The 71,805-nt window shown below is 43.8% G+C and overlaps 2 protein-coding genes across 11 annotated transcripts in view; one reads left to right on the top strand and one right to left on the bottom strand.

Moving 5' to 3' along the window:
• Positions 1 to 2,006, bottom strand: part of OPTN (optineurin) — a 19,470-nt gene extending 17,464 nt beyond the window's left edge. For 4 of the 10 annotated variants that reach the window (XR_014881028.1, XM_085215929.1, XM_085215972.1 and 1 more), the window contains exons 1-2: positions 1,853 to 2,005; positions 495 to 674 (exon numbers count right to left, since the gene is read on the bottom strand). Coding sequence is in view for 9 of the 10 variants with exons in the window: in XM_085215929.1 (XP_085072055.1) it covers positions 495 to 660 (166 nt within the window). In the remaining variant the exon portion in view is untranslated. Of the gene's footprint in view, positions 1 to 494; positions 675 to 1,437; positions 1,595 to 1,699 lie in introns of those variants that run through there. The other 6 variants (XM_085215959.1, XM_085215966.1, XM_085215946.1 and 3 more) reach the window with 5 other exon arrangements.
• A 26,596-nt stretch (positions 2,007 to 28,602) lies between these two features.
• Positions 28,603 to 68,672, top strand: CCDC3 (coiled-coil domain containing 3). Its single transcript, XM_010718271.4, has 3 exons — positions 28,603 to 29,611; positions 30,504 to 30,678; positions 66,260 to 68,672. The coding sequence occupies exons 1-3, from the start codon at positions 29,199 to 29,201 to the stop codon at positions 66,533 to 66,535; spliced, it is 864 nt and encodes a 287-aa protein (XP_010716573.2). The 5' UTR covers positions 28,603 to 29,198; the 3' UTR covers positions 66,536 to 68,672.
• The last annotated feature ends 3,133 nt before the right edge of the window (positions 68,673 to 71,805 follow it).

The following is a 71,805-nucleotide window of genomic DNA, read 5'->3' as shown; positions in this document are numbered from 1 at the left end:
GAACTTTCAAAATGGTTACTACACAGCAGCACAGGACAGTCTGCTTCAATTCCCTTCTCTGTTTGAGAGGATACAGCTCCTTTCAGAGATCATCCTAACTCAACTGTACAGTCCCCACCCTGCTGATGCAGCAATGGCAAACTGTTAATCTGTAATGGGGACACCTAACCATTCTAAGATACAAATAAAAAAAAATCTTTTCAAAGCTGATGACTGAAGAGCATATTTTTACCTTGCCTCCCAAAATACACAGCGCTATATTGATTGTGTATGTAGTTTTGAAGCTTAGCTTAGGGGGTATTCTCACTCCAATCTTCCACACCAATTCAATGTGCTGTGCCCTATCAAATCGGCCTTACCACTTGCAGAGTTGGTTATAGAGTGAATGCCAGTCAGATATAAAAGATTATCTAGGAAGACCAAATGAACACAGAACTCATACTCATAGATCAAAAAGAGATTTGGACCCGAAGAAGAGACTGATTCACATTCACCTTTTAACTCATTGTTCTCAGTGATCAACTCTTTCATCTGCTGTACCATCTCTTCAGGTGTGTAGGTACTGAGGGTGGGGGGAGCCACACTGTCCATTCCATTCTCCATTTTACTCCTGCAATGCTCTCCATTTTCAGCAGGACGGATCTGTGGCTTGCTGGACATCTCTGCAGTGACCACTATGAGGTCAGCAAAGAAAAATTTTTGCTAAGTAAATCACAGAATCATTAAGGTTGAAAAAGACCAACGAGATCATCTAATCCAACAACAGTCAACCCATCACCACAGTGTCCACTAACCCATTTCTCTTACACTTCTTGAACAAATCCAGGGATGGCGATTCCACCCCCTCCCTGGGCAGCCTGTTCCAATGCATCTCCACTCTTTCTGAGAGGAAAACTTCCTAATATCCAACCGGAACCTCCTCTGGTGCAATATAAGGCCATTCCCTCTCATCCTATTACTGTGTCCTGGGAGCAGAGCCCAACCCCCCTCCCGCCACAACCTCTTTCAGGCAGTTATAGAGAGCAGTAAGGTCTCCCCTAAGCCTGCTCTTCTCCAGATGAACAATCCCAGCTCCCTCAGCTGCTCCACACCCCTCAATACTTCGCTGCCTTTCTCTGAACACACTCCAGGTCCTCTTGTGAGGAGCCCAAAACTGAACACAGTACTGACGTGAGGCCTCGGCAGTACTGAGTACAGAGGGACAGAAAATACAGCCATACTTTGGTTTTATCCAGAAAAACAAGCTGCACACGTAGCCAGCACACAAACAGACCAGCTAACCTTCCAACCCCACTACACCCTATATAACATGTTAACCCCTCAGAGACGTTCATGGATTTGACTCCCAACCCACCTTTCAGACGGAGCCTTTCCCTGACAGACCCACCCTCTGAGAACAACACACAAACAGACCCCTCGATTCCCTTCTCTCCATACCCAGCAACGTCCCACAGAGGCACTGGCCAGCCTGGGTCTCACAGCCCGACGGCTCCACCCGACGTTTGCGCTTTCTGTCCCCGTTTGCTCCCTCCCCGTCCGACCCGGCTCCCGGCTTGCGCTCAGGCGGCCGCCCTGCCCCGCCACGCCGCTCCCTCAAGCCCCATCTCCCCCCCCGGCCCGGGGGAATCCCTCGGGAGCCGCTAAACGAAGTTTCCGTCTCTCCATTCCCCGTCGCGGCCCATCCTCCCCGCAGGCCCACCCCGGAGCCGCTGAGTCACCGCCTACGGGCAGCGCGAGCAAAACGGCCCGCCCGGCCGCCGGGCCCGCCGCCTCAGCCGCTTCAGCCTCCACCGGGGGCCGCGACCGCCGCTCGCCGCAGCTCTTCCCCCGCCCGGCCCCGAGCAGCGCTCACCCCGCTCACGGCGAGCCCATGGCAGCTGCTGGCCCGCTCAGCTGACCGCCGTCACGCACCGCCCCGCCTCCTCCGCGGGGATTTCCCGAGCTCCGCGCTTCCGCCCCCACCCGGGTGCTGTGGGGCCTTGGTTGCACCTGACGCGATGGATGGCAGCCCTACAGAAAGCTTGGGACCGGGTGATCTTTAAGGTGTCTTCCAACGCAGCCATTCTATGATATCCGGTTCCAGCCCCTCTGCTGTAGGAAGGGATTCCTTTCTCTAAACCAGTCCCCTCAGCCCAGCACTCCCAGGGATGGAGCATCCACAGCTCCTCTGGGCAGCACCTTACTGCCATCTGAGTAAAGAATTCCTGCCTGACCTCTAACCTAATTCTCCCCTCTTTTAGTTTAAAGTCATCACCCCTTGTCCTATCACTATGCTATGATAGAGACTCTCCCGTCACTCTTTGAGGACCCTTTAGGCATTGGAAAGGTGCAGTAAGTCCTCCGCAAAGTCTTCTCAAGACTGAATAACTCCAGCTCTCTCATCCTGGAGAAGTGCTTCAGTCCTCTATCATCCTTGTGACCCTCTGCACTTTGTACTCTCCAGCAGTCCGTGTCCTTCTTAGGCTGGGGCCCAAGAGCTGGATATAGGACCATATCAGCTGCACCACTCAGCTTGGTGTCTGCTAACTTGCAGAGGGTGATCTCAATCCCACTGTCCGTGTCACTGACAAAGATGTTAAACGGTGCTGGTCCCAGATACCATGCAGAGGAAGAATGCTAAGGACAGAGCATCTTGCTGAGCTGGACCCTGGGAATACAGAGGGACACAGGCTTCCCAGGGGACACATCTTGTCTGCCTGAGGGCCTCCCAGGCATCCCTTTGGATGCTGCTTCATGGAGCTCCATATTTTTCCTGTCAGAGTGGAGACCTTGGAGATGGCAGGGCAGCCAAATCCCATGCAACCAAAAACTATTAGATATGAATCTCCAGCATGAGCAGAATCATAGAGAACTTAGGTTGGAAAAGCCTTACAGTATCATCATGTCCAAGCATCAACCTATCCTACAGAATCCCATCGCTAAACTATGTCCCTTAGTACTACATCCACACATCCCTTTAATACCTCCAGGGATGGGAACTCCACCACTTCCCTGGACATACCATTCCAATGCCTGACTACCCCATCTGTGAAGAAATTCATCCTGATAACCAATCTAAACCTCCCTCAATGCAACATGAGATCATTTCCTCGCATCCTATCACCCCCTTTTCAAGAAGATCTGGGAATGTGTGAGACAATGATAACTGCCCATAATAGCACAGTGAGCTGGAATTATCACTGGACGACTGTTCTTAGGGCCAACTATGGTGTTCTGATTCCTTCATTTTCAATGCAGAAAGGCAATTTAGCTAAAATAGCTAAAATCCATGTGGAAAGATTTTCCATGTGGAAAATGTCTTTCATTAAATAACTGCCTGGCTTGAAAACACATTAATTTGATTTGAAAATGTTATCACCTAGAAACTGTAAACTAAGTTAGGTTTAATGAAGGCATGCTCTTCTGTTGAGTGGTTTTTTGAGCTGCACTCCAAACAGTGCAGCCAGAAGCTCCCCAGTACAAGGGAGAAGAGGATGATGGACAACAGATAATGATAGGGACCAATCCTTGTGAAGATACTTTCTTCACAGGCGTGTGGGGGAGAAGGGATGTTGTGAAGTGCATCCAACTTCTGTAGTCAGCAATACTGCATGATGAATGTCACCTCAGGTTTTCAGCTGAGAAACTTCAGCATTCATACTCTGGATGCAGGTTACCAACAGAAATAAAACCAACAAGCATTTGGGACCCTCTGTTTGGTGAAGAACAGGTCTCATAGCAGGTTTATTCTATATTCCATGTGCTTTCTGCTTATGCTGCTAAGGAGAATCCATTTACTTGTTGAAACACAGAGATTTTCTGTGCCTGTGGGAGTGAGATCTTCAAATTACTGTTGTCTCCCGTCACTGGCTGTTATGTTAGGTGAGAACGTGTAAGACTTAGAGGAGCAGTAAAGGTAGCTTCTGTGAGATCAAGGAGCAGAAATACTAGCAGCTCATTGTGACCTTTTATTTGAACTCTGAGTAAAATTCTTGTGAACTAGAGGACCTTACTCTATGTGAAGCAAAGGCAGAGCAACAAAGATCAATTGAGTTTTACTTAGAGCAATTCTATTTGATTATGCTTCTGACAGTTATGTGTTCCCACAGATTTGGTTTTAGTACCAACAGTCCAGTTTTGGGAACAGATCCTATGTAGAAAGCAAAATACCCAAGTTTTTGGGGAACAATTTATCATTTAGATTTGTGCTTCACTGCCAACCAGATCTTGCAGCTCTCTGAACAAATCCAAATGCAAGAACATTTCTACTTGCATTTGTAAAATGAATGGGGGTATCTTGGGAATCAGAAGTGTTAAATCTGATTTTAGTTGGAATGAAATACTTTGGTTTTTATATGTCAAAGAAAAATGAATGTTCTTTTAGGTAAGGGAGGGAAATAACCAAATAAGCCTAGTGTAAAAATATAAGAAAAAAAATAATAATAAAAAACAAACACAAAATCTTTGATTTCTTTTTATATAAACAGAAAAAGTGTTTATGTCTAGGGAACGTTAAAGTGTTTGCTTGAAATTCTGTTTTAATGCATCAGCACAGTGGACGTACAACTGAGAAAGCAATTGTTTGGGCCAACCTAGTTTATTCAGATCTTTTTTTCAGTACAGTCTGATCACCATTTGCTTTGTCCATTCTGCCAGTTATGAGTAACATGGGCTGTGTCTGCCCAGTGAAGAAGGAAACTCCTGCTCTGAGTCTTCCCGTGATGTCCTGAGCTGCTGGGCTGAGTTACAAATAGCTCATCTATTTCTGCCTGTGCTGCGTAGAGGGTAAATATTAGCAGGCATACTTACAGATGTGTAAAAGTGTCGACCTTTTCCTGAGTAATTTGAGGAAATAGGCACTGGTCAGCTCCAGGTCTGAAGGCTCATATTCAGCCAAGTTACTTAAGAAATTCCCTTGTGGCAGCTGAGCCATGGAAACGCTCTTTGTATATTAGAAAATGTGAGATAACACAGCCTAACTTAGTCTGAAAAGACAGAGAATTGTGCTGAATTATTTTCACATTTCCCCAGGCTTGGATGCTGTTTTTATGGTCGTCCAGGAGCTGAACCCTGAGAATCTAACAAAGATGGGACAAAGGCTTGAACTCCAGAAAGCTCAGATAGGAAGAACATCTTTGTGCACTTCTGTGTATATACACAGAGTGCTGAAGTCTTATCTGTCTGTATCTGTTTTATGTTATGTGGAACTCATTCTGCCTCTGACTCTCTTATGTTGGCTCTGCTCTTCCTGTTTTTCCAGTCTGTGTTGCCTTCTTGCTTCTAACTGGTGCTGTGGTAGCTGCTGGAAACTCCTGATTTTGGCCAGGATCCCATAGATACTCTACAGACAGCTCAAAGACTTACTACTCTTTCAGTACACCGTGAATATGTGTTACATCAGTCTGGCTTCCTCTGAAGAGCTCGGGCTTCTAAAGAGCTTTATTTTATTTTATCTACAGAGGATCTGTGGAAGGACCACTACCTTTGATTAATACCTGGGCTTCTCACCAAAGTAAATGTTAGAGAGTTTGCTGTGCTGTCAGATTTGCTGATTAAGGTTAATTTCCAATTGGCAGGCAATTTGAAAACACCATAAAGATACTTTCTTCACAGGCGTGTGGGGGAGAAGGGATGTTGTGAAGTGCATCCAACTTCTGTAGTCAGCAATACTGCATGATGAATGTCACCATAACCTAGGGAGAAGTGGGATAATGAAGTGCATTCTTTTATTACAACAATTAAGGCCTACATGGCCTGGAGATGGCTCACACCCAACTGGTAAAATTTATGTTAAAAGGTATCAGACCTCACATGATGATCTACAGTAGAACAGCTACAAATAACATGAAATTCAAATGTATGAACTGAATGTTTATCTGCCATGAACAGATGGTATATTCAGTCCCAGATCTCATGGATTACCAGTCCAGTATTGAACTGATTTCTATTAATGCTATTACTAACTTGAAAGAGAGAAATATCAAATGCTGAGCACAGGGAGCAAAGACAGAAATAAAACTGTGGGGAAAAAATGACGAAAGGTCATGTTTTTAGCCTGACAAACCTGTCGTGGGCAGGGATCCCTATAGGGTACATGGAGCAAATGGCAATGACAAAGAATGTGTTTAATTGATCACTTTTGGCTCATTCTGCACAGTCGAATTCACGGTGTGTTATGTACCTCTTTCCCTCCCACATACAGCTGAATGGATGACTCCTTTTACAACTGCAATTATATAACACCTCTATTCAATGACACAGGAGAGAAAAAATAGTGCCTCTAGTGCAGCTTTTAGATGATCTAATTCTGAGCTTGCTGGTATGTATAAAAATTGTAATGTAACGTTTTTCCTTTTCAGCTCTCTCCCCTGCCCTGAGAGGAGTTGGGGTTTGATTATGCCAGGTTGCTGGAATTCCTCACCATCAGCTCTTCCATGATGGAAGGCTCATTCCCACTCATTCTGTCACCATTCAAACAAAGAAACAAAGAAACAAACAAACAAAACAAAACAAAACAACAACAAAAAAAAAAACTGCAGTTTTTTTTTTCTAATAAATTTAGTGATTGAAGTAAAACTGCCCCAAAAGTCCCCATTTATTCTCAATCCATCAAGAACAGCATCCGTAAGAAATACCCCATACAATGTCCTTCAAGTACAGGGTTCTGCAATAGGAAGCATGATAAAGTAATCTGCTGCCTGAAAACTGGATGTCTTATGAGCTTAAGGCATCCTTTTTATTTTTTATTTTTTATTTTTTTTGGCTGAGAAGAATAGCAAAATGATTATCACAGATCATAACCACAAGTTAACTACAAGGTAACCAGGATATGGTGGGCCACCAAAAGGGCCATCTGTACCCTGGGGTGCATCAGGCCTAGCACTGCCACTGATTGAGGGGAGGGACTGTTCTGCTCTGCGCTGTGCGGCCTCACCTCCAGCTCTGGGTGCAGTTTTAGACACTACAGTGTAAAAAAGACATGAAACTATTAGAGAGCATCCAAGGACAGTGGGCACAGCCTTGAGCTGCCAGGGTTCAAGGAGTGTTTGGGCAATGGTCTTAGACACAGGGTTTGAATTCTGGGTGGTCCTATGTCATGGGTATCCAACCTCTTGGCTTGCCTGGGCCACACAGAGTGAAGAGGAATAGTCTTGGGCTGCATATATGTAGGTTGCTCTGAAAGTAATGCCTCCTATTTATTCCATGGAAACTACAACCACTGAGAAGAGCACAATAACGTTATTTAATAGAGCAAATTCTCAGCTACAAAACACTTTTTAAAATATCATCACCACCATTAGCTATGCATTTTTGTCAGCGATGAACAAGAGCCTGCATGCCATGCTCCTAAACATCTGCACCGGAGGAGGCAACCCACTGTCGCTGTCACCAATACTGAAACACACCAACCACTGCCTCACTGTGCTCACATCCACTATTTGAATCTCCATAAACATTCAGCAAGCACAGATGAACGTCAACAGCTGTCATTTTTTTCCATGTGGAGGAATTCAGTGACACTCCATCCACGCTTCCGTTTTGTCACTCTGCCCCTCTGCTGCCATCTGTCACATGGCAACAACAGAATATTGGTGGGAAGGTTCAACCTCTACTGCCATATCAACAACCCCCAGCTCTGACATAGTGAGCCAACATAACAAAACAGGAGGCACCGCCTTCGTAGCAGCCCTTGTAAAATGCATGATATAGTTTATGTGTTTAAATCAGAAATGTTCTGACTCATGCCCTCGTGGCCAAAAAGGCCAATGGCATTCTGGGGTGCATTAAGAAGAGCGTGTCCAGCAGGTCGAGGGAGGTGATCCTCCCCCTCTACTCTGCCCTGGTAAGGCCTCATCTGGAGTACTGTGTCCAGTTCTGGGCTCCCCAGTACAAAAAAGACAGGGATCTCTTGGAAAGAGTCCAGCGGAGGGCCACAAAGATGGTGAAGGGCCTGGAGCATCTCCCCTATGAAGAAAGGCTGAGTGAACTGGGTCTGTTTAGCCTTGAGAAAAGAAGACTGAGAGGGGACCTGATCCAGGTTTATAAATATCTGAGGTGTGGTGGCCATAGTGGTGAGGCCAGTCTCTTTTCAGTGGTACGTGGAGACAGGATGAAGGGAAACGGACATAAGCTGCAGCACAGGAAGTTTTGCACGAATGTGAGTAAGAACTTCTTCACGGTGAGGGTGACGGAGCACTGGAACAGGCTGCCCAGGGAGGTTGTGGAGTCTCCTTCTCTGGAGATATTCAAGTCTCGCCTGGACGCCTACCTGTGCGACCTGGTGTAGGGAACCTGCTTTGGCAGGGGGGTTGGTCTCGATGATCTCTAGAGATCCCTTCCAACCCCTACAATTCTGTGATTCTGTGATTCTGTGACTCATCCTGGAATATCTGCCATTGACAGTACTATAGGATCCTTGACCTAAGGATCTTCTCCTTTCTTGATCACTCAACAGATACTAACTCAGGCAGCAGTAAATTTCAGGCATCATCTACTATGCCAGCAAGTGCGGCTGCTTTTTGTCCTTATACCCTTAAGTATAGAGTGGGAAGTAGAAAAATAAAAGGATAGATGTGCAGAAAGGACAACCGAATTGACAACTGTCCTTGTTTTCTCTTTCCAATAGGTGGCACCAATTCTCTTTCCAGATCATCATCAACTGGATAGGTCAGGAGCTCCGGAATACCATACGTGTTTAAAAACACGGACATCTTTGCCCTTTTCTTTTGCTGTATCTGAGTGTGAAATTTGGACCAAGAAGGCAGCAGACTGAGAAAATATCTGAAGCCCTTTGGAATGTGCTGCTGCCGCCAAGAACAGTCATGCCAGGAAAACACAGGCAGATCAACGAGCAAACGTGACCAAGTGCGAGAAGCAGGGAGAGAGCTTCACTTTTGACTAAGGATGGTCAAAAGTAAAAGTGGGACTATTTTAGGGAGTTACTGAGTGGAAATTGGAGAATTGTGGTAAGAGGAAACTGAAAAGGGGGGGTTCCAGGCTAAATGGAGCTTTTATGAACAGGCAAAGAGGGATGACTGAGCTTGCTGAGGGAGAACTCTAAGAAGAAATCATGCCAGAATGAGGCTGAGGAAAACTGTATTCTAAAATAACCATGACAAAGTGAAATAGCAGAAAATCTCTTGCAAATAACCCTAATACAATCTTGTCTTTATCCTGAAATGCTCTCTTATGCATCAATAGAAGAGAACAGTGTCTGTAGCTCCATACCACTGTACAGGCCACAGGGGGAGGTGACCCATGCTCCTATCATTCATTTTAGAATACAGAACCGTGTTGCAAAGAGATGGTCAAAACAACAACATTCAGGAGCATGGCATGATTTTAAAAGGCAGAGCTCTCAAATAAAACCTGGTGGCATATGCATTTTAACACCAAGTTCTTCATCAATCTTACCACCTAAATCCTTTTTGAAAACCCACTTCTGATATTTTTAGTTGGAAACATTGCTTGTTTTCACGTCAAATGCCTTGCTGTGACATTTGGTTGGAGGTCTCAATATGACTCCACAAGCTGCTCTCTTACTAGGTCTGGAAATGCCACTTTTGGTGGGTTGTGAAAGTGCATTCGCAACTATTTCCCCTTCTAGACAATGTAAGGAGGGAAGAATTGCTATCATAGTGAATTGTGCTGCATGGGCATTTTTGACAGGATGTGGCAAAGACCACATCAGATATTACAAACCACTAAAAGAACAATTATAGTCAAGTTTTGAAAGTTGTGACTGTACAGAGTTTGCCCCAAAGACAGATGACACCTATGACAGGAGCCAGCTCTCCCTTAAGGTGTTTGGTTTTCATTTTTTCTGCATGTTTGAGTTCTGGGAGTTGTGGGCCCCCCATAGTTCTCCAGAGAGCTGTGCACCAGGGTAGGGCTGTATCCTCCTCTTGGTCTTGTGGCTGCTCATGAATGGAAATGAAGATTGCAAGCACACCTCCCGAATTCTGGTATCTCTCTAATCACTCTGTGGACCTTGTGTTGTAGTCTGGAATTATCTCTGCAATGGCTGAAGGAACGCTGCAGTGTACCTGGGAATGCACCTGCTGCAAGGAGGTGCGGACTGATAAGTTTCCAGCCATATCCATCTTTTTTTTTTTTTTTTTTTTTTTCTTGATCAAGTGACAAGAATATTGTGAAGAATTCAGTTTGCAAGAAAAAGAAGGTGAATTCTGAGGCTATCCAAGCCTATGAACAGAGACTTCAAATGTTGGCAGAAAAACTGCTTTTCAGACAGGTGAGGGCGCTCAGCCCTTCTTAAAAGAAGTTGGTGTGAGTCTTGAGACACAACGCTGAAATACACTTGTGATTGGACCAATGCTGTGCTGCTATTGAACAAAGACTGAGTCGGGGTTTAGGCTCTAACACTGCTAACAACTGAAAAATAAAAGACCCAGAGCTGCTTAAATAGCTGCTGATGTGCTTCAGCACAAGCACGAATTAAATGCCTTAATTTTAATGGTAACTTGAAAGAAGACTTTGATCACAGATTTCCCCTTATGGAGCAGCAAGGTTTTATTTATTTATTACAATTTCAAGTATCTTCATAAGAGTAACCCTGGAGGAAGATGTTAGGCTAACATACCTAGATATTTATATTCAGTGTGAGATTTTCATCTCACACTTTCCTCTTGCAGTGGTTCCATCCTTGCATTTGTGATCTGTTTCTTGGCATGAGACCCCTTAGCCAGAACCATCCTCTATATCTGCTCCAAATTTCCCAGCAAAAGGACCTCTGTTGCACTGGGCTCTGTGTGGTGGGGACATCTGTCCACTTCTGGAAACAAACACACCCAGACCATATTACAGTATTGTTTTTAGGTAATTTAAATCTGGTTTATATTAACCTGTTTTCTCTGGCTTCACATTTATCTTCAATTGGTTGCTGTAGCTTACTCTAAAATCCCCCTGTGATTTTTGTTTATTCGCCATTCTTTATTAGCAAATGCTTAGACTTTAGTTCTTGTAAAGCTCCTTAGGACATGAAGCAGCGCTTCTGAGTTGTTAACCATTATTATTACAGTAGTGGCATAAATAAAAATAGAATCATAGACTCATTCAAGTTGGAAAAGACCTTAAAGATCATCGAGTCCAACCACAACCTAACCATACAACCCTAAATAACAACCCACCACTAAATCATGTCCCTGGGCACCACATCCAAACGGTTTTTAAACACATCCAAGGATGGTGACTCAACCACCTCCCTGGGGAGCCTATTCCAGTGTTTAACAACCCTTTCTGTAAAGAAGTGTTTCCTGATATCCAACCTAATGAATGTATTTTGCTGAAGTACACTTATTACATACACTTATTTTATTTACCAAATCATGGAATTGTAGGGGTTGGAAGGGACCTCTAGAGATCATCAAGTCAACCCCCCCTTACTAAAGCAGGTTCCCTACAGCAGGTCACCCAAGCAGGTCTTGAATATCTCCAGAGAAGGAGACTCCACAACCTCTCTGGGCAGCCTGTTTCAGTGCTCCATTAATCTGACAGTGAATGAGTTCTTCCTTGTGTAGTATGGAACTTCTTGTGTTCCAGCTTCAGGTGTCAATTTAAGTCATTACTGGTATGAAAATCTTGCTAGTTGGATATCTCATGTTCCTCAAGATGAAATATTAATCTAGTTATCATGGCAATGATTTCTATACTTGTTTTATCTCTAAAGATCCACCTTGTCTTGGGGAATTAATGATTATTGTGTCAATCTATTGCCATGTCTCCCATCCACAGAGATCCACAGAGACTTTGCTTTTCAGATACTGGTAATTAAATAAAACAACTATTGACTGCAGTTCTAGCTCTTCTCTCTTACATATATGTGTGCACAGCAAGCTCCCTCATGCAGAAATGAATTGCTTAATTGAGAGTTTATGTATGAGAAGGTGGCTGTAACAGTGCTTCCTGACTTGTGCTGTGAGAGCCTCATGGGCAGCACTACTGAAGCTCATCTGCTTCATTCTGTTCCAGCACCTGAGGCCCTATGTTGCTGTGTCATGGAAAACAAATATCTTCATCTCTTTGGCTGGTGAGATGGACCCAACCAGGCAGCCAGGCTTCACGTGGCGTGGGGGGAGGATGGTACTACGTGGGGGTATAGTTCAGTCTCTCACCAGTGTGACCCATGAGGACTGGGAGATGTTTGAGTAAAAGACAGAGACATTTCTTCTCCTCTTCCTGCCTTCCTGACTCCCTCTGCATCTTTGATATTCACTTTTCAACTAGGACCAGATCAAAGTGGCGTTAATGGCTGGAAGCTCTGTAACCAGACGTCCTCAGCCACTCCTTGGGAGCTAGACTATTCTTCCTAAATCAGGCAAAATTAATGGAAAGCCAGGGAGGGGATGGGTGCTGCAGACAGCCCCCACTGTAAATCCATGCTGCCTTCAAAGCAAGAGCCAGTCAAGGAACAAAACAGATGAGGGAGCAGACTTTATAATCAGGTTTACAAGTTGATCAATTATTATAATTGCTGCAATAAACCAGCCACGGAATGAGAGAGAGAACAAGAAAGCCTGCTGCAAAAAATGTGTTTTTAGACATGCTGAGTTCTGTGAGGACAAGGAAACAACCCATTAAAAACTCTTTAAGCCATAGGCTGCAACCCATAGATTGTAACCTCCAAGTGGAAGCTCACTTTATACATTTTATTTTTTCCCCCTTCTTCACTTGCTTGTTTCCCTTTTTGTAATAAAATAATTGTTTTATTTGTGTAGATTATTGGTGAGGAGGAGATACAGGGGTTAAACAAATGTGGTCATTTCCATTTGCTAAACTCCCCCCAAGTGAACAGAGTTGCACAGTTTTTGATGGAGAGTTGAACAGGACCCCAAGCAGCTTCTTTGCAGTCGTCTCTATGGTACTCACTGTATCACCTGCAGCCACCTCTTAATCTCTTTCCTTTCTCCTGATTCTTGTGCTGGCTCCTTTCTCAAGTGGGAGAAGGGCCACCTGGCCTCAGTCTGTGCACTGCAAAGAGAGAAGTCAGACTTGTCTTTGTATTACATCGTATCTTATGTCTGTTAGAAGAGGGTTATTTATGCAAGAGATTCTGAAGGAATGTGAAGGAAGTGTAACAATTTAGAACAAACCTCTTTAAAAGCCCCAGTAGTTCCTCCTCAAGGCTGAACCTGGATGCTGGAGTCCCAGCTAGACACCACAGTTTTTGGCAGCAGAGATGTGTTGCAGAGCAGAGATCTCCTTCTGAAGGCTGCTGTGTAGTCCTGGAGGAATTTTGTATAGGAAGGGCTGAGGCACGGGGAGCTCATGCGAGTATGAGTAAACTTAAGAGACATTTTCTCTGCTTTATTCTTTGAAAGCAAGGGGTCAGCTAAGGTTTCGAGCAGCCTGAAACTGCAGCCAGTAAAGTACGCTCTGGGACTGAATGAGGATGATTGCTTTTGAGAATGAGAGCTGGGCTGATGTATCACTTTAATTTTGTAACTAATTTTTTCTGCAAGCGCTTCAGTGTGATATCTGTGTACCAAACCTGTAGGACTTCCTAGGTTACAGCCAGCTCTCATAAATGTATCATTTTCCTGGAGCTGTTACCCCAGAACACCTCATCCTTGAACCCAGGACGTGGAGAAGAATACACTGAGTGAAAGCAACTAAACGAATCTGAGAAGAAGAAAACAACTTCCCCTTTCCACAGATGGATGTAATTTTTAGGCCCCTTGGATTACACATGACCTAACTTCTCTGGAAGCTTTTTTTCTCCTTGTTCTTTTGCTTTTCACTTTCAGCATTTTTCAGCAGTTGTTTGCCAATAAGCTCATAGAGGCAAAATCAATAGTGATCTAACATTAATAATTGAGCAAAGCAGGCAGCCAGGTGACTAAACTCTGTCTCATTGAAATCAGAGCAGTTACTTCCTTGCTTGAGACTTATCTGAGAATTAGGTACAGAAGTGGTGGTAAATGGAATAAAAACATCAACATCTAAAAAGCCAAGCAGCCTGCTAATCCCTGTGCTGTTATCATAGTTCTCACTGGAAGAGTGGCAGAAGTGAGCAAGGATTGCTCTCTTGAATCATGTGGTATCAGGATGGAATGGCAGAATGGTCTGAAAACACCTTTAGTCTGTAGGAATGATCTCCCCAGGCACTTAAACGTTATTTCCATGTTTCATCCTAAAACTTAAATGATGCATTCATTGAGAGCTGATAACATAAAGTACATGAAGAAGAAAAGAGCTAACAAATAATAGTTTTTAACGTGGAGAGTGAAAAAAAAAAAGGCAATAAACACCTCTGGCAAATGACAAATGCACTTCGGGAGGCATTTCTGAAAGGCATTTTCTTGCAGTGCAGGGTGAGAACACAACCAGGATGCAGTGCTTCACAGCAACGCCTTTCTGAATGCTAGCATCCCTGGAGGAGATCACAATAAGCTTCTAACAACTGCGGTAAAATCCCACAGTGCTAAAGGGAGAGGGTCTCTCAGTCATTGGTAGGGGTGCGGTAGGAGGGCATGTCAGATTGCCATACCAACCTAGTGAATTCTCATTGAATCATCTGAGTTGGAGGGGACCCTTAGAGGTCGTCTAGTCCAAATCCCTTGCAATGAAGAGGAACATCTGCAGCTAGATGTCCCTGTTTTTGCAGTTTACAAACAGAAGTTGCCTTCATGGTGTCCTCTTTGAAAGCAATTGTTCTGGGAATCCAGATGAAGCACGCTTATAAATACTGAGAACAGGCAGGTGGTTTGTGTTGTTCTAGTGGAGTGGACTACCTATGAACTTGTTGTAAGGGTGTAAGTCATATCGGAAACATCAGGATATAGCAGGCAAAGAAAGCCACTGAGAATTAATGCCAGGATCTATGAGACACACAACAGCATCACTGTAGAGCCAAGAGACAGAAAACAGAACGTAAATATTTTGTATCTTTCATGGGATCTCCAGGGATCCTCTTGCAGAGCATCCAGGAAAAGTGTTCTGAATCCTAAGCAGAGCAATAAGGCAGACAGCTTGAATAAGGGTGTTCAAATATTGCTGAGGGATGGAGACATCCATCAGGACAGCATCCTGGGAAGAAGCTGAAACCCTCATCATTCTGGGCTTTTGTGTATCATGTTGAGGGCAAGCCATGTGCTGCAATGAAGCAGTTATCCCATGGAGAATTATATATAATTTCTACAAGAAATATTTGCCATGAGGTATAAGAATCAAGAACACTTTCCATACTGATGTGTGTAGGAATCTCACTGCTGTGTATCGAATCTTCCTTTTTAAGGGGACAACAGAGGCTGCAGTTGTGGGCCCAGTTTGTGGATTGGCTGAAGCCATAATGGTAACTTCCTGAGAAGCACAGACAGTGCAGCCATTTGGCAGAGTGGAGTTTGCAGCCCCTCTCTCAAACAGCAAAGATCAAAGCCTTTCATTTGCATTGCTTGCCATGTCGTCTTGTTATTATTTCTTTTCAATGGCCTGCAGCACAACAGCACAAAGGGATCATGATTTCCAGAAGCAAACAAACCCAGAGCTGGATTAGACACGGCCCATCCATATCTCCTCTCCTAGCCCTATTTTTCCTTGCTGGCTTTCTGTGCAGCAGCTGGCAGTGTGTGCAAATCCAGGAAAAGCCTTGCAGAGCCAATGGAAACCCAAGAAGCAATTAATTCATCTTGAAACTGCACAGTCCTAAACTGTCACTGGTGACCTGGACTTCCTACACAGAGTTTAGGTAGTTGTGCTGCCAACATGCCATCAGGGCTGACTTTTTATGAATGATTTTTTTGCAATGAGTAAGAGTTTATTGAACACACCTTTAAATATGTCAGTGAAATAGAGATTGTGTAGCTCTACACTGCAGCAGACACTGTTAGTCTCATGACTCTGCCCATTGCCCTTGGGAGTCAGTGTGGCTCTACCTGAGGAAAAGAAGCTCCAACTATGAAGCCCATTTTCTTAAAAGCTATCTGTGAGAGCCAGGAGGACAGGAATAAAGAAGGGAAGAGGCTTGTCTGTTCCTACAAAGGTTGCAAAGAGGAATTCCTACCTGAGCAGAGTGTGTCTTCTCAGGGAGTTTCCCCTGGCCTTCTTTACAAAGCTCTGGGTGCTCTGGGTGCTCTACTGTGATCTGTGAGGCATTGTTTGGTTTGGCTTTTCTTTGACTTTTTTTTTTTTTTTTTTTTTTAAGTTCTTGTGTGTTTTGTTTCTGAAAGAATGACATCCTGGCCCCTAACATTTCTGGAGGCAACACACATATTCCTTACAGTGCTATTTTACCAAGGCAAAAAATGTTCCTCATAATTAAACATGATTTGATCATTCCAGCATTTTCACGTCTTCCCAGAAGTTTTATTATCATAATTAAATTCTCTGGCACCTACTCACAACTCCAGGCATTTTCCTGAACCTTTCAACACACAGTTAGCAATTCTGAACCTTTCACTGCTGTATTTCTTTTCCTTAATTTGATAATTATAAATTCTTTGTCAGTAGTCTTTCCTACAGAAAACCAGATGAGCTTTTTTCATGAAGTCTCTATGACTCTGTTATTGCGAAACCCCAGGATCTCTGCTTTACCACACCACTGTGATCAAAGAAAATGATGTTATCTCTATATTACGAACAGGAATCTGGGATCTAATGAGATAAAGTCACATGTTTACTAATTTATCCTTTGGTACCCTGTCCAAAGTGCCACAGGAAGCCAGTGGCAGAGAAAGGAATTGCACCCCAGTGTCACAAATCCAACTCCCAACCTGCTGGGTCAGCTTTATTTTATTGTCTTTCTTTGCATTTCTTTTCATCCTTCATAAAATGTTCTGCATTTTCCAATCCATGTAGAACTCATCACTTTGCCAAATGCCTATAAGGAAAGATGAACCAAGAGGGAAATAGTTTCAAGAACCAAGGACTACTCACAGGGAGTCCTCTTTGAGCACTTCTGAATATTGGGTAGAAAAAGATCTTTTGCATAATAAAGTGGGCAATAGCTTGAGCTTCTGCATGTCATGAAATCACAAAATCACAGAAAGATTGAGATTGGAAGAGACCTCCGGGTCCACTGTGTCCAACCCTTGCTCAATCAGAGACACCCAACTCAGACTGCTCAGGACTAGGCAGCTTCTGAACACCTCCAAGGATAAGACTGTACAACCTCTCTGGGCAACTTGTGCCAGTTCTCCTTCACTTATACAGCAGAGAAGTGCTTTTTGGTGCTCAGAGGTGATCTCCCATGTTCCAATTTGTGCCTGTTGTCTCTTGTCCTGGCACTGAGCACCACTGGAAAGAGCCTGGCTCTGTCCTCTTTGTGCCCTCCCTTCAGGTATTTATAAACATTGATGAGATCGCTTGAGTCTCCTCTTTCCCAAACTGAACAGCCCCAGCTCTCAGCTTCTTCTCACAGGAGAGGTGCTCCAGTCCCTTTGTCATTTTAATGGCACTCTGTTGGACTCCCTCCAGCATATCCATGTCTGTATTGTACTGGTGGCACAGAACTGGAACCAGCACTGTAGGCATGGCCTCATCAGTGCTGAGTAGATCAGAAGGTTCTCCTCTCTTGACCTGCTGGTAATATCTTCCTTAATTCAGACAAGAATATCATCAGCCTTCTTAGTAGCAAGGGCACATTGCTGCCTCAAGTTCATCTTGATGTCCATCATGACACCTCAACCCTAGGACATTATGGGGATCAGTGTCAAAGGCCTTAAGGAAGACTAGTAAGACAATATCCTCTGTTCCTCTTTCATTCATCAGGCTGGTAAATATCTTACAGAAGCTTATCTGAGGGCAAGTGCGACTTGCCCTCTGTAAATCCATGCTGACTACTCCTGGTGATTTTCTCCCTCATGTGCCTAGAAATGTTTTCCATAATTAGGCCATCCATCACCTTCCCAGGGAACATAATGAGGCTGACAGGCTTGCAGTTCCCTAGGTACACCTTCTTGCCTTTCAAGAAGATAGGAGTGACATTTGCTTTTTCTCGCACTTCTCCCAGCCACACAGCCACATGTCCAGGCACTGCCATGTGCAGCAGTGGTAGGATTTATGCTAGCTCTGTTGTTACAAATTAATTGAACAGGCTGCAGAAACTTCACAGATGTTGACTCTTCACCTTTTAAAATCCAACTCCATGTCACCCAGCATGACTCAAGACGCCCACTGGTATTCTCAATCTGAAGAGGAGCCACTCACAGCTTGCATGCTGCAATGGGAAGCAACACTGCTGAAAGGAACATCAAAATCTTGCTCTTTGTCAGACAGAAACTGAGCCAGAAGTCAGGTTTCAACTTTTGCAGAACTTGGCCAAATCTTGTTATTGATTTGGCTTTCAACACAACAGCACTGAAATGCAAAACTGCCCTTTAGGTGGATAGACCATTTTCTCAGGCTGTAACTGAGTAGGATTATAGCTCTCCTGCTGCCAGAGCAAGCAGGGTGCTCTGGCTCTTCACCACAAATGCTGGGGTGAAAAAAAAATGGTGATCAGCCCTGTCAACTCATGCTCCCACAGCAGTCAAAGAAGTGGTCATCCCTTCATGCCCAGAGAGAGGCTTAGACACAGATTCTAGTAGTACCCAATACAATCCTAAATAATTTCACTTTATTTACTGCAAGTATGGCTTCAACCATGAACTAGGCAAGGATTTTAAAAAAGCCAAAAAACTTAAAAGCATTTTCCTTATAATATTTAGGCTGTAGGTCAATGTCTGTCAGCAAACACCTATTCAGTCAACATTATCACTGCAGCATGAGGTCTGATAAAGGTTTAGTTGCAAAAGAAAAGTACAGCCTCTGGGACCGCAGTTGCAAAAGCAATTTCCTCCTTTACAATGGAGACAGTAACCAAACACCAAACAGCAAACACCCTTCTGCTTGATGAGAACATGAAAGATTTAGGGACAAAGGTAGGGTGTGGGGAACCGGAGGAGCCAGTTGGGAGCCTGGGATGAGCTCAGCCCACGCAGGCACCTCTGCTGGCCCCTGTACTCCAGCCACTTGGAGCCAAGGCACTTGGGAATGAAAGTGCGTGGATAGAGGAGAAAAGTCTATGGAACAACACTGTGTCTTTGTTCCAAGTGAAGAAGACAAATTTACTGTGGGATGCAAAGCTGACCCCGGGGTGAAAGACATAACTGAGCTTCCTCACAAGCCGCCCTCCCAGCCCCGAGCCAAACCCAGCAGATCTTGGATGTATTTGCATTTAAAAGTAAGAGAGAGCAAAAGCTCCCTCACAAATTGTCCTGGAGGGAGTAGAAAGCAGCAGAAGCACTGTAGGCTGGTTGTCGTGGATTTTATGGTAACAATTTTCTTTTACAGGACAATTTTCTCATTATTGTTTCATTTCTGGTTTACTAATAACATGTTTATCAACACAGGGATAGTTTTAGAAGAACTAACAAAGCTGGAAGCTGGGTGAAAACAAATCATGTTCTGGGAGCATCACAGCAACTTTTATTTAAAAAAAATAGAGAGAAAGAGAGAGAGAGAGAGAGGAGTTCACACCTGTGCCTGATGCACTATGCTATTTTTCAAGTTTGCAGTTACTCTCCAGAGAATCCAAGTGACAGATTTATGCAAAACTGCAGTTGGGATCTTTGTTTGCCCTGGGGCAAGGCTTTTATCTGAGGCTCTTCTTCCCCTCCTTCATGAGGAGATGGTGAAGAGGAGGAATACATCACACTCAAAAAAAAGCAAAGGAGAAAAATCCTTCACAGCTGCTCCTAGCAGCTGGGATATATTTAATCAGAGCTGGAAACTAACATACATCTTTGTGAAAAAGAGATTTTTCCTTTCTCCTTTGGTTGTGTTATCACCTATGTGGCTCAGGGCTGAACCTCAGCACCAAACTAATGGTGGGAGGACAACTGGGCTGTGGGTGACTGTACTCAGATTCCCAGTAACTCCTGCAAACAGGTGGTCTTCCAAGTAATGGAGATGTTTTCTTCAGGCTGTCCACCTTGCAAAAGTCCCTTCTAAATGTTTCAAGACCTCACTCAGGCTATGCCTGTGCTCAGCTGCAGTCTCACTATAGCTGGGTTTTTAGTAGTGCCTGCAGAAGGCAGCTCTTCTCTGAATGTTGCACTGGGCTAACTGTATGGGGCTGCTGAATCACGGCCTGAACCTTTGATTGATCACCTGAGGCAAGCAATGAGTCAGCCACGGGAGCACAGGTGAAGGCAATTCACCTGTGCTGCAGGAAGGGGTGGAGCCTGGTGCCACCTCTCCTAGACCCATTTAAGAGCTGACTGCCAGGGGGGAAGAATTTCTCTGGAGATCTGCTCCATCAGGAGTTCATCTCGTGAGCCCAGGACAGGGTCACTGACTTTCTCTCATTTCTCCAATATAAATTATATTAGCCAAGCTCCTGGATATATATATACCATCTGTATATCCATTGATTATACAGCTACAATCCTGAATAAATAGGTTTTTAGAGCTCTTGGCTTGTTTTACGCTTCTGCTTTTAAATAGGAACCACAAAGAAGGTACTTTCTGGTGTCTCAACAAGTTCTACACAAAGATGGCCCCAAACTGGCTCCTACTTATAGCTGTAGGCAGTGGTAAATCTTCAGCAGCAAAAGAACTTCTGATGTCTCCTAATGATCCTGCCCTAGTTCAAGGCGGTGAGCCCTCAATAGCTGTTTGGACTATGCTCTCCTAGAGAATAGCTAGGTTCATAGAATCATAGGATTTTTTGAGTTGGTAGGGACACTTTAAGGCCATCTGGTTCAACCCCCCTTCAGTGAACAGGGACAACTACAGCTAGACTGAGTTGCTCAGTGCCCCAACTACCCTGATGTTGGATATCTCCAGGGATGGAGCATCTACCACCACTGTGAGCAACCTGTTCCTGTGCCTCACCACCCTTATTATAAAAAATTTCTTCCTTATATCCAATCTAAATCTCCCCTAATAGAAAGCGAAGGTTTAATCTCCACTGCTTAGTGTGCAAATGTCCTGAAACCTTCTGTTCTGGAATCATTAACGTGTTAAGGCAGAACTTTAGATGCAAACATTAACACTTTGATGGACTTTCCTGTGATGCTTGTCTCCATGTTATCTGAGTACACTAATATGTTAAAAATGCATCTTCACAATTGGTTTATGCAGTAAGAAGCTAGTAGCTATGTCATCTTCACAAGCCATCCTCCCAGTCCCTTGACTTTTTTGTTCCTAAATCTCATCTTTCCAGTCAATATCCTTTTCCATCCTAACCTTTCAGCCAGATATATACGTCTTGCCTCTACTCATAGAAGCAGTCTTCAGCACAGGTAAAATAAGACATCACTCTTTAGCCTTCCTTGGTGAAGAGACCATCAAAATGTTTTTCTCACAAGTCTACCCAAGATAAACATGCAAAACTTGATGTTTTAGCCCAAATAGTTAATGTATGCCAAGGAGGAGCCGGGCAGTTTTGCTAACAGGCAGTACAATCCAGCAAATAATTTGCTTATCTTGTTGCTGATGGATTTTGTAGCTCCCGCATTACCTGTCTTGTATGAGTGTCATCAACTCCTAACTCAGGGATTTTGATGAGCAAAGAGCCATCTGATACATGAGAGGAGGGAGCAATCTCCATCAGGAGAAATGGATCAGAACGTGTTTCACTACCATACTTGGGTCATCTCACAAGGTTAAGCATAGCTTTTATCCTTTGCAAAGGACAATACCTAAAATCCAAATAAACCTCCTATACAATGGCAGGGGTGATGTGCTTTTGTGTCAACCGCTTAGCAAATGCAAGGGTCTGTGTCAAAGATCCAGAAAACCCTATCATACCAGAGAAGAGCAAGATCTGCTCAATCCAGCATTGCCTTAAATTTTCCTTGACAAGTTACTTCCTCCACTACTCTTTTCTCTCACCCCGTCTTTTTCTGCCTTTTCACCAACCTCCCCTCTGCCTTTTCCCCACTATTCCCAGAGCTGGGAGGTGAGAGCCCAGCCCAATTCTAGAAGAACAGACAGATTCAATGGGATTCACTCCCCGAATCCAGAGATCCTTGGGTGCTGGTGAGATATAGATAGCAGGCACTTGTATTCCTTATCACATCCCTGGAAAAAAAATCAGATACTCCACTGATTTCTGCAGTTGACGAGGAGAAACGTGGTGAATATTAAGCATATGTAGCCTTACAATGGACTATATTTAAGTAAAAATGCAGCGAATGGCATAAAGGTGTTTTGTAAGAGGACTGTCGTATACCATGAGACAACTTTACCAGAAAGATCATCTCTAATGAGAAATAAATCACACTGACCTTTGCTCTAGGGCTTAAAAGCAGGTTTCTTTGGGGCTGTAGGGATTCATTTGCCCTCCAGCAGTGGAAGAATTAAGATGTTATGTTTAACATAAACAAGAGAGGTTTAATCCCAAATCCTCGTGTGAGTGCACTTTGTATTCTCTTAAAAGTTCAGTAATTCCATAAGCAAGATGGACAGTTAGGTTATTTTAGATTCAGAGAAAGCAGGGGAGGAACATGAGAGACATCAAAGGGAATTAACTCATCACGGTAAGAACCAAGTTGTGAAAACTGAGCACAGTGTGAGTTCAATTGCATTAACTATACATTGTGCCAAGATTGCTCACTATAGATGCCTCTCTCCTTTTGTCTCTGTCCTGCGTTAGGATTCAGACTTGACCAACATTGCTTTCTTCATGTGATTCTACAGCCAAAGAGACCCAGTGTGAATGAAAAGGTGTGAAAGGGACAATGGCTCTGGCCAAAATTTTGTCAGAGTTACCTCCACTTGACTGAGATATGACTGAAATGCAAACTTCACTTTGCCAGTACAATTTTTCTGTAGAGTGACCAGTGCAAATTGCCCCATCCTTATGCAGCACTTACTAGCAGAATGAACACAGTTCTTGGGTGAAGGAGTGGATGCGCTACTCCCTCATTGGCTCTTTGGAGATCAGTCTCTACAGTACAGTATTCATCTCTGGTCTATGCAGGAGAAAAGAACATTGAAAATCTGGGGCAAGCATTCTACTGGTAATTTGGTTATCCTGTCACCAAGTGACGGAAGCTGGTTATATTCAATTTATTCAAGAGAATACTTGGTGGTTGGATTATACATGCTGAGACTGGATGAGGATTTATAATCACTGAATCATTATGGTTGGAAAAAAGCACTAAGATAATCTCGTCCAACCATCAACCCATCACCACCATGCCCACCAAAACATGTCCTTCAGTGCCACATCTGCACATTTCTTGAACACCTTAATGGACTGCACCACTTCTCAGAGCAGCCTGTAAGTGGTTGTGGTTTCTTCTCATTGTTTTTGTTGTTTTTCTTTTGTGATGTAGAAGATAAAGCACGTGATCCCATGGCTGGAAGCTGAAGTTAGACAAATCCAGAATAGGAGAAAACATAAGATTTCAGCACTGGAAGAACTCACCCTGTGGTGAACTTTCTTCTTCACCTTCTGAACTTTTAAAACAAGAGTTGGATGTATTTTTTTATTTTTTTTTTTCAGCTTTCTTCTTCTAAATTCAGTTGTGGTCGAGATACAAGAATCCCTAAGGGACATTTTCTGGCCAATGTGATCAGATCAGGCTTTTCTAATGGTCCCTTTCTTATGCCTTTAAAATGTCTAACTCCTAAGAACTGAATTTACCTGGACCAGAGTTCACCCCAGGGACAGGAGAATTAAACATCTTTATTCATTTCTCCATGGCTGTGGGAATGATATGTTAAGACATTTTTCCCATTACCAGCTATGTCAGTGGTATGTGTTATGCAGATGTGTGTCTACTGGGAGCTACGCTCAGTGCATTTCATGTTGATTTATGAACAACCTTCTGAGTGCAGCACTGCTGGCCTCTGCTGACTTGGGCTGGAATCAGCCTGCACACTGTTGTTATTTTTATTCTTGGACCTGTGATCACAACTCATGTTCCAGATGCTGGAGAAATACAGAGCTGAGGAAGTCCTTGCCTCAGAACTTGTCCATAGGAGCTGGCATAAAGAAAGGGTTGGATGTGGGTGGATGATGGAGGTGGGCTGTGAATGGAAAATCAGTAGGTATAGCTACAAGCTGGGTGGACAATGGTGGGCCAAGACTGGGTCTGCCCGGGAAAAGATGCTGCAGGACTAAAGACATCAGAGGAAAGAGCCTGAACAGCAGCTTAATTGTTTGAGTGGTCAGAAAGGTCACATCTGGTCTACGTGACCCTGAAAATGGAGAGAGAAATCTAAGCTGAGGATGACATCCAGGCTGCCAGCTGAAGTGGTGGTAGGATGAGGTGAGAGTGCCAGTGCCTGGGAGAGGCACTCCCATCTCTTCAGGGAGTTAGTCAGAATATCCCTCTAGGAATCTGTCTTCAAGGACGAGGGAGCAGAGCAGAGCTGGAAGCTCTTTAAAGAAGCTTTCCTTAGAGCACAAGAGCTATCCATCCCCTGGTGTAGGAAGCCAGGAAAGGAAGGCAAGAGATTGACGTGTCTGAATTGGGACCTGCTGGTCAAACTGGAAGAAAACACAACAAGAAAACAAACAAGAAAAAAATACTCAGGCACTGGAAGCAGGGACAGACAACCTACAAGGAGTATAGGGATGCTGCTAGGCTGTGTAGGGATGTGGTGAGGAAGGCCGTGGCCCAACTGGAACTGGACTGGGCAAGTGATACAAAGAAGAATAAGAAAGGCTTCTATAGATATATCAATCAGAAAAGGAAAGTCCAGGAGGGTGAAACCCCCTTGTGAGAAACACAGGCATGTTGGTGACAATGGAGAAGGAGAAGGGTGAGGTATTCAACAACTTTTTGCCTCAGTCTTCACTAGCAACTCCTATGCAGTGTATTTCTAGCTGATCCCCAAAGACAAAGCCTATATCTTCATAGTCACAATTACCATTTAAAAGAAAGAAAGTGACCAAAAGAAACACAGGGAATATGTTTTTTTTTTTTTTTAATAGGAATCACCCAGCCCAGAGAGTTGCATAAAAACAATTAAATATAAAGGAAACAACCTCAAAATATATGAGAAGAACGACTTAACTTTGAGAAGCACAGACAGAAGAAAGTAATGAAAGCATCTCTTCTTGTTGGGACACTAATGTAGCTGAATACTTCTCTCTGTGCATTTCCCAGGTTAAAGAGAGGTAGATGTGGGAGAAGAAATCTGGTTTTGATATTTTGTATCCTGGGCTACAAAGGAATTATTGTAAATATATGAATAAAAGACAGCTGAGCTGAGGTTTCAGGTCACCTGCACCCATCAGAAAGGCAACCAGACTCCAAATTTGCTCTTGTTTAATACCTGGACTAACACTCTGTCAGTACTTCAGTGGCAAAAAGAGACAGTGACAAGCTATATTTTATTAAAAGATTTAAATCACCCACATCACCATAGAAACAGCAAAGAAGATGGCACAGTCTGGAGGGAGAAACCTTTAGTCTGAATGTCTGTAAAGATGTGAGAAAGAGAAGGAAGAGCTGCTGCCTGGAAAGCCACAAGCCTGTCTCAAAGCCTACAAGCCTATCTCAGCGGAGGAAATGAGTGAATAACTGTGGCACATGCATGAATGGCCTGAGAGCTAATTGGCTCTATTGACGCTCCTCTGTTTAGCAATTTTTGGCAACAGCACTTGTCAGACCCATGCTGAGTTCACAGCAAAGAAATATTCATGCTGTACTGAAGTCCGTCTCAGATCAGATGGTGGATCCCTGCAGAGAAAGCAAACACAGATCTGAAGGATGTGGCCTCCAGGGAGGGTTCCTAAATCTTTACTTTGTGTCACTGATTCCGTGTTATCAAGAGCTGGAAGAGAGAGGGCTGCTGGAAAGGATTCAGGTGCTCGTGCTTCTTTTTACTACCTCAGAAATGAAGGGAGGGGGAAAACAATCGACGGTGTTGAGAAAATTGACTTCAGTAGAGAAAAACTTGAGAGCAAAATGTCATTAATCATTGTGATCCAAGTGCAGATGGCTGTAATTATTTACTAAAATACTGGTCTGAACGTGGTTTATGAACTCAAGGAAACAGCCCAAGGGAGCAGCTTGTTTGGATGGAAGGCAGTTACACACTGATGAGCTTCTGACAGGAAGAGGTCCCAGCAGGGGACATCTCACAAGAGGCATGAGAGGAGCCTCCCCAAACTTCTACAATTGTACCAGATACAGCAAGGATAAATGGAAGGCAACAAGGAAACCAGGCACTTTAAGGTCAGAGGTATTTTAATTTTATGTGTACTGTATTGGCTCAAGAACTGGGGCCAAGCTCATTTCAGCTCATTCAGCTCTGAATCAGCCCTATGGACTCCTTCTGTGTCCTCACAGTGCTGATACTACCACCTCTGCAGGATCACAGAGAAATTCCAAAGAACACTAATTACTTGCTTCCACACTCTGGTAATCACCGCCAAAAGGAGAACTGGAGAGCATCAAACAGAGCCAGTGTGTGCTAGCAATTGCTATTGTGTGTTCTGAGACGGCTCACTGATTCCAGGACTCTGGTCACATGTGAGCAGTTTAATTCAGACAATTAACAGTGGCATTAATTAAAGATACTTCCACATTCTGGCTCTGAGCTGCCTGTGTTTCTTTTTCTCCCTGTCCTCTTCCCAGCTGTTACATGGTGGCTAACAAAAACGTGAGCAATGGCTGAGATTAAATATTGCCAAGTGCTTTGGGGACAATTGGCCATTACTCACTTGCAACACGCAGTAAACAGAGATGGAGCTTAAATCTGGCTCTCTTCTTCCCAGAAGATATCAATCTCTTATATATATACAGAAGAAATACAGCCTGTATCTCATGTGTCCATAAGAATTTGGTCTCTGGGACAAAATAACCTATGGCTACAAATATTGCATCAGCTTCTTGGGGTTCTGCAGAAGCTGGGAGTGATGACACACCTGTGTGTTGCTGCTTGCACCAAACATGGGATTGATGAAGCCATCAAGCTCCAATGCCAAATGCGCTACATGGAGAGACTGAACATCTCTGCCATCACTTGCAGCACTTCCCTCCTTCTGTGATCCACATGTCTTCACCCATGTCTCAAAGCATCCTTTCTCAAAAGAAGCCCAGCTATGAGGTCAGTGACAAGGCCCCTGTATGCACTGTACTGCACAAAATGCCCTGAGGACTGCCCTAGACTTGTGACTACCTGAAAGAAGTGTGGTGGGGTTGGCCTCTTCTCCCAGGTAACAGCAATAGGATAAGAGAGAAAGGCCTTAAGTTGCACCAGGGGAGGTTCAGGTTGAATATTAGGAAAAAAATTATTCTCAAAAGAGTGGTGAGGCATTGGCACAGGCTGCCCAGGGAGGTGGTGGAGTCACCATCCCTGGAGGTGTTCAAGAAAAGGGTGGATGTGGCACTGGGAGGGATGTGTTTAGTAGGCATGGTGGTGGGGATGGGTTGATGATTGGACCCCCTGATCCTATTGGCCCTTTCCAACCTTAATGATTTCACGATTCCAAGTCAGCAACAGCCTCAATTCTTTATTTTCCTCCTTTGTTCTTATTTCCATATCTAAAATGTACTGAATGAAGCCATGAAACCTCCTCTGCCACAATTTATTCTTTTCAGTTTCCAAAGCAGAAACGGTTTTTCCTGTTGGTTAACGTTAAAAAAAAAAAAAAAAAAGTTAAACTTGCTGATCTATTGGGATTTCCTGAGGATGTTTTCTTCAAAGAAGTCTTTTCAGATTGCCTGTTCAGATTTTTCCGAATGTTATGAAACGATTTGTTGATTTCCAAGAAACAGATTGTGAAAAATGCTATAAAAGCTACATCTATCATTCTGGAGGATTTGTTTGAAAAAAAAAATAAAAAAAATCTGCTTCTGTTTTAGCAGCTTCGCTGCTCTTGCATAAAACTACATTTTAAATTCATCATGGGGCTGTGCCATCGTGAAATAGGGATATCACCTTAAACTCCTCTGGCTATTTTCTGCAAACAGCTGAATCTGATGAAGTTATTCCCAAGGGAGACACTTGTCACTGAAAATGTCTGACTGTCATGAACTTGGCTTAGCGTTGTTTAACTCGTGATTCATTATTCACACATTGCTTCCAATACTGTCCATGCATGGGGACCCTCCACTCTGGGCACAGCACCAACGAGGAACAAAAAGGCATCTTCTGCTCCTGAAGGCTTCCAATCCTTCTGGAGAGCAGAAGCAGATGGAGACAGACAGATAGAGGAGAGGATTAAAGGAATCAGCCAGGACTTACAGGACTTATAGTCAAACTTTCAGTAGTCATCAGCGTTAGGGAGAGATTTAACCAGGACCACATCTGCATGATATTCATATTCCAACAGAAGGTTTTTTCAGCATCCCAAGCTCTTTCTTGGCCACGTTATTACCAGTGAGATCTAATGTGGGAAAAGGACAAAACCGAACTAGAAGGAGCTATTTCGGGCTGCAGATGGTGTGGGGACCCTGGGGATGGTCGGGAGCTCCGCAGCAATGCGGGTGCCAGGAGAAGGGTCGGGCTCGGAGCCATCTGCCCGAAAGCTAGAGAAGCCCCAGGGTGCCGCAGTTTTATGGAGAAGTGGTGGGAAGTGACCACTCAGAGACCCGGCTTTTTATTTTCACCTTTCTCACCAGCTGCATTTTGAAAAAGAGTTGCAGGCTTTTAAGAAAGGAAATCGCAAGTGGGATCTGGCACCTCCCTCCGAGTCTCTGCCCTCCCTACTAGACCTCACTCCACCTCCCCGAGCCCCAGGTACCGCCAGTGTTCCCCGTGGGGTCAGGGGATGCCCAGCGGCAGCTTTACCCCCCCGGGGCCGTGCCTTGCCCTTTGCATCTCCGCCCTTTTACATCTCTTCTTTGCACGTCCGTCCCGTCCACCTCTTCCCTCTGCATCCCTCCTCTTCTCAACCCTCCCCTTTGCATCCCTCCCTTTTCACCTCCCCCTTTGCACCTCTCCCATTTCCCTCCCTCCCCTTCGCATCTCTGCCCCTTCGCATGTTTCTCCCTTTTCCCAGCCCTCCCCTTTGCATCTCAGCTGCTCGCATCTCAACCCCTTCGCACCCTCACCCCTTTGCATCTTCACTCCTTCACTCCCCTAACCCTCTAAGTCTCACTATTATTATATTAATTTACTGGGGGCACCTTTGACTTTCCTACCTTTTACTTCGACCCCATCCCTTCTCCCTCTGTAACTCCCTCACCTATAACATCTCCGGACTGTCCCTCACCCTTCTTCTCCCCCATTCCCATCCCCACTCCCCAGTCCCGGTGCCAGTCCCGGAGCGGAGCCGGGCTCGCCCCCCCCCCGGCTCGGAGCCTCCCGCGATGCCGCCGCCCGCGGGGCCGCTGCTGCTGCTGGGGCTGGCGCTGGGGCTGGGGGCCGGGGCGGGAGCCGGGGGGGGCTGCCAGCTGCCGGCCGAGTGGCGACCGCTGAGCGAGGGGTGCCGAGCCGAGCTGGCTTCCATCATCGTTTACGCGCGGGTGTTGGCTCTTCACCCCGATCCCTACGGGGCTTACAATTATCTGCCCTGGCAACGGGACCCCCCCTCCGGTGCCAGCTCGCAGCACAACCCGGGAGGACTCTTTTATTCGGCTGAGATCGAGCTGCTGTGCGACCAAGCGTGGGGCAGCATGCTGGAGGTGCCCGCCGGCTCCCGACTCAACCTCACCGGGCTCGGCTACTTCTCCTGTCACTCGCACACCGTCATGCAGGGCTACGCTTACTTCTTCTTCCTTCGGTGAGTCCCGGCCTTGGGGGTCCGGGGGGTGGGGGGATCTGGGTGCTGTGGCACAGCTCCGGGCATCCTCCAGGGCTGGGAGGGTTGGCCCCGTCCCTCTGCACTCCCTGCAGTATTGCATCTTCCACACATCCACCCCAAAGAAACATCCCGAGCTGGGATATCCCAGCGTTGCTTTAGTGCTGAGCTGCTGTTGAGCAGCCCCTGGGTGCTGCTGCTTTTGTTTCTTCATGGTCAGAGCTCCTCTCCAGCGCTGGAGATGGGCCAGTGCCTGTTCTCCAAAGTTTGGCATGAGAGTATAGGAGCAATCCCCAAATGCACACCCGACAGCATTCTCTTGGCCCCAGCCAAATCGTGACTTTGGGCTCATTGAAAGAATAAGAAAATAAACCACAATGTGGGAACAAAGCCATTGCCCTGACCTTTCGATCCAGAAGCATTTGCAAAATGTTGCTTTGTGGCTTGTTTCAAAATGCTCACTATATCCTTACACTGGGTGCATAGCAAAACAAGTTCTGATGCTGTCCAGTGCTCAGTCTGGGACAATATCTTTAAGGACATGCCTTCCAAAAGTTATTTATTGACTCTGAAGGAGCACTTAGACTCAGGGGTCAAGAGCAAAGCAATACAAATTCAGTAGAAACTGAAGGCCGAAAAAGAGATTTGATGTATTTGGGAACTCATTTATATCTGCAGGGCAGCAGGAGCCTGCCAGCTCCTCCCTGCAGCTACCAGGTCAAAGTCACAGAGAATATAGGCAGCAAAGTGCTGAGAGCCGCACGTTGGCTCAAAGTCTGTCCATGCAACTTTGGTGGCACTTGGCTGGGCTGGGGGACAACGGTGACTTCTGCAATAGAGCCTTAAAGCAGCTGCGCCATGGTTTGTGTTTCAGCATGGATGAGAATTACATCCTCCTGCCGCACGGGGTGAACTTCCAGGAGGCAATTTTCCCGGACACCCAGGAGAACAGGAGGATGTTCGCCAGCCTTTTCCAGTTTTCCAACTGCTCGCAGGCACAGCATGTCCTGAGCTTCTCCAGTGACTGGGAGATCCAAGAAGATAATCGAGTAAGGGATTTATTTGCTCTTTGGCGCTTGTTTTCTAGGTGGGCACAGACATTCAAGTGTCATTTGTGTGTGTATATATCTATACTTATATATGTGTGCAGTTTGGCTGGTTCCTGATTTTCCTGGTCCATTGGCACCATCGCTGGCAGATAACACCCTGCTGGTGGGAAGATGTTAAGTTCTGCTTTCAGTGCTCACCTCTGTGCTGATTCTTTAACTTCCTGTGGGGCTGAGCAAAGCCTGACATTAATTTGGTCATGAGCAATAGATGGGAAACCAGAATCAAGTAGGATCCTGTCGTCATTACAGGTTTTGCTGTCTGCAGAACCCACACTTTGATTTCAGTGGAAATGTGAGTAAAGTTCTTTTGGCTCCAGGTTTGGCTGTTGTCTGGACCACTGCAGACTGTGAGGGATTATTCTTGCCTAATTCACACAGCAGCATAAACATTGACTTTGGAGGTAATTGTGCTAAGCTGCCTTTGTAGCTGCTGGGGGAATAAAGACTTTTGAGGGCACATTTGTCTGAGTAATGCCAGCATCTGCTTTGGAGCAAACTGAATAAGGTGCCTTTCTCCTCCCAAGGGAGAGCACGAGAAGTAATTCACCATCTAGGCAATTGTCCCTGAAGAAAGAATATTTTTAGCATGGAAAATCCACTGATGTCTGTTGCCAGTGGCTTCTGAGCTTTATGGGGCTGTAGTGTTTGTAATAAATGCAAGCTTTTCATAAACATTTCTTTGGCAGAGAGAAGCAACCTGCAGTTATGTTCTGGGTATATACACTTGTGGAAGTGGAACTTGGAAACCTCTTTCTTTTAGTGCCAATTTTTGTTTTACGAGTCTGGTGGCTTCCATGGGGAGCTGAGAACATTTGAAGCATCTCTTTAGGTCAGGATGGAAGGGGGCATGTGTCATCTCTTGTGTCCTGTGGATTTGTACAATGCACAATATGTGTGATGGCAGAAGCTCTGGCAGCAGCTAACCAAGATTTTTCCCATGGGCTAAGTTTGAACTGCTGTGTTGCCCACCTGGCCAGTGGCACCATGGGCATGACCCCAGTCCATGAGATGCCCTGAGAGTGCCATTGTCCCATTTTGGGGAGAGAGAGGGGATTGTTGACATTCAAATATACGTTTGGAGCCAAATGTAGTGAACCCTGGTGGATTGGTGCTTACTGATGCCAACGGTACATCTCACCTGTTAGCTGGAATGGCAACCACAGGGCAGAACCTAGAGCACATGGATCAAAAGTGCATCTCAGCTGCTGCACTCCTTGACCCCACACAGCTGCGAGCAGATTAAAGGGAATTACAGCCAGAGCTGGGGGCTTTAAATACTTCTGCACACACCCTGTGAGGGAATAAACTAAGCTCAACCAATGGCCACATTGTCTGCTTCCTTTTGCAGTGAAAAGTAAAAGCTTCCTCTGCACCAGTTAAAAATAGTTTGGATTGTATTCCCATTCAGCCCATGCATCTGTTCCTCCTGTGTTGAAGATAGGCTTCTTGGCCACCACTGCACTGGGAATTTGTTTCCCTTTCTTAGCACTCCCCTTCTCTTCCTTCTCTTCATTATTCTTGGCATCTCTTCCCAACAGCCACGGTTGGCATTTTGCTCCTTGCTTTGCCTTTTCAGATCCAGTGGTGCTGGGATCAAGTGCCGATGTCCTCAAATCAGAAGGTGAAGATCTAGTTTGGGAACTGAGGTCCCACATTTGAGTCTTGGGATATCTTCACATGTGGCTCTGTCAAAAACGAGCAGCCTGTTGTTAGCAGGTTTGGAGCAAAGGAGTGATGAAATTGGCTTAAAGTTGGATCCCGTGCTCCAAAAGACTTTTTCCCCGGGCTCCTCACAGCCCCATCAGGGCTGTACCATGGGATGAAAAGCTGCTGGCTCCTTCTCCTCCTTTCTCCTGCCCTGCCCAGCGCTTGGGGAGCAAATAGACGCATGGGAAATCCTCAACACACTGACAAAGTAAAGGGATACAGAAAACAGGAAAACCTTTCAGTTGTCGGAAAGCCCCTGGGCACATGGTAAAAGGAGGCCAGACCCCAGACAATTTGCTGGGGATAACACATTCCTCATCCTGGCTGCTACTGCTGCTGGAAGCTGATTCCAGCTGCGTCTTTAAGCCCCTTCAGTCTGGGCTGAGGGCCAGCCACTGCTATCCATGGTTTTCCAACAATCCCACTGCCTGATAAATTCACTCAGGTCCCTTTTCTGGCCACTTTGGAGAGCAATAGTAGCTCAGCTATCCTTTCTTCAGGCAGTTCCATTTTGGCTTCCATGCTTGTAATCAATTGGGCTCTATCCTGACCTTTCTTAGTCCCTCAGAGGTGCTCACAGACCTCCTGCTTTGCTTTGGTTTGCCACAAGATTGGTGCTAAAGCCCCGAGCTCCCACCACACCACAGCTGCGGAATGGGAGTGTAACAAATTGCTGCAACTCCTCTCCCTTCTGTTTAAAGCTTAAGAGGTGATTTTGGTGGAGATAAAGATGCAGAAACTCTACTTTTCCCCTCTGGAGTTATGGTTTTAGGTTGTTCTTCCCAATCTCCCGGCCATTGAAGAAATGCAGTAGTTGCCTATAAAACAAATCTTGCAGTCGCAGCAGTTTCCTTTAATAAGGTGTTTTCATTAAAGAAAAGACCAATTAAGGAGTAATAAAAACCTGATTAAAATTCTTAAAAGCTCTGTGTTTGTACCCAAGCCTCAAGTTGATGCCCTGAGGGAAGACCTGCAAATGCATCAAAGAATGTGTTTTTGTGTTGTGCTGTGCTGGTTGAACCACAACTTTCAGCTCCCTTCTGGCTCTGGGAAGCACCCGAGGGGCCTCTTGGCCTCTATCCACTTCTTCCCCCCGTGGCTCTGACATTGCTCACTAAACCTTGTGTTATGCCCAGTTGTTGTCCAGAGGTTGGTGCAGCCACTGGCACTGGAGTTGTATTGCTGAAAGCTCCTGATGCTTTTAGGGAGCATCCTTGGGACCTCTTTTTTTTTTCCTTCTCTTTTTTTTCATCCTTGAAAGCAGTCCTAGGGGTCATAGAATCACAGAATATCCCAAGTGTTCAAGGCCAGGTTGAACAGGGTGTTAGGCATCCTGATTTAATGTCTCATCACTGGCAACCATGCCAGTGGCAGGGGTACTGGAACTGGACGATCTTTGAGGTCCCTTCCAATGCAAGCCATTCTATGATTCTATGATCCTAAGTTGGAAGGGACCCACAAGGATCATCAAGTTCAATTCCTCAGAGTTTTCTCTGGGAGATAGATATGAGCATTTGGCATTGCATCATCACCCTCCGTGCTAGGCCTGGAGAGCATCCAAATGTGCCAATGCCTCTTTCCATAATAGACTTTGCTACATGCTAAGTGGTACTTTTCTGCATGCAGGGAGTTGATTTCTGTGGTTTCCCCTCTTGCAGTGCCCCATGCAGGTTTTCACATTTCAGTGCAAAGCTGGTAGCTCACATTTCTCCCCCTGAATGGCTTTCTGTAGGGCTGCGCAGTCTCTTAATTGAGACCTTGCTGCCTTGTCTGCATAAGAAGGATTACAGAATGGTAACTGGAGGTCTGTTCCATGGAGAGTCTATGGAAGTATGAGGGGAAAGTCTATGGAAGTGCTGAATGTGCTTGCAGTTAGTTATTACTCAGAGGAGTTTTAGCTCCTGGTTTTGTTAACAAGTTAACAAAAAATTTTGTTAGCAAGTTGATGGGGAGGCTCATTTTTATTGGCCTCCATTTGAGCTTATTCAGTTTGCAGGAGGAGATCATACCTTTCATTGAGCCTCTCTCCATGCATTGCTTCTTCCCCTCACAAGCATCAGATCTGCAGCCCGGCTGCTACTTCAGCTGATTTTGGTGAATAATCTCCTCAATTTCTGAGAGACCCTCAGAGATTTCTATCGTTAATAATGAAGCTTTCATGAAAGTAGTCAGCTTTCCTAATAAAAAGCAAGGTAACTAACAAGTTAGCAGGCGATCTACAAATGTCTGTTTAGCAGCTTCCTCTCTCCAGTGGCACTTTGACTGCTGTTACAAGCACCTCATGACCCGATTATAACACCTGCAAGGCTTTGAAGCAGCTAAAAAAGGAACCAGATAAGAAAAGCAATTGTAATTGCATAATTGGCTTTCCCATTATTATACAAAGCAAAAATTGAATTAAATGGCATTCTTCCTCTGTGGAAATGGAGGAAATAGTTTCAGAGCTATTTGTATTTCAACAAAGGGCATGTGAATACACTGGGAGCCAGTGGATTGGGTCACTCCCTGAACCCATCCCCGGGCAGCAGTGTTTGTAGCCTCTTCCTTGTCCTGGTGACTTCAGCTGGGCAGATGGTCATGGCTCACATTCAGAGACACTTTGTAAGACCAGGAAGGCTTAAATCATGGAGAAACAGCATCTTCCACAAAAGCTCCTTGGGCTACCAGAGAAGGACTTGCATAATGTTTGTTCTGGCAGTTTCCTCTCTGCTCTGGGTTTTAGGAGAGGAACTGGAGGGCTGGAAAGTGCTGGTCATGGGCAACCCATCCTTGTGCTCTGGTGCATACTGTGGAGCCCACTGCAGTCTGGCTGGGTTAAGACAGTTTTCTTTAATTCCCATGTACTACTGGCCGTCTGTGTTTTCTTGCAGCATGAGCCACATGAAGGATCCTCCCTTCCCTGATCCTAAGGGACTAGGGAAATAGAAAATACTCTGTTTAAAACTCCAGTGTGGCAAGGGCAAGGCAAAATGACCTCAAAGTAGATAAAAATTGGGTAAAATAAAGGTTTGATACTCTTTTTTTTACATTAGGTTTCTTTCCCTGCAGCTTGTTGAAGCAGCAAAATACAGTTACAGAGAATGCCCATTGCTTCTGTCTCATTTTAATGATGTTCTACTGTGCTTTTGTTTTCCTTCCAGTAACCCACCCAAGGAGCATATCCCTGCCCTACAATCTGTGTTTGATTTGCATAGTTGTGAGCTGCATTAAATGAGAAGGACAACTGCTGAAAAGTGTCTGGGATGAAGGAAAACCACAAGATAGCTGATATATTTGGGTAATGTCCCTGGGAGTCTTTTGGTGTGGAAATGGCATGGACTCGTTTCCAAACCTTCCCACTCAGCCTGTGATGGGGGACTCTTAGGGATGTGGTAAGCACCTCCCTATCAGTTTTCTGTCTTCCCACATGAACACAGACTGATAAAATAGAGAACAAAAGGCCATGGAAGACTTCAAAATAGTCTTATCCATGGGATGTTTCCACTGCACGTGATTGTTCCTTTATTTGTAGCAGCAGAAGGTGTTCAGAGTATTTCCAAGGAGGGAAATGGGGAAATGTCTCTATTCCTAGAGTACCTTATAGAGGCACCCTTTTTCTTTATTATGAGGCAGCTTGACCATTTGTTGTCATTGTGTCATGTAGCAAGGTTGACCCGAAGCAGTGTATGAAGTCTTCAGTTTGATATCAATTGTGATTAGTCTCAATTTGGGGTTGAAAAGGGGGCTTTTCCCCACCCTCTGAACTCTTGAAGCTTGGTGCAGGGTAAGGCAAGAAGAGGTGAGAATACATCAGTGGCCCACTACCTGGTTGGGAAATCTGGATTATCTTGCTTACCATTAGTGGATGCAGATTGCTTCAGAGCACAGCCTGCTCTGACTATGCACATTGAGGTACATGATATCCTCAAAATTATCCTGCTTCCAGCCTGCCAGGCAAGGAAATGCCTGGGCAGCCATGAGTGTGTATGCATGGCTGCTGCCTTTGAAGGCAATCCTTCCAGGAACTAGCGATGAGCGGAGACCCGCATGGATTCAGGCTGCTTTTAATTATCCAGAGCCACATTTTCAATAACTTCTGCCAAATGCACTAAATTATTCCGGATTTCATGGCATGAGGCTACCTACTTCTGTACATGAGCAGGCATCTGACCCCATCCACAGCAGATCATTTCATCTCTTGGTCTGGCTTCTCCTTCAGTGTTTGCTCAGCTGTATAAAGATTTTTCTGCAAGCACCCAGGCTCTTACTCATAGCCAAGAGCAGAAGCAATGTGTTTCCCAGTTGGATAAGAAAGATGCAGCAAACTGGATGGGACCAAATCCACAGAGTGTGGCACAAGTGAGATGCCAACAGTTTGGTCTCAGGGCAGGTTGGAGATGTGGGACATTTGCCAATCTGGTCATGTTCCGTCTGTTTTAACACAAAGTCTGGCAGAGGTAAGGATGAGAGATACCTCCCGGGGAAGGCAGTGGAAAGTTTGAAGAGACACAGATCTCTTCCTACAAGTCTGCTGGAGATGGCAGTGTCATGACACAAAGAGCAACAAGAAGATATGAAAAGACCAAGACTGACTTTGGTTCCTCATGTGTGAGCAACTCAGTGATTCCTCTGCTTTTCTGTCCTCATGTTCATGGCCTCTCCAGCATTAGAAGGAGATGGAGGACATCCCACTGCATGTAGACAAGGAAGGCTGAAAGGTGGGCAAAGAAGGCCCACTATTGCTGGTAGGGACATGAGCAATTACTGCAGCTGGGATCTGAAAAGGTGTGGGGCAACGCATGCTTGAAAACATTTGTGTTCACATCCAGATCACCTTCCTCGACACAGGTTCCTATAGGCAAAGTGCTCCCAGGCCTCCAAGGAGGAAAGTCAAGGTCCATGTTCTTGTAGGGTGAATGTATTATCTTATGAACCCAAGGGAAAATACAAAAGAAGCAGGAATGGTGGCGGTGGTGTTGTTCATTTGGTTGGTTTTCAGCCATTCATACTTACTAATCATGTTTGTCCCATGATTTTTCAACCATGGAGAGTGGACATATTGAGTTAGCTACTACTGGAATGTGGTCAGGAATACTTCCACCAGGAGTAATTCACCAGAAATATTTCAGTGATTTTTGTTGGGTTTGGAACAGGAAGGAGAAGCAAATATCTAAGACAGGTACACCTGGATTTTTCCTGCCTGGATTCTTTTAGGCCACAGACTGGGCTGGCCATTCTGGGGACTGTATTCAAAATGAATATCTGGAAGGTTTTCTGGGACAGGAGCAGACACAATGAATGATGGATGTTCCCAAGCTGTTGTTCAACCCAAGTATGGGAGCCACCAGGATTCTCTGTAATCTGTAATTCTATAGATGTCTTGGGTATTCTTGCATGTGAAAATCCATGCTTTGTCTTGTTCAGTAGATGGTAAGGATAATTCATGGGGTTCAGAACCAGCAGTCCTGGGCTAAGTTCTGTCCTTGGTGCAAAAACTTGTGTGGCTGTGAGCAGAGCCAGACTTCGGTTTAGTTATTGGCCACAGTCAACTCTGGATGCAATGAAAAGTCCTTTATTTCCCCTTCTGCTTTCCCTCATGCACCTGTGAGATTAAAAAAGAAAAGAAAAAAAAAAAGGAAAAAGGAAAAAGGAGAAAATGTTTATTAAAACCAACAACTGTGGAAATCCAGCTGGCAGATGGGACACCTATAATGTTGCCTGTAACCAGATCAGCCATTCTGCATTGAAGGGAGATGAGGTCTTTCAATCAGGGACATATTTTCTCCCAGCCCATGTATTTTGATGTTTATTTTCACAAAGGGGAAGCCAAATTGGCTCTGAGACAGCAGTAGTTCAAGTCCCTAATGGAAGCTGCAGACACAGCCTTCTAAAGTCCATCCTGCCTTTGCCAGCCAAGTGACTTTCCAAATTTTCCTGCAGAAGCATCCTTGCCCCGTGGAACTTGGGCAGGGGCAGCCACGTGGTTGCAGGTTTAGCTTTGCTGCCAGCCTGGAACACAGAGCCAATGCAAACCATTTTCGGGAGACTGGGAGTATAAAGTTTTGCATGGCCAATTGTGGCTGGTTACTGCCAAAATTGTTGCAGGTGCTTCTGGCAGCTGACACAGCAGCTACCGCCTTTCACTGCCCCAATTAGAGGTTTTTTTTTGGAACAATACTGCTACAACTGCTGTCCAGTTATCTGTAAAATGAAGTCCAATAGGAAAAAAACTTACTGAGAGAGAAACAATTTTCCATGACACTGTGTAATGTGGAAGGGAAATAATACAGATAGAAAACCAGGTCTGAATATGTCCCCTGAAAATTAGAAGCAAGAAATAAAAAATATATATTTCTTAATATCTGAAAGAACTGTTTTGTTCTGCATTTTCTGGATCAGTAGGGAACCAGCAGAAGTTCTAGCTACTGCAAGAGGAAATGTCACCACAGAGTATCATATCAAGACAAGATGTGGGACAAAAACATAAGCCTGGATGTGCCTAATTTTATTGTCAAACTGACTCATCTTCATCACCAGGCAGGAGTAGAGGGAGAACTATCTCATTCTGTGGATGGTAAAAGTGAGGCTGTGTGCCCTAGTTCAGTGGAGACAATTTTCTTCGAACTAGAATTTATCCCCAAGGAGATTAGAAACAATTGTCTGAATATTTTTTCTATAATCTCTTAACTAATTTTTCTAACTCCTGTGCCCTTCCCCTTGCCTATCCATGTCTTCCAAGGACATGTGGACACCTGAGGTTTGGCTACTTATTCAAACTGATGTATGTTGGATGGTGGTGGCACATATCCTCTTTATTGCCTCAAAATGCAACGAGTTTGCCACCTCCTTTCATCTTCACTGCAAACCTGTTTCAAAGCACGTCCACTTGTTTGGCTTGCTTTTGGTCTTTCCAGAGCCTTTACAAAGCACAGTTATGTTCTCCTGGATGTTCTTGATTATATTTTTTTTTATTGTGGAAAAAACTCAGTTGCATAACTGGATGGTAGTTGGGGAGAGAAAGAAAGGAAAGTCAGAGGAGAGGAACAGCTTGTGCTGATGCTGGCTGAGGACACAAATAGAAATTCAGATGATGTAAATCCTCATTTCCATTGCATGGGGAAAAAGTTCTGTTTCAGAGTCTCTGAAGCATGAACATAACAGTCACATCTACTCAATATCTTCTGTTTTGTTGTGGAGCAGGAAAGCTCTACCCACATAAAAGTACTGTGAAGGGTTGTGGAAGTGACACTGAGGTTCTGGAGCACGTCCAGAGAAGGGCAACGAAGCTGTGAAGGGTCTGGAGCACAAATCTTATGGGGAGTGGCTGAGGGAACTGGGATTGTTTGGTTTGGGGAGGGGGAGGCCCAGGAGGGACCTTAGTGCTCTCTATGACTGCCTGAAAGGAGGTTGTGGCGAGGTGGGCCTCTTCCCCTGGGTGACAGTGATAGGACAAGAAGTAATGACCTTAAGTTGTGCCAGGGGAAATTCAAGTTGGGTATTAGGAAAATTTCTTCCCTGAAAGATTGGTGAGGCATTTGGCACAGGCTGCCCAGGGAAGTGGTGGAGTCACCATATCTGGAGGTGCACAAAGAAAGGATAGATGTGGCACTGAGGGACATGGTTTAGTGGGCATGATGGTAGTGGGTTGATGATTGGGTTAGATGATCTTACTGGTCTTTTCCAACCTTAATGAGTCTATGATTCTGTGATTCTAAGTGGAGGGATGATGAGAACCACAGGAGAGCTCTGTTGGACACCAGCCCGTACTCTTGGGTGGATAAGAAATGCTGAGTTTATTCCTGGCCTACGAACAGTGCCCTAAAGTGAGAATCTGCATGAACAAGGCTTATCAGTAGGAAGGATGCAGGCAGATTGTTCTTGGTCTGCATGTATCTCTATTGGAGAGGTAGCTGTGAGTATAGACAAAGAAAAAATAATGGGTATAAATAAGAGAAAAAAAAAACCAAACAAACATGGGAATAGAAAATGAGGATATAACATACTGAAATATGTAGCCAACCAATGTGGTGAAGTCTCCATTATTTACATGCTTTGATTCAAGCTGGGAGGTTGCAGCGAGTATATTAGTCAGAAGAGACTCTCCATAGGCTTCCTGTCTCTGGAGGAATATCATTGCATGGGGCATGACAGAACTTTGGGATAAGGTGTAATATTTCACTGTGCTCTGCTCTGGTTCGTTCCTCAAACAGAATGGCTGTGGTGACAGTAGTGTCTCATCCCCTTGATGTCCCATGCTGGAGCTGAGCCACCCTGGGAGGTGGTACATAGGATCCACAGCCCACCTCCATCTGCTGGATTTGCAAAGACAACCCAGTCACAAATTTTTTGACAGTTGTAAAACTCCTGAATCCTTGAAGACAACTGTGGTGGTGTGTATTTGAAACAGTTTTAAGAATATCCCATGGAAGAGTTGTTGCTGCCATCAGTGTTTTTTTTCCTGCCTTTTACATGTTTCAGGCTGGCAGCATGTTGTGTTTGAGTTCAGAGATTTGCCCCTTCATTATCTGCCCATTAAAATCTTAATTGAGCCCATGCTTTCTGAAATCTGTTTCAGAAGGACAGGGAGCAAATGTGATTCTTAGTTCTTTTCCCAAAAGTGCAGAACTTCTTTGATTAAACATATCCAGGAAATAGTATTTTAAGCTCAAATCATTCCTGCTGCAATAGAAATGGCTCAAAAGCACATACAGTGACAAAATCCGAATATTTAGCCCATGTCTAAATGGGCAGTTGAGATACTGATGTGAAATATCCCAATGCTTCCAAATTAATGGCACTAAGGAGCTGCTTCTTACGGGCAGATGCTGTTCCCAAATCACTTTACCAATGTTGAGAAGGAGTGGGATCCTTCCATCATAACATCAGTACCTGGGACTAAACACATATTGGAGCTAATAATGAAAAAAAAAAAGCCCAAACCAGAGCCATCTCTACTTGGTTCTGTATCCAGACATCAGGATTGACCTCGAGTTTGCTTTCTGCTCATTGTCAGAAACATCTGAAACAGGAGAAGCCTCCCATGGTTGCTGCTAACAAAGTGGTGTTTATCACGTTCTGGTAATTACATTTGCTGTGGTATTTACAGCATTTCCTCTGTTTTGAAATGGAGTGATCTCAGGCTTGCCCAGGGCAAATCCTGTACTCTGACCTGCTCCTAATCTCACACATAGCTTTGAACGTTAACATACCACTGGCAGTGTCCAGGGTTGGTCTGTACCCCATGCAGGGAATGTGGATATTGCAGCACTGATCTTTGCTCTCAGTGCCTGTCAGGGGCAATATCTTTTTCCTTCATCTACAGATCCTGGGGATTTATCTTTTTTTATCTTGGAAAAAGGCAGGCAGTCTTTGTAGGCAGCAGCAGAGGCAGCCAAAGTAGGAAAGGAGAGGAGACGGGCTCTCTGTCTAGCTAAAAGAGGATTCAGAGCCATTTGGGATCCCAAAAGAAGAACAGAGGTCATGTCAGGCTTGCCCTGTGCTTTCAGGGAGAGGCTTAGCTCTGTCTGCCCTAGGAGATCAGCTGCATTTGGCATTTCTAACTTCTTATCTAGAGCAGCATAGTGACTGGGAAATCCATGCCCAGCAAAACATGTGAGTTGAAAGAGCTCCTGTGCTGCATCCAGTGGTGAGGGTAACCTCAAATGCATTTTATTCTTGCCTTTTGGGTGAAGGTGAAACATTAATGTTGAGAAACAGAGCTCATCTAAGCTCACACTGTGGACTGGTCTTGGCCCTGTATGATCTTAATGAGATCTAAAAAGGACTGGTGTGGTCCTGGAACATTTATTCTACAATACCCTAACCACGACTATGGTTCTGTCTCATCATGTGCTTTTCCTTCATACAGACATTCTGGGCTTAGATTCAGTGGATTCAAGAAAAGATCCAGCTTGAAGCAAGCACTGCAGCCTGCCCAATGTCCTCCTTCTTTGTGCAATGCTGTGTGGAGCAGGTGGCTTGAATTTGCTCAGAGCTTAAGATGCCTTTTGGAATCTTTATCTTCTAGCTCAAGAAGCCTTTGGATAAGAATTCTTGAATGCTTGTAAGACATTGAATTTTAGTGTGTGGATTTAAATCCAATTTTCTAAATTGTTTAAAGCAATTCCATGTGTTTTGAAATTCCAAAGCCCCTAGTCTCCTTTTTTTATAAGCTTGCTGTCACTTACAGACTGGTTTAGGAAATGGTGCAAAATGTGTAAATAGTTTTATTTACAAAGAGAAAAAAAAAAAAAGATTTTTTCAAGATGGTGTGAGGAGAGGAAAAAAGAAATGAAAACATATGTTAACAGTACTTTATCATAAGGAAACAGTATCTCTAACCATAGAATGCCTTAGACTCCAAAGTCTGCAGTAACAGTCTTTCTAATCCAGGTAGCATTGTTGGAGCCATCATGCAAGACAACTTTTCTCATTAGGCTTTTAAATTAATTCAGCATTGGTTTTAGAGCTTTTTCTATTTGACCTTCAAGCATATATTCTTGATGGGATTTTGAATATATTTTTCCGCATATTTTATGCATACATATTTTGGCTTGGGATTGGCTTCTTGGTTGATATATATATATTTACATATATTGAGCAGTGTTTGAAAGGCATTAGGGAGCTTGTCCTCTTCAGTATTGCTTGCAAAATGGGAAGAAAGACTGAATTTCACTCCATGCAGTTCTCTAAAATTCTGCAGCCAACAGAGTAAAGTACAGACATTCTTTCAACAAATTTCCAATACTGGAAGCCCTGAATTAGTGCAAAATAGTTGTCTTATGAGGAAAAAGTAGAGAATGCACGTTTAGACTACAAGAGAAGTGTGAGTTTTGTGCTTTTTTGACATAAAAGTTGACATAGCAATTAAATTACATACAAATGAAGCAATCCATTGAATAGGCAAATCTGCTGTATTTTGTACCTTCTATGTAGCAGAGGTAGTTTGAGGCCGTGTCCTATTTCCACTGAAAGTGAAGCAGCAGATGGTGGCCAGGAAGGGTACAGCACAGTGACTGAAAGGAGAGCAGGCACCTCCTTTTGGGCTACTGGGTCATCTCCATGGAGTCAGTTGTCTAACCTGGAGCTGAATCCAACTCTGGAGGTTGTGAACTGGGGTAAAAGTCTATAATTTTTTTTCCTCTTCTTATTTCAAAATGATTTTGAAAAAAAATAGGCTTGAGGGGTCAAAGTAATCATGCAAAAAACATCTGAGCAAGTAGATAAATATGTGAATGAAAAGTGTCTCTGCAGAAAGCCTTAGAGTTTTAGCTTTATAGGAGTATAAGCGATGTTCTAGTCAAGAGGAATCTGTACCTGGTGAGCCAATTAAGTGGCACATTTTTACCCAGATTGTCATCATACTTGTTAAATAACCCCAACCTTCAGAAACTTCATCAAATAAAATCCAAAGAGAGTGGGAGGCATCATGTAGGAGAAGTTTCTAAGAAGCTACTAAAGTGGTAGTATAAATTGATGGGATGCTTGAGCATCAATTTTCCTCTGCCAAGGGTTGTGAAGGAAAGTTGACTTCTGTGGGGATCTTGCAGGAGACCTGTGAGCCTGGGTACTTGTTGGCAGGGTAGGAAGTGAATATTGGCAAGGTTAGTTTGGATTGGTGTGACTCCCTAGCACAGTAACAGTCCTCAAATTCCCTGGACCTCAGGTAAATATTTAACTGATGTTAACACGGACAGATTGACATGGGCAGGAAGAGTGCCTTCCCCCAAGGGATGCCACGAAAACTTGATGAACAATTAAACGGCTGAGAGATTCAGTGCTTGGAAATGAATGGAGAAATTCATCAACTGAAAAATTTTCATCCCACCTCTGGTACTGAAGTTTTCTCCTCTCTTGTGCTGAAAAATTGCTTAGGAAAAACTTCTCTGGAAGAAAGGCTGAGCACTGGAACAGGCTGCCCAGGGAGATGGTGGAGTCACTGTCCCTGAAGGTGACAGTGTCAAGAAACGTGTAGATGTGGTGCTTAGGGGCATGGCTTAGTGGGCAATATTGGTGGGAGGTGGGCAGCTGGCCTAGACGATCTTGGAAGTCTTTTCCAACCTTAATGATGCTCCAATTTTATGATTTTATGCAAATTAAACCATCTGCTTGTGAGACTGTGCTCTCATCTGACATGGGAATAGTCAGTTGGAACTGCAAGTGAACTAATAGGCTTTTTGGTAAACATATTTTCATGTTCACTTCTCCTTCATACAATTCATTTCCAGGAAAACCTGGATGGGACTTTCTGGAGATGAAAGGCTGTGTTTGGGACATCGTTTATCATTCTTTTGACTTGATGGGATAACATAGTCTGACACAGTAGCAACCAGCAAGGTGCTGTGCCATTAATAAATCAAAATGACTCATGTTTTGTGGTTTCAGACACACAAATGTTTACAGATGGAACTACAGCAGAAAACAAGACGTTTTTGCTCCTGTGCAAGCAAGCAGTGACTTTAGTGAGCTGTGAGGGCTTTCACAAGCTCTATTGGGTCATTCAGGTGTTCAACTCACTGCATCCCTGAGGTGGCAGGAGCGCCATTCTGGCACCTGCTGCAGGGCAGCTTCTCCCCAGCCACAAGAAGAAAGGTATCATTCCTGTTTTTGGCTTCCAACAGCTGACAGCTGTTCTCATCGTACCTGAGGTGAAATTTACTGATTATAATTATTTTTTAAAATAGTGAATAAAATTTCTTTAAACTTTCCTCAAATGTTTCCATCAAAAGCAAGTTTGTAGGAAGTTAAACATTAACAGCCAACAGTTAGCATTCAGTCCTCTCTGGGGGTGTCAGCAAGTCTCATTTCCCACCTTTTAATATAATTTGCACTGGCAAAATCTTGTTCCCTTGCATGATTCCACCATTTAAAACAGAGACTCTAGATGTGGCCCCATCTGGAGTACTGTGTCCAAGTCTGGGGCCCCCAGCACAAGAAAGACATAGAGTTGTTGGAGAAGATCCAGAGGATCTGGATGATCAGAGGACTAGAGCACCTCTCCGATGAAGAAAGGTTGAGGGAGTTGGTGTTGTTTACCTTGGAGAGGAGAAGGCCCCAGGGAGCCTCATTGCAGCCTTCCAATACTTGAAGGGAGCTTACAAGCAGGAGAGGGAACCAACTTTTTACACGGTCTGATAGTGATAGGACAAGAGGGAATGGTTTCAACTAAAAGAGGGGAGATCTAGATTAGATATTAGAAATAAATTGTTTGCACAAAGGGTGGTACAAGTGCACTGACAGAAGATGCCCAGAGAAGCTCCATCCCTGGAGATGTTCAAGGCTAGGTTGAAAGGAGCCCTCTACAGCTTGATCTGGTGGGTGGCAGCCCTGCCCACGGCAGGAGGTTGGAACTGGGTGGTGTTTAATGTCCCTCCAACCCAAACTATTCTCTGATTCTCTGATCCTCTGATTCTACTTGTTACAGCTATCCCATCTTATTAGTAATAACATGAGAATGGTTGTACTGGATCAGAATGAAGGTCTCTGTGCCAGCTGCCTGTTTCCAACATGACCATAGCACCTGCACTCATAGTTCTGTTCCTGGACTTGCCTTCTAGAACTGGCAATGAACCATTTCCTATTGATGGCAAAGAATAAGGGAGAAAAGAGGAAGGACACAAATTTTGAGCTGAAGTGAGGCAACTGTGACCATTTGTGCTTTCCATATGTAATGAAAGATGGTCCACATCTGTTTGCTTCCACAAGGAAACTCAACAAACATCTAAAACAGGTATCCAGGGAAGACTACACAAAAGAGGCAATGAGATATGGTGGTTCCTCCTGACAATCCCCTGACCTCCAATGCTTTCAGTTCGAGGACTCTGTAGTGAATTAGTTCCTACATATATATGTATATTTTGTTGTTGTTGTTGTTTTTTGTGTGTGTTTGTAGTTAGTTGCTTTTAGTGGCATTATCTTTCCTTAAGTTGTCCACTGTCATTGAGAATCATCACTTTCTGTTTGCTTTGAACATTAACACAATTATTCCATCTGCCACCCCTAGATCTTCTGATGGAAGATACTGTCAGTCCATTTACTCTCTGCACGGAGCTTATGAGTGTGTAGGTCTCTATCCTGTAATCTTCCTGTAGCACAGGATTCAAGGTTGCAGACTGTATTTATGGCTGAGCCTCAAAGGAGGTGGTTTCTGCCCTATCCTGGATGGGAATCAACTACCACAAATTCTCTGAGATGCAAGTATATGAGGAATGAGGGAATGAAGCCCCTTCTCTCACTGTCTAGGACCTCCCACAGCTATTGCCACAGGGAAATTTTGAAGTTTTGCTTCGACTGCTGAAAGTGCCAACAGGGAAAGCAAATATTTGTGTGTAAGACTTAACCCCAAAAAGATTAAGTGCAGATGGATGTCAACAGTGCCAGCAACCTGCAAGAGAAAGTGAAAACTGAGAAGAACGTAAAAACTGAATATGGAAAAAAAAAAAAAAAAAGAATAAAGTGCAAAACAGATTAGGAACAAATCAGGGAGAAGGCAAATTTGAACAAAGCCTTTTGCTTTAGCAAAGAAGGGCAGCATCATGACCAATAAGAAGAGCAACAAAGCAGTGCTCATCTGCATTAGCGGCTTGAGATGTTCTGTGGTGAGCATAAAGTAGAGAGAGAGCAGGAATACCAGCATGAGGGATGCTGCATGGACATTAGATACCTTTGGGAAGTGGGAGGAGTCCTGGAGGTGATGAATGCCTTACAAAGCCTTCAGTTCTCACCTCTTCAGCTCTGGAAGACAACTATTAGCTGTGGGAAGAGGTTTGCTTTTGTGAAACTTGGCCCACTTTCTGTGGGAGGAGAGACGTGCAATTTGGCAAGCATCCATCTTGGGAAAATTGCAAGTGGTAGGGCTGTCTAGACTAGTCAGGAAGACCCGAACAAATAACTAGAAGAAAACAGAAAAAGAAGAAAAAAAGCACCTAGGTGTAAATTAAGATGTCGGGGGAAAAAAAATGAATCAGAGCATCAAAGGATACAGAGAGAAGACAATCTTAACTGACTTGAACTTGGTAAACAAGCGGGAGAAGTCAGACATGCCTGTCGTCAGACTTGCATGCCACTGCTGGAAGTGGGATAAGAGATTTGTGATAGGAATGTTACAATTAATTATTATAAATCTCTTTGTAAGGACCGTGTGGGCAGCGTGCAGGTGTGTGTGAGCATCTTGGCAGCCTGACAAAAATGTAATTATTGGTTGCAGAGTCGAGCGATAGAGAAGCAAGTGATGTTCAGTGCTTCGTGGATCAGCAAGGTGCTAATTAGGGATTGCTGGAGGCCACCGCATTTCTCGGGAAAGGAAAGCAGCACCTCCTTAAACACCTGGATGTAGTGTGGGTGGGAGTGTAGGACTTACCTGGGAGACTGCAATTACAGAGAGGATTTCCGGACTCGGAAATCAAATCAGAAGTGTTCTGCTTTAGACCTCTCTTTTTTTTTTTTTTAATCTGCAACTGGAAATTGGTAGCAATATATGTATATGTAACCCAACTTGAAAGCATTTTAAAACCAAAGTAAATAATTAATCTTTTCTTTACTTTGCCAAGGGTCACGATGAATTCCCCACCAGTGAAAAGGGGTTGGATATTTTTTCTAGGAGAGATACGTATATTTTCTGAGGTCATTCAGTGAGCATAAGTGATGTCCTTGGACAATTTTGTACAGGAAATCAGATCACAGGCTCAATTGTATAAGCTAATCTGTTCTGATCAAGATTGATTTTTGTTGCTCTTAGAATCGTAGAATCTTAGAATCGTTAGAGTTGGAAGGGACCCTTAAAGGTCATCTGGTCCAACTCTCCTGCAATGAACAGGGACACCACAGCTAGATTAGGTTGCTCAGAGCTCTGTCCAGCCTGACCTTGAGTGTCTCCAGGGATGGGGCATCCACCACCTCTCTGGACAACCTGTGCCAGTGCTTCACTGCTCTTAGCATAAAAAACTTTTTCCTTATATCCAGTCTACATCTCTTATTGGGCAATACTGAACCTGACCTTTCAAAATGTTATTTCTCAAATATTTTCTAGACTGGTTAACATAAAGTGTGTTTTTTGGGGCCATGCATGATGTGATGGAGCATTCAATATTCTTGCTGCAAAGCCCATTCTTAATGATTTTTGTCCATTTCAGCGATGGGAAACCTCATACTCCTCATACAGGAATGAACAAGCAGCCCTGAAAGCAAGATTGGAAGTTGCCCATTGCACAGTTTTACCAAGTTCAACAATAGCTGAAGAGTCAGAGTGAGGAAAAGCATTGCTTTATGGAGGCTGTCTTCTAAAACCACTTTAGAACAGGAGCCTTTTAAAGCTCCCCATCAAATGCAATAAAACACTCTGTAGAGCAGCTTTAAAAACTGGGGAAAAGCAAAGGCCAATGCATCTCCATCATAGCAGTGATGGCCAAGTAGTACTTGTGAAGCCTGGGTTCCCTTAAACATGCATGCTGAGCCCTTCCATGATCTTAGTACTGTTTGTTGAACTATTAAGGAAATGGGAAAGCATCCAGAAAACTGCTTCCACTCAACTAGCACTGTGAAGTTTAAACAAGGAGCAGAAAGGAGCCAGAGGTCTGCTGCACGTTGCTGACCTGCCACCAGCCAGGGACGCAGCCATGCATCACGTGGGTCCTGCAGGCCTGGCCCTGTTCTCAGTGGTGTCCAGCAGCCGACAGAAGAGAAGTTGGAGGAACATCTGCTCACAGCTGCTGTGGGGAATTTTTAGGCTTCTTATGGAAATCCAGGGAGGGATTTTTGAGGTAGCCTTCAGGAAGGTTTTACTGCTGATGACGAGGAGTGAAAGTGCCCCATAACACCACATTGTCCTCAGTGACATGGAAAATCTGTAACAGGGAATTGATTGTAATTTGTCAGAGCTGAGCAATGGCTTTCTTCCATCTGTGTTCCTTTTCCCCTGAACTTTTTCAGGCCTTGCAGATGCTGTGTGTGAATTATTTGTGCCTAGAGGGGTTTAATGTGTAACATACACACACTGAAAACTGAGTGCCCAGCTGCAGTTTCTACAGACACGCTTTGTTGTGGCCCTTACTGTAACTTCATTGTTTCTTAATGGGGAATTCTGAAGTCCAAGCAAGCTGCATTTGCATTCATTGTGCACCATCCACAGACCATGATTCAAAACTCATCTCAGAACTGCTGATTTATCATTACTGTTGCTATTTAACATCGAGGTGAGCTGATATGGGAAGATATTTACCCATCTTTTTATTTGAGGGATCTTTCAGTTTTCCTCTTCTATGTGTGATTTTGTGTAGACCTCATGAGGTATGACTCACAGTATCAAAATAAAGAAAAAAATGATTTTGAAATCTAAAGCCTTTTTCCAAATTTTTTGATAAAACTGGCTTTGTTAGCTTAGGATATTGATATACTTTGGTAAGATAAAGCAATAAAGGAGAAACACTACTGTATGAGCTTTTCTTCCATCACTGTCTGGAGTAGATGTAGGTTTGGATTTGTTCAATGAAAAGGGCACAAGACTGGCTGCAAACCCAAGAATGAGACTGGACTTCTGGGTTCAGCTCAGCAATTGAATCAAGTGCTGTTCATGTTGGATTATCCCTATAATTTTCTCGTTTCTTGACTTTTGTTACAAATACATCAGTTTTATTTCAAGAGTCTGAAAAGGCCTTTGAATACCAAAGCTTTGAAATGTCTAGAAAACTTTCCTTCAGCAATCAAAAGCTTGTACAGAGTTGTGGCCTGCATTTTCAATAGTCTTTACTCAAGGCATGGGCTTTCACCTATCCAACAATAATACAACTGACTTCAAAAGGTAAATGTAAATTGTCATGTGGCTGTTGGACTAATGGCAGTTTATTTGTCCACTATCACATTGCTTTCATCTCCTTTCTGTCACCTTATCCAAACTGTTACCTGGTCATGTTGACAAGACTTGGACTCATTGCCTTGAGTCTATAGCAGAGCATCAATTCTGATCTGCCATTTACCAGACCCTCACACAAAACAGAAGGTGGGGGCAAACTACATTCCTTGGTATTTCTAAGCAAAGCTGAGCATGTGTGGCTTTTATTGAATGCTGTACACCTCACAATGGTCCTACAGATTGTGTCCTTGCTGTTTCTAAGAGACCCACTTCACAACTGGAGTATGAAAACAACTCTAAACAGGCTTTTAGGTGTGGATAGTAGATAGTAGAGATGGGAGCAAGTATGGAAATCCTCATATCTACTAGCTTTTAGACATCTGCCTTCCGTGACACATAACTCTGAAACCAACATCCTCGTCTCTTTGCCTGTATTTCATGTGTGGTATTTTGGGGAAAGCTTGTTAAAGCCAAGCTCAAGTGTAGCCAGAGCTTAGTTACAAGTGCAAACATATTGTCAACGTCTGTCTTGCATTAAGATCTTTCCAGAAGGCATTTAAATACAGCCAAGGTGGCTTCACGGGATTTGCTTTCTCCCAGCACTTGGTTGAACTGTTCTTAAAAAATGTGGGAGTTTGGGAGAGCATATATGTCAGCACCATAAGGATTTGCAGGGTGGGGAGTAGAGGGAAATTACGGTGAGTTATTTTAGAGCCCAGCTAGCCGTCTTCTTTTCTTGAGCTTTTCAGTGAAAGTAAGAGAAACTCAGTAAGCTCCTGTAGTAGTTGGCTCTTTGGGAAGATTCCAGCTTCTATTTCTGTGTTACAATTGGATTACACAATCCCAGAGCTGTGTGGGTTGGAGTGGTTGCACATTCATCACCACCTCCCATCTGCATCTGAGCTCTGCCCTGAGACCTTGAGAGGTTGGATCAGGCCCATTGGGAAGGATAGGAGGCAAGCAGGCAGCTGCTGCATTGCACTGCATTGATTGTGAGGGCTACTCTTTAATGAAGCTTTCCCAGCTTACTGAAGCTTTGCTCCAGCTTACTAGTATGGATATAGCCAACAGTCCTAACCTCTTCTCAGTGAGTTCAACACAAGTAGATGTGGTTACTCATCTCTGCAACCTCTGTGCTCTTCCTTCTGAATCAGACCATTGATGACTGCTATGGTCACCTCACTGTCCTAGCATGATCTGGCCTGGTCTGGTGTGGCAAATGTGACAGAAAGGAAGGGGGAGCACAGCAATGCCCATGGCTCAGTATCCTTTTGCTTGAAGGATCAAAACACCTGGAGATGAGTAGTATAGTCTCAGCAGATCAAGAGCCTCTTTGTGGTATTTATGGAAGTTTCCAACTATTCTGATGCCTCAACCAAGCTCATCTTCATTTTATCCACTGACAAGTGCAAGAATTGTGTGCTTCCTCTCTCTTGCTCATGGATTTGAAAATGCATTGACCAGTTTTTAGTAACCTGCAGTTGAGCTCCTTCCTTCTGATGACCAGCTCCTTCTAGAGTGACATCTTTTCCTGCCCTTTGCTTCTTTGCAAAGGTAGGTCTCATTTCCATTGCAAGTCTCTACAGTGCAAAGCCTTCTTTTATTTTGACACATATCAGGAATTACTTCATAAAAGTCAGTGAGGAGGAGAGTTGGAATCATCTTCAGATTTTATAACTTGGATAAAAAGTCTGGCTGCAAGCTAAAACTTGACACATAAATCTCAGCCAGGAAATAATTTCCCTTCTCTCCCTCCAATACAACAGCAAACAACTCCTCCCCTTCCCAAACACTTGCAAATTTCTCAGTGGAAGAAGGTTATTTTAGGAAAGGACTAAATAAAGAAATGTTGGTAAGTAGCAGAATCTCTGGGGTGGGGAGTGGATGGAAGGAAAAAGACTCAAAATTATGCAATTTAAAAAAATATATTATTATCGTGCTTCTTCACTTAAAATGGCTTATAGATATACTGAGTGAGCAGAGTAGATCACATTTGTGTTTTCTTTCAATAACATCAGCTGCCATTAGACCTGTAGGTGCTGAATATCAGCACAATAATATGTGTTTATTAACAACATTAAACAGACCAAGGCAGAATTGGGAGATCTGTATATATTGGAATCAGATTAAACAAATTTGTCATCCAGCCTTTCCAGCTGAGCTTGTGCTGCAGTTTGCATGTATTATGCCTAAATCACATCTAATTGATGGAAAGAGGCCTCGAATACCTGTAGGAAAGGGTCTCTAACAATCCCTACAGTGCTCAATTTTGTTATTCTCTCCCACACCAGCTCAAATTCCCATTAATTTCTGTCGCAGCCAGTGAATGAAAAAAAATATTTCCTGTCCTTTCTATAAAAATCCCTTCTGTATTTGTCAGCTTGCTTTTCTGATGTTGTGTTGGCATGTAAGTACAGAAGAGGTGGGACCATTGGCATGTTAGTGCCCAAATGCTTGCACCTGTTTTGTCCCTGTTGATCAACATGGACTAAAAGGACGTTAGTTTATTCATCCATATCCTAATGAGAGCTATTGCTGGGAGTTGTTCCTTTGGTCATGCTTGAAAATTTTGGTCTTGGGGCTATAACACCCAGCCATCTGCAAGCATCCTCCACCAGGTATCTCTGGAGTCAAGAAGAAGCATGAACATGCCTATGCCTTTCCAATGCCGATGTGTCAGTGACCACACACCTAGCAGAGGACACAGTTGTCCCATCTAGATGACAGATAATTATCTGACAGTGCTTAGCCAACAAATACATGGCCCCAAGAGGGTGTTTTTACATGGAATTAAATGTTTTCTGTCCTTTGTAATTTATCAGGCATGTGTACAACACCACTCCACTTTCATTCACTTGATCAGGTGTATGCTTGCCCTCCAAGACAGATAGAAACAGCAAAATCATTATTTAATGCCACATAGATTCCTCTATCCAGCGTTATAAACCTCTGAGAGCACAGCCCTATGTATGATCATCTACATCCCATTCTCCTCTCTTCAGCAGAGAATAAAGTTTCAGAACATTTAACAAGATTACCTTTGTCTTTAAATAAGATGTAGAGCAAACTCTTGGCAATTGAGACGTGTAGGCAGATTTCCAAAAGTGTCCCCATTTTGAGTAGGATCCGTGATCTTCCCATCTCTGAGAATTCCTCTTGTCTATCTCAAAAGTGATACAGAACACACCAAATCCCCTGGATGCCACTAACCTGTCTGACCCAAACATTCATACCCTCTACTTTCCTCTTCTTGGATAATGTGACTTTATATGCCTTAATCCATGACATCACTGAGATGCAGATTTTGTATTATAAACTTTGATTGAATAAACTTCTAGTTATTGAAAACTCACCCATCATACGCTCCAACATTGGGCAATTTCTGCAGGATCCTTCCTGGAAAATGAGTTTCCAGATTGCTGGAGGCAGGAATACCATGGCAGACAATGCACAGCATTACCATTCATGGAAAACTGTGTGTTCTAGCCTCAACCTCTGAATTTGCACAGGGAAGCACTGAGATCACTCTCCATGAAACTGAAGAATCTGACCACAGGTCTTGGCTCCCCTATTTCTTCCATTCTTGCACCATCCAAACTCTGAATATCGACTTTCCTAATTTTTGAATATATCAGCTCAGAAAACTCTCGAAATGACATATTTCCTGTTATCCCTTTTAGAGAGAGGAAATGAAGCACGGGGAAACTAGTTCTTGCTTTTCCATTAACTGAATATTGCCCTTTCTGTAAAGGAGACATCCAGTTCCTTTCCGCTGATTAGGACACTCGTTTTATCTGCCTGCTTTGATTAGGTGTGAAGTGTGTGTGTTGCTTAATGAGAACAAGCTGTTCAGATAACGCAGCTCAAAATAATTGCTGTTTTGCTGTTCCAAAATTACCATTGCCAAAAGACAACAGAAGTGTGCTAGTTTAGACAGTAGACTGGAGTCCAGGTCTGGATTTCTTCACAGTGCAATTGTTGTTGTTGTTGTTGTTCTCTATTATTACTGTGATGTCAGGCAGTTCGTACGGTTTTGTATGGATGGTTTCTGGTGCAGATGTTATAAGCTGCTACTGCCGGAGGGGTGGGAGGCAATTCAGTTCATAGAGTCATAGAGTCATAGAATCATAGAATCATAGCATCATAGCATCAGTATCACGAATGGCTTGAGTTGGAATGGACTTCAGAGATCATCTATCCAACCCCATGCCACAGGCAGGGTTGCCATCTTAGGCACTAGATCAGGTTGCCCAGGGCCCCATGATGATGTTCCATCCCACCTGACCTTGAAACACCTCCAGGGATGGACCTTGAACACCTCCTGGGAAGACTGTGCCAGTGCCTCAACAATCTCATCTACTATTTGGGACTGTCCAGGTCCTGGCTCTTGTTATTGCTAATGAGGTGCAATACAAAACTGGTGAAGCATATTTAACTTGAGTGTCAGAGAACTGTAATAAAAACAAAATAAATATCTACAGGATCTTCAAACTGTTAGAAAAGCACGCATGCAAATGGTAGTACAGACTTACAGAGACACTCTTGATACCTACCCATAAATATTTAGTCAATAATAAAGCAGACTTTACAGGTAGGAGCACATGACAGTAGGATCTTACCAGAATTTGCAGATCATGAGGCAATTATTCACAAAAAAGCCAAGAAGAAAACGGGGTTGTGACTGAACATATTTCTCTTTTTAAGCTCAGAGGTGTCACTGTGCGCTCATTGTGCAGTGCTGTGTAATTATCCCCCTCCAACACAGTTATTAATTTAGGATTAAACAGCTGAGAGCCACCGTTGTTACATGAACCAGCAGCTGAGTGAATGCCTTCCAATTTAGGTTCTTCTTAGAGTTCACCACATGGCACTCATCAGCCTGGGGACAAAGTGTCCAGAGCTGCTATGGCTGTCACTTGAGCAGCTCTGCCTCCTTCATCACCTCTCAAAATCAGGCTGGGATGAGAGCTGCAGGCTTATGTGCACTGGAAGACTCACCCTTATTTGGAGACCTTATTTTCTATGGACACTGTAAGCCATCCTGTGTGAAAAGCTTTTCCCTGTAGAAGGCAATAAGTTGCCCAGCAGATATTTCTGTGTGTATATAAAGCATAGCAAAGCTGTAGAGAGAGACTTGAATCATTAAATATGACCCTTTGTTTGCATGACCCAGCATTTCTAGGGAGAATTGAAATGCTGGTTCAGAAGCAGGACCCTATTGGAGGGGTTATACTGGAGTGAAGCAGCAGCCTTTGACTTCTATGGAAAGTAGAAATTAATTCCCTGAATGCTTGGGGCCATTTAAACTCAGACAGGCAGGAGGGTGATCCCTGAAATATGGCACCTCAGAACCTTTTTATCGAACTCTGCCATGCTCAGAGCAGTCTGCTGCCCATGTATTGTATTCAGGTTGAAGCCAGTCAGGATTTATAGCCCACGCAGCACTCGGAGCCGAGGGCAGCAGGACGGTTCTATCAGAGAACAGCAACCTCATCAAACAGATGTTAGTGCCCTCAGTTTGTTATTTGAAGCTGCTGATTAGTCTCCCCAGCATTTTGCCTCCTCAGCTTCTCTCTCAGAATGCTGATGCTAGCCAGAGAGCACCTGCAGATTGTAGATATTTGTTTTGCCATGCCTTTTTCTTTGGTCTCCCCACCCTCACTGAAGCTTTTCCACTTCACCTCTCTGGGAACCTGTGCCCTGAATTAAAAACAAGCCCTGTTCTCTGCTTTGCCTACACATTTTGTCACCTCTTGCTCTGTCACCTCCAGTGAGCATGCCCATCTTTAGTAGGCATGGGTGATGGGTTGATGGTTGGACTACATGATCTTGATGGGGGACTTTCTCAGCCTTTATAATTCTATGATTCTCTTCTGGCTTAGGAGGAGCACAGCCACCAACTTCTTGCTGAGGTCTCCAGGTTGGGTTGAGTTCATGGCATAGCTCAGGAGCGTGGCTTTCTGCAGATGCAGATGTCCCTCATCAAGTGTCTGTCCTTCATCCAGGCTGATTTCAGTTCCATTGCTCTTGATTCTACTAAGGTTTCATATATCTCCATGCTTACTGGGAAAGGCTTTGGTAGAGCCTCTGTGCTGCTCCTGCCATGGCAGGGGCATCTCCAGCTGTTTGCATAAGCATCACACTGAGCTTTATCCACACTATTTCTAGTGCTCACTTTCCTTCTCTGAATTAGTTGTTCTGACTCATTCTCCAGAGGAATTTCTTTTTTCTCCAGGCTGTCAAAACAATCCATAAAACCAATGTTTCCTACTCAGGATATAGGTTAGATGCATTAAGTAGGGTGATGCAAAGACTCTCTGAAGAGATGCACCAAATCCAGCCAAATAGAGGTTGGAGTGTGTCCTTTTAACCCCTCCTGCTTCCCTATACCCAAGTGGATGTGACAAATTAAGTAAAATTTCTATGGCCTTTCCTCTGTCTGTTCAGGAGTGATAAGGAAACCCTGGCTTCCCAGAGGCATTAGAGGAGGGCAGGTTGCCTCAGGGCACCTACTTTTGCTCTTCAAAATCCAGAAGTTTTCCTGCAGCAGCAGTGCATGCAGAGTTTCCATCTGAGCCTGTGGCCAAGGAAATCCTATCTGTTTGTAGAGGCAACTCAGCTGCAGCAGCTTATGTGAAGTATGAAGCCAAAACATCCGGAGTGGAGGGATTTATAGGGAAACATGACTTTTATAGATGTTGCGTTACTTTAAACATTTGCCTTTCTCAGCATGGGTTTTCCTCCTGTACATAAAACTTGCCCAAAGTATGATATATGTGATAGGAAGAGATGTGGACACCACGTAAAGCAAATGTCCCTGCTTCTGTGACTGTACAAGAGATGTCACTAAATGCATTATACGCACACTTTGAGCATTTGCATACGCCCCTGCTGGGATTTGCTCTGCTTCTCTCTCTCCATTTGGCCTCAGAAGTGATATAGGAGCAAAAGTTTATGTATGTGGTGGCTGGGAATAATAAGTCCAGGGATGGGGAAGTAGAGGGGCTGGGAGACTCCAGCTGCTCTGACTTCTCAGCATAGGGGATATAGGCACTCAACATCCATGCTCTGAACCTGTTGGTTGTATAACAGATTGCTGTTATACAACCACAGGGGGTTTTGAAGTCTTTGTGACCTCAGCCAACCTTTCCACATTGCTCAGCCTCTGTTTTCTCTCACCTCATTGCTCACAAATGGAAATAGTTTTAGACTAAAAGAGGAGAGATTTAGACTGGATATAAGGAAAAGGTTTTTTAAAATAAGGGTAGTGAGGTATTGAAGTGTGCTGTCCAGAGAAGTGTGTGGATGCCCCATCTCTGGAGACATTCAAGATCAATCTGCATGGGGCTCCAAGCAAACTGATCTAACTGTAGGTGTCCTTGTTCACTGCAGGGGAGCTGTGAGAGATGTCCTTTAAGAATCCCTTCAAATTCAATTCTATGATTCTGCAATCGCATGGCTCTTGAGCTTTTGTGGGATTGCAGGCACAGCTGATCTGCAGAGACACAGGCTCTTGGTTCAGCCACCCCAATCCTGCTACTACTCATATCTCCCATTCTTTCATACTGTGGACAGCAGTGGTTAGTCTAAACATGAGCTTATAGACATCTAGGCAGCACCTACCACTCCAAATCATTGAACACCTCTGCTGGGGCCTCCAGAGAACTCCTACAGGCTGTAATACATTGCTCTGAAGTAAGTCATGCTTAAAGCAAACACTCCGAATCCGGTGTAATGTTGGTCTAAACAAATACAATCCTCATCCGAATGAATATTGATGAGGATAACTTGGTTTCTGCACCAATTGATGCTGGTTCTTAGCTTAAGCTGCATCTAGAGTTGCAGGTAACTTGTGATAGAATGAAAGGTAATGGCCTTAAGTTGCACCAGCGGAGGTTCGGGTTGAGTGGGATTGAGTTGGAAGTTGGAGTAGAGGACCTTAGTGGTGTTTTCCACTTTTAATGATTCCGTGATGCTTCAAGGGATGCTATATTTGAAAATATCATACTTCCCTCAGTGTTTTCCTGTTAAATAAGGGTGCACATTTAACAGGACCATTAAATTAACTTCCCAGGAGCTATTGTAGCATGGGGCAGAGGTGAGCTCATTCAAAAACCAACACAGACATTTCAATAGCAATAAGCAGTGCATAAGCTGCCATGCACTCTGATCAGCCGTGTCCTGTTTCCTTGTGTTCTCATCAGTCAGGGAGAAAGACACAATCAATTTTGTTTCTGGGTCTTGCCAGTTGTATCCTTTCCTTGATATTTAATTAACTCACTGTGTGTATATGTAGGGGGAATGGTGACCTAATCCTATTGAAATACATGCCAAGCAAAACAAGGTTAGGTATAGACATGGTCACACAGCAACTTTCAATTAGGGAACAATACGCTTGAGGTAAGGTATGTTGGCAAAGTAGTTATAGGCATATCAGAGTTAATTAGCTTCATTGTGACAGTAATAATACCTTGTGGGGAAAAGCTGAGTTAGAAATTAAAGTGGATTGCGAGTTTTGGAAACTTTGATATCTATGGAAGTGGAATGTTTTTGTACAAGCTAAAGAAAAATAGCCTCTTTGAGAGTTTTGAAGCCCAACTGAAACTCCAATGCTAACTCTGAGATAAAAATGACTGGGAAAAAAAAAAGCAACAGCTCAGTTGTTATCAGAATTCAGGCTGAGCAAAATGCAGAAACCCATGAAGCAGCACAGCTTGTGAGGCAGACCTACAAACTCACTCATTCTCAGCATCTAAATTGCTTGCAGCAGCAGAGAAAAGATGTGTTTACTTCCTTAATAAAAACATGACTTAATCTTGTCTTCACATAGTTTTCCTTTAAGCTCAGCAAGGTTGAGCTGGGTACTGCACTTTTAAATTCAGTGTCATTTGCTTATAACTAGTCGACTAATAACTAATGCACGGCATTCCCCAGGAACAGGAAATATCAGGAATATGTCCTACTTGTGACAGTGCTCAGAAGGAACCAGAGCAGCTGCTGCTTTGCCTTGGATTGTAGATGTGCTGCAAAGTCTTAGAGCTGGTTTGTCCTCTGTGTGTGTAATTCCTGTGATGGAATGGGGAGAGCCAGGAGCAGTGGCGTGGCCGTCCTCTGCCTTTCCATACACTTGTCCCCATAGTTAGTTATTTCACCGCCCACTCAGGGTACTTTTAATGGAGAAGGGACACAGGTCTCAGCAAAGAGGCTGTCGAGGTGGAACCACCACTGTGGAAATCAAGAATCATAGAATGGCCTGGGTTGAAAAGGATCACAATGATCATCTAGTTTCAACCTCCCTGCTATGTGCAGGGTCGCCAATCACTAGACTAGGCTGCCCACAGCCAAATCCAGGCTGGCCTTGAATGCCTCCAAGGATGGGGCATCCACAACATCTCTGGGCAAAAAAAACCCACACCTCTCTGGGCAAAGACATGGACCCCTGGGGTGGCTATGAGATCCTCCCCTCCCCATGCCCTCCTCCACCCAAGTGCAGCCCAGCCTTGAGCTGGGAGGGATGCTGGTAATGCAGGAAGCACAAAGTATGGTGGGACCGAGCACCAAGCACTGAGCCCAACACCCAGCCCTTACTTCTGCATCTCCAGAGAAGCAAGGAGGAGGATGGCTGCTCCTGCTAAACTGCTTAGATGTGGAACTTGGCCGCTCCCCTCCCAGATCCACCACTGCATTCCTGTGGCATTTAGGGCAAATTGCTGAGAGGAATGCTTTCAAAGGAAACAAGACAAGTGTGCAGTCCTTCCACCTCAGAGCAACTGGAAAAAGCAGCCGTCTGGCTCCTGGTGCGCATCTCTCACCCACACAGCTGCCTGTGTTCAGCAAGGAGAGGGAAGGGGCTTGGTGTCCCAAGGTGAGATCTTGCCCTCATGACGTCTTTTTCTCTTCCTAGAGACCCTGTCTCCTACTGGCTGTGCAGGGAATTTAAGGATTTGCTGTCAGGACTGACTTACCTGCTCACTTGGCACCAGTGAGATGCCTGTGGTAGGCAGCCTGGCTCATACCCTGCATCTTTTTTTTTCCTTTCCTGTCTTCTTGATTTGTGTGGTTTCTCTCCTCTTTAAGGCATCTCCTCTTTCCTTTGCAAATACAAGGAATAATTCAGTTGGTTCTTTCCTGGGTGCTGACAGTGATCAAGGCAAGTATCATGAAGTCACATTTCTACCATCATCCTCCATCCCATCAGAAGGGACTGGGTCAGGCTGTCACCTGGTATCTTCACATCTTCCCCCTTAGCAGAATCCCAGGCTTCAGGACTCACTTTATCCAGGGAAGGCAGAGCCCAGGCGATGCTGTGTGTGGTTTTGGAGCTAGAGACCTCTATCTAGGTATCTTCAGGGCTGAAAGTATTTTCATTATCCCTAAAGGGCCTCCTATCCCCCCTGTGTCCTCCAAAACCATCCTAATCTGGCTGTAGAGAGTCAAGGGCTCCAAGTTTGAAGGGCAAGGTTTTAAAATGGATGCTTGCCATACCCACTGCAGATGAGAGCCACCAGATATTCAGACACCTTGCCAGAGAGGAAGGTCTGGTTTTTCAAAGTGCTTCATTGTGGGGAAGGATCTTTGAAAAATCTGTTGTTCAGCTTAAGGTCATTGTTTAAAAAAAAGCTCTGAAGGAAAAGAATAGATTGAGGGTGTTTTTCCTTCTGAAAAACAATCTTCCCAGTAAATTAACCATCCTGTGTGCTGAGTTGGTGCCTTGGTGGAGCTGCTGGCAGTCAAGTTTTACGTCACAGCTTGTAAATACCATCACATTTTCCAGGGAGATGGTCCATGGTCATCTGCTCAGGGGAATGTCAGGGCACAGCGTCAGCCAAGAGACCTGCCAAAACATAGGCCAAGAGCTGCCCCAGCAGGCCCTTGAGTGATTCTTCAGGTGGTTTTCCACCAAGCAGCAGCTTGATGCAGATCAGAACCAACAAGGCTACTTTAACAGTCCCCTGATTAGAGAATATGGGATTACTTCTGTTTCCAGGACAAGTTCCTCCAACCTCCAAATATCCTTATGCTGCCATTGCAGCTTCCCCTGGGTAGATAGTGATGCCAGCTACCATTTCATGGATTTCTGGATGCAATCCATTTCAGTCTGTGCAAGTTATCTAGGCAATGGAAAGGGTCCCAGAAAGTGGGCCTCTCAAGGTAAGTGTCTAAGTCAGGCTAGAAGTCTCCCTTTTGACATGGCCATTTGTCTCCATTGATGATTGGGAATGTTGAGGTTACATGTCCTGACTGGCTGCCTATTAGAGGTTTAAAGTGAAAATTTGCCTTTAGCGAGCAGTGGAATGGGAAAGAAAGACATTGTTTGCAGTGCCAAAACATGTCGTGGTGGCTGTAGGCTGGCAGAGGCCTCTGCAGACAGTGCTTCCTATCCCACTGAATCTCTGCTTCTGATAGTTTGAATGAACTGATAGCTTATGCCACAAGCCTTATACTTCCCACAGTAAATAGAATCATAGCATCATTAAGGTTGGAAAAGACCACTAATATCATCTAGTCCAACCATCAGTTCATTACCACCATGTCCAGTAAATCATGTCCATCATGCAGAAATGCTGATCCAGTTATCCTTAGAAGAACAGGGACCACCATTTCTTTTTCTATCCAGGTCATATGTACCCCGGTGTATGTACAGAGCAATGGAAGGGAACAGCAGTTCATTCCCACTAATGACAGTGCTGCTGGATTTGCCCTCAGACCCTGTTTCAGAACCTCTGAAAGGTGCAGTCTTGCAGCAAGCAGTGGAAGTTTAACCAAGCTTCCCCAACACGATGGTTTAACAGTGCTGACAAGGGCTTTTCCACACTTCAGCAGGAGTGTTAGTCTTGGCTGAAAAGCCCCAGTAACTGGAGGTTAAGTGACTCCATCCCAAACCCCATCTGGGAGAGGGCTGCCAGATCCCTCCTCCTACCCCTCACCACATCATCTCTCTGTCCATCCAGCTTGCTTGCTCCCATTGAACCTGCCCAAAGAGGCCAAACAGAAGGAGAAAGTGATGCTCACAGTCTGAAATTTGGCGATGGCAGGGTATGGCTCAAAGGGAAGTGCTCCTGCCAGGAGAGACAAGGTTTGCCTGCCTGAGCTGTGTCATGTCCCTGCTAGTTTCACCAAGAGCTTGTCTTGCTGAGCGCACAGAAGGGCTTGGGGAAATAAATCCTGGTGGAGTTAAAGAAAAATAAAGAGCTATGTTTGGCTTCAAAGCCCCTCTTGAGAGAATGCATGAATTATGGCTGTGCTGAGATTAATAGAGCTGGAGGAACGCGCTTCAAGTTGCATAAGGTTTCAGTTTAAGATGTTCTATATAACATTAACAGTGGTAAAGCACAGAGCAGTGAGGCAATGTGCAGCAAATTCAGACAGCTTTTACCTTTGCTGCAGGACAGATTTACAGAAGGGGAGAGAGAGAGGAGAGCAGTGTTGGGTTGTGATGAACTGCTGGGGTGCAGGAGGCTTGGCAGCACAGCAGAAAGACTGCTTCCCAATCTCAGCTTTTAGGCTGTGTCTCCATTGGATGCTCCCAACAGGTTGTGTTAGGGTGATGCTTGGTCTGGGGTGCTGAGGGAGCATCCCATGGTAGCACAAGCACAGTCAGCAGTGTGGGTCCTGAAAAAATTATGGGGACAAGAAACCAAAGTGACTTATCCCTTGGTCTTTTAAAGAAATGTCCTGTTCCTGCAGGGGAGATCAGGTCTTACAGACATGCATTTAAAGATGTTCCCATCTTGGCTGATGAAACACAATAGATATCCACGTCCAAAAACTCTGTCTGACGTGAAAGATATTTTTAGAAGACTTCAAATGAAAGACTTCTCCATAATCATAGTCATTAATATTGAAGAAGACCACTATGATCATCTAGTCCAAATGCCAACCCAACTCACCATGCCCACTAACCCATGTACCTCAGTGCCACATTTACACTTTTCCTGAACACTTTGAGGGATGGTTACTCCACCACTTTCCTAGGCCGCCTGTTCCAATGTCTCACCACTCTTTCTGAGATATTTTCCTCATATTCAATATGAATCTCCCCCGGTGCAATTTAAAGTCTTTTATCTCTTGTCCTAAATGGCTCTCCAGTGCTCTTTAGCAGTGCAACCCGTTGGTAGTATGCATTAGAAGCTGGCTATATCTCAACTTCTCTTCCTTCAGTAGATGATGGCCAAAACTTGGGTACCACTGCTGTTTTGAGTGACTTGAGCTCTGCAACATTGGTTCCAGCCATGTATGGACAAATTGTGTTGGATGAACACTACCATCATGCCTTTGTCTGTGGAAGTTTTCCCATCCACTCTTCATTCTAATGACGCTTACAGAAGGCAGATGTGTGTGTCTGTCAATCAGACAGAAATTCCTAAATGTGTCAATTCAGACTATCTAGTAAAGGGCTCACATGCCTGTAATGTGACACTCCAAAAATCAGTTTGATGTAATGCAGTGCTGATTTGTTTGGCAGATAGACTGACTGTGTAAATCATCTAGATGTGGTGAAACTTAAGACCGGGTGTATTTGTGACAGGATGTTTCAGACAAATGCTTGAATATATGTAATTTGTGGTTTCACAGCTGTATGCTGTCTGGGCTAAATCCTAAGGATTAGTGTAGATCTTTTTGTGCTACCTTTTTTGCTACATCTTCTTGTACTGCTCTGGATTTGTTTAAATACCACTAAGGATGGCTTGCTGACCCAACTGTGGAATATACAAATAGAGATGTCCAGAACAAACAAATCTTCTGTAGGTCCTCTCATAATGTAACTTCTGAAGGAAATCTTGAAAAATAATTCACAGATTTGTCTGAAGAACTGTCTTCATTCCACTTCCCAGGTCTATGGGCATATATACCTTGTTAAGTACAGAGTTCAGATTTACTGCTTAACTCTCTGCTGCTAATTCTCAAGTCACTTAGCTTGCTGGATGAAGATTTCAGTATCTTTTAAATGTGATGTCAAAAAAAAAAAAAAAAAAAAGAAGAAAAAAACTCTCTAGTGTACTTGGCATGCTAAGCTGCCGTGGGGAATGGGAGCATGAATCGTTCCTAGAAAAAGAAAGTCAGTTCTTAGTAGTTTTAGCAATGCTTTTGGATTAAAGCTTGATCTTGATGTTCATCAGTGCAAACTCTGCACATTTATGGACTCGTGAGACTGGACAAAATGGGGTGTGAAATTCCTCTTTATAGATATGCTCGATAGGAAGGACTGCCCAAAGTGGGGATATCTCAGCTGGCAGTCAACAAAAAGTTTCGAGTAGCAACATGAACCAAGGGCTGGCTTACTCCTTACCTATTTATTCCTGGTTAATTACACTGGCTGGACTGAGCTCCAGCCTGTCAGATTTACACAGTTCTCAGCATCAGATCTAACAGTTTAAAAATAACTTGAGTGCACCCATGTGAACCGCAGCTCTGGCAGCAGCAGCAGAGGTAGGACAGCACTCACATTTCTACACGATCCTGACTGCAGAGCCTCTAAAAAACACTGTTTGCAACCAGCTGGTGAGAATGTGTGGACCTCGCCTTCTTGTTTTTCCACACATAGAAGGACCAAAGGAGTTCATTTCTCAGCTAGTTGTCCTGTAATTTCAGGTAGGCATCCTATTAGACATTGTTATTTGTGAGGCTCTACCTATTGCTTGCTCTGTTGGCAGGCAAAGTTGTGTGGGTCTTAGTTTTTATATGTGTGTTGCTCCAGTGTTCTCTTTGGACATCTCCAGGTAATTTAAACATTAAATCATTGTCTTCAGGCTGGAGAGTGAAGATCTGGAAAAGGAATGGTGTAAGCTAATAAGCTGTCCGGCTTTCTAATAGTTAGTGAGAAGTTTCTTGTATCTCTGCACAACTGCCCAGCCTCTGCTGACAGGGGACAAACCTCAGTGGTTTGGGAGTGCTTCTAGAGTGAGGCTAATGCTATTCCTGATGTCAGCTACCAGACGTTGCCATTTCCTCAGCAACCAGCCCAGGTAGATGTGATTGAGTTCAAACAATGGCACACTTCAAGTGCATGAATTTACAGGACTCTGTGATATAGCTATCAGTACATGCCTGTCCACCAGCACACAATGAGAAATGCAACAAGTCCCTCAGGAAGTGAAATTTCCTCCTGCAAACATCTTGTCCACACAATGGTCTCCTGTATAGGGATTTAAATTCAAGATAAGTTCTACTTGAAGCTTTGCAAGGGTTTGGCAAACACGACAGCCAAGAGGTGCCAGCTGTTTTCAAACAGCTCTTGGAATGAGCTGTGATCAAAATCAAACTCTCCCCTCTTTAGTGCAATTTCTGGTCTTCATCTGTGAACTTACAGTCTTCCTGGTGTGCATTTATAAAAGATTCCTGGTGAGAGGGTAGTCAGATTAAGCACTGCCCTTTCAGCAAAGCCCTGTGGTGCTTTTGTACAGGAAACATGAGCTTATGGCTACTGGAAGCAGTTGCTCTGTTGACCAACCATGGTTTTTGCTGCTGGGGTTTTCCAAAGCAAATGAACTTTTAGTCATCAAAGTGGACTCCCCCCCTCTCTTTCAGTTGAAACTACTACAAAGAAAGGTAGAAAGAAACATGCAGTTCTTCATCACCACACAGAGGATATACTTGTTTGCTTAGATTCTCTGTCAGTTCCAAATGTTCTGCCAGAGAAAGCCTATCTAGGCTTTTGAACTCCAGTTTCAGATAATGAATAGGTCAACCTTCCTCCATAAATTCAACTTAACTTCAACGAGCTCAACAAGTCTTTCAAAGCAGCTCCAAAAAGTCATTGTGAACAATTAGTGTCATTAAAATCTACAATTTTGCATCTTAGCTGAACACAGAAGTGAAAGCAAAGCTTTTAGTAGAAGGGGCATAAAAAAAGCCAGTAGAATTTCAAAAAAGCTGTTGTACTTTTGAAGAGTTGTGAAGTCCTTCGGGGAACACCTGAGTAAACCCTTACTTGAATAAGCTTTTGTGTAAAGCTCATCTGTTCCTATTTCATTCCTTATGTCCCCTCAGCTCATGTGCTCCTCGGTCCAGAAAGCCCTGTTTGAGGAGGAGGACAGAGTGAAGAAGCTGCAGCAGAAAGTGGCAACGTTGGAGAAACGCAACAAACAGCTGCGAGACCGGGTGAAGAAGGTCAAGAGGTCTCTCCGGCAAGCTAGGAAAAATACCAGGCACATGGAGCTGATGAACCGAAAGCTCAGTGAGAAACTTGCCTCTGCTGGTGGTCAGATTCCCTACATTAACTCTTTAAAGCAGGAGAACTCACATGCTACCTACCTTAAAGTATAATGCAAGGGTAAGAGCTCAGGCCAATGATAATGGCAAATTTTGCCTGCGTTAGATCAGGATCTGGCCCTTACACCTTGTCTACACTGCTTCAAACCTTGCATGGAAAATGAATCTGAACTTGCTCTAGACACAGTGCTAGATTAAACAGGAATGCAAACTGGATTTGTCTGGGTATTGGAGGAACGGCCCAAAACCAAGTCCATGGTGTTCTGGGTAGACATAGGGCCAGGTTATAATATAAAGCACACTGTGCTTCTTGGTCCTCTTCCCCCTGCCTCTGTCAACACCCCTGTGGTGGGGTGGGTGTGATGGAAGTTCTGTCAGGCACGTGACATGGGAGCAGTTCTAGAGATCTGATGCTTGCTTACCTTTTCTACGTGGACTGGGCGAACAAGTGGATGTACAGAGATGAATGCTGCAGGAAGGATGCAGGCATAAATGCTCCTTGCTCCATCATGATCCCCTTCATCGTGCCTTAAGCTTGACTAAAGACTATATTCTGTTTATGAGCACAGGCTATGTCCAGGACGCATAGTCAGTTTGGGCCCTTATTCAAAATGAAATGCAAATGTGCCCAAACTGCCTTAAGACTGTGTCAAAGTATTTCTTAATATTCTAAAAAAAAAAAAAAAAAGAAAAAGAAAAATCTAATATTTTTCATTTTATCAGGACATGCCTTAAGAGTCGTAGTAACTCCTTCAGGTGCCTTTAGTGTTGCTCAGCCAATGGAGCTGGAGAGCCATCAATCTGAGTCTGTGTCTAGGACCTAATCCAGCTCCTACCATCAGGAATGGATTTAGCCTAGATTTAGTGGGTGCTGGATCAGGTCTGATGGATGATTTCAGATCCTGTTTTCAAGCAGGTTTAACTTACAGTGTGGACAAGGCTTCAAGTTTTGTAATCACTGTTTGAGGTATAAAGGAGGTTGCTGGGCAGCCTCATTTAGTTACGCTTAGATACTGTAGAGATCACATCAATATCAACAGGGCATTAAAAATTAAGGTAGTTTATATATGTATATATTCTAAAATCCTATAGAAAATATTTTTATTACACATTTGATATAGTCTAATTTCTTAAAATATGAAGCAAATCCCATTTCTTGGTTATCTCATTAGAAAAGTCCATCATGTTCTTTATTAGACATTTACAAAACTGAATTCTGTTGAAGCATCATAGGTTAAGGCTCAGCAACCACAACGAAAATATTTTTCAGCTATGTTAATGTACCAGAGGATGTCTTTGGTCATGGTAGTTAAACAACCTTCCTTCATAACAGGGCATAAGGAATAGAAAATGAAAGAAGAGTTTCTGTGTCTTCCTTCCCTTATCAAAATAGTTTTTCTTTCCCCAAGCATGAGCCTCAGGAGTAGATATGTCTCATGCTTTTCAACAGAGAGTCCTTGCTTAGCATCAGGCAATACTGACAATTTACCAGGGCTAAACCTGACTTATACATGATAGACCAATCCAGATGAACTTTAATATAGAGGTAAGGTCCTCAGAAATAACAATATGGAAACCACCATTCTGCTCCTAACTCTCCAGGCTTTGCCAGATCACTGCACGGTCTTCATGCTGATTCTCAGAGATTAAAAATAGAGTATATCCAGGCTGCAGCTCTGTTGGACCATGCTTTAACTATCCACACATTTAGGAAAAGCCCATATCAGCTTTCAGCCATGAGCTTCAGTCCAAGCTAAGCTCAGAAGTTAAGACTTGCATAGGCTTTTAGGATGCTGCTGAGTTTAATTACCTTCCAGACTTGCTCCTTTTGGAAATAGAGCTTTCCCTTCCCTACTCCCCCCTTGAAATAATATTGGCATTTCTTAAGATTCTGACTCCTCCACAAGCTTCAAAGGCTTTGCCTACCAAATCAGCACAATTTAAGTTGTTTTATGCTGTAGTCAGCAATGCTGTTTCCTGAGAACTACAACTGACATAAGGCTTCCCTAGAAGCCATCAAGAGATTTTAACTCTAAAATGTAAATTCATAGGAAAGTATCTAATTTTGTTGGTTTGTTTGTTTCTGGTTTCTACACTGCTGTTTGAATAAGTTAACTGTTTTTTTCCTGGTATAGGTATTAAAAGCTTGTGGGTTTTGTTGTTTGTTAATAAAAGTATTGCCCGTTATTCATTCATGTTTTATAAATGTTTTTATAAAGCTGAGAAAGCACAGTTAATATACTTACATCTTCACTATTTTTACAGTTTTCCCAAACATAGTGTTGAAAACATTCTCATTTGGCTGATTATTTTTTTTTATTGATGAAAAGACTGAAATCTCCATCCTATTTTCACTCTAGCTGGAAAAAAAAAAAAAGTAAACCATTTTGTTTTTCTTATCAGTTTTGTGAGAATTTTGTTGCTTTGTAAAGAAAGCAAAAAGAAAATCCCCAAATGCAAAATCCAAACATAAATCAAAATGTCTCCTTCAAACAGCAAACCGAAGAAGGGTGCGCCCTGTGGGATTTGGGTCATTTCCAGAGATAAGAACTGGCGATCAGATCAGACCAGAAGATAACCCTCTCAACAAGTAACAGGAGATGCCAAGCCCGAATAAAAATATCTTTCAAGTGTCACTTTGATTACCTGCCCCTGATGGTGACAGTATGCAGAGAGTAGCCAAGAAGGCTGTACAGGCAGGAAACATGAGTATGAAGGAAAATTCATGTTATTTCCACCTAGTTTGGTACATCATATACAGCTTGACAGAGACACTAATTTTTAGACCCAGTTTTAAGCTGTTTTGGGGACCAGTTAATCTCAAAACCCACAAAAGAGGCACAAATTCAGACCATTTTCCAAATTACCACAAAGGGCATAGTTTAGTGATGTCCATGTTAAAGAGCTACCCAGGTGATGCTGGTGAGAGGGCAGAAATGCAGAGGTGGTTGGCAAGCTTAAGCAAGGTGTAAAGGGATGGTATGGAAATCCAATAAAACATCTTGGGGAATAAAAATGGGCCTCTAAGATCATCCAGTCCAGCCATCAACCCATCCCCACTATGCCCATTGACCATGTCCCTGAGTGCCACATCCACATGTTTCTTGAACATCTCCAGGGACAGTGCCTCCACCAGTTCCAGCTCTGCTCAGGCGAGGAAAAAAATTGGATAGAAACAACACCAAATGAGGCACACACTCCTCAGAAGTTCAGAGATGCTCTACAAATGAGCAACATTTGCTTTTGTAAATACATCAATGGCTTGAAGGCTGCCAGAGTTTCAGGAGAGTTTGTGCTGAGTTTTCAAGAGGCCACAGAGCAAATGAGTAGCAACAGTAATGAAATACAGAATTAGCTGGGTGATACTGGATGACTGACAACAAAAATAAATGAAACACAATGCAAGTGATTTAAAAGGACAAGAAAAATGTTCATGTTTTTTCACATGAAATGAGATGCACTATGTCCATACTAAAGAGCCCATATTAAAGAGTATTTAATGATACCAGGTTCAGCCACCTAGTATCATTAGATACAGTCCATCTGTTGGATCAGCCTTAAATGAAGATAGAGAATTCACACTGTATCATTCTACGAAAACATTGGCTGAACATTCAGTTGCAATTAGAGAAGTGGTTGAAGGGGTGGAAATCCTTAGGAGGAGAGTAAAGGGGAGTGATGGATTCACCATCCCTGGAGATGTTCCAGTAACATGTAGATATGGCACGCTGAGGTACATGGGCTAGTGGGCATGGTAGTGGTGGGTTGATGGTTGGACTAGCTGATCTCAGTGGTCTTTTCCAGCCTTTATTACTCTATGATGAGCAACTGTACTTGCCAGGACTGCAAGAAACAAAGAGATGAACTGGGAGAGAAGAATGACAGAGGATAACAGGCAGAGGAAATCTTAGGATTTTCTTCTTGGCATCATCACCACCATCATGTTGCACTTTTTCAGTCACTGGTTAAAATTTTGTACTGCTCTGCATCCAAAAAGCACTTTATGCCCTCATATATCACAACAGGAAGAACTAATCTCTGTTTTTGTTTGTTTGTTTGTCTGTTTGCTTTTTAATTTTTTTTTAAAAAGTAGATATTTATAGAACAAAGCGCATTAAATAAGCTGAGTTATTTTCTCATAAATCACAAGCTACCATAGATGGGATAATCGTATAGTAAAGACTTTATGGACAGCAGGCAACATTAGCAGCTTTCTCTGATTCTCAACACCAAAACCACTGAGAAGAGAATTAATTCCATATGTTATTCTGTTTGGGTTTAGGAGAAGAGCTTTTTGGAGGAGAAGAGCACATCGGTGGTTCAGAGCCACATCAGTAAGGCCTATACACAAGTCTTCTTGCCAAGCTAGGTAATCTCTCATTAATGAGGCAAAGAAGCCCAAACTAATTTCTAAAAGGGGAGAAAAAAAACATACAAGGAAAACTATGGAGAGTAGATAAAACTGACAAGATATGTCACTCATTCTTACAATAAATCTAAGTAATTGCTAGGAAATTTCATTTTCCTCCCCATTTAACCCCAATTATTTTCATTTAATCATAGAAACATTGCTAGTTCCCTCCAAACCAGACTGCATTGCGTGTGAAACGCTGTTTCCAACATGCACTTGGGTTTAAGCATGTTCCTAATCCCGTAAAACAAACACAGCGAGTGGGACAGTGTGTTCCAGTGTACGTGGCTCTGTGCTGAGGACTCCTTGGCTTTGGTTGCCTTAGCTGTCTAGGGAACATGGCCAAGTCACACCAGTGGGGATTTCCCAGATGGCACCAGATCTCACACTCAGTGAGGCAGGCAAACGATGGTGTAGTAGGGAATGATGGCTCCTTACCAAGGAAGCACCTCCTGCTGGGCTAAGATTTGGTGACTTGGTTGGTTTTCAGTTAGATTGGTTTGGTGGCATCACAGCACTGTTGGGGGTTTCTCCTTATGGCAGAGTCTTAGCACCTGCTTTCTGCTGTAGTTAATATTAATTGTGTACAGTGACATTTCTCTCTGGTTTTGTGTCTCAGGAAGAATTTTTTTTCTTTTCACTGAAATTTTCCACAAACAAACAGCTATTTATCACAACAAGGTTGTTGTGGGGAGTAATTGTTTTGCAATTGTAAAATATAACCAGTGAAGTGACATTTTCTTTGGCAAACTCCCGTGATTTGGAGTCATAACAAAATTTGGCAGAAGTCCCTTCACTTCCTAATGACCCCTCCCAAACAAAAATCAGCAGGAATTCTTTGAAACATTTCACTTTTGCAATGCAATGCATTCTCAGTAAAGCCTTCACAGTGCTTAATGGATAAAACTGAAAT

Source organism: Meleagris gallopavo, chromosome 1, assembly GCF_905368555.1.
Source record: "Meleagris gallopavo chromosome 1, MGAL_WU_HG_1.1, whole genome shotgun sequence".
In the NCBI taxonomy this organism is placed as follows: Eukaryota; Metazoa; Chordata; class Aves; order Galliformes; family Phasianidae; genus Meleagris; species Meleagris gallopavo.
Note: the sequence above shows the minus strand (reverse complement) of the source record. Positions and strands in the feature narration are given on the sequence as shown.

Coding starts and splice junctions, on each gene's coding strand:
- CCDC3 (XM_010718271.4), top strand. CDS start 29,199: ATGCCGCCGCCCGCGGGGCCGCTGCTGCTGCTGGGGCTGGCGCTGGGG. Junction 29,612..30,503: donor GCTTACTTCTTCTTCCTTCG/GTGAGTCCCGGC, acceptor TTTGTGTTTCAG/CATGGATGAGAATTACATCC. Junction 30,679..66,259: donor AGATCCAAGAAGATAATCGA/GTAAGGGATTTA, acceptor ATGTCCCCTCAG/CTCATGTGCTCCTCGGTCCA.